This window comes from Megalobrama amblycephala, linkage group LG17 (assembly GCF_018812025.1).
Source record: "Megalobrama amblycephala isolate DHTTF-2021 linkage group LG17, ASM1881202v1, whole genome shotgun sequence".
Lineage (NCBI taxonomy): Eukaryota > Metazoa > Chordata > Actinopteri > Cypriniformes > Xenocyprididae > Megalobrama > Megalobrama amblycephala.
In genome coordinates, this window is record NC_063060.1 from 13877740 (window position 1) to 13949828 (window position 72089).

Consider the following 72089-nt stretch of genomic DNA (forward strand, 5'->3'; position numbering starts at 1 on the left):
AGGGCGCCGAGTCAAATGCTCAAAAAAACAAAAAAACAAAACAAAAATAAAACACCAGAGGCCAGTCTTGAAAGACTGGTTCCCTTAGTAGAATTTGGTAGAATGGAAACTTCTGTATTTCTCAATGGGTACTGCTCACAATAGAAAAGGTGACGCCAAGGCTGGTGGCTGTAGGATGCACATGGTTTTTGAGTGGGCCCAAGTCGACCAGAGTTCTAATGGGACCAAACAGCATTATTTCTGTCTTCCCCTCATTTAGATTTAAAAAATTCTGAGCCAACCAAGCCTTGACGTCACTTAAACACTCGAGTAGGGGTGTCAGGGGGGGCGTTGTCATTTTTTGTCAGAGGCAGGTATATTTGGCAATCGTCTGCATAAAAATGATAGGAGATACCTTTTAAAAATCACACTGAGTGGGAGAAGGTACAGAGCAAAGAGAATGGGCCCAAGAATTGATCCCTGGGGGACTCCACAGTTCAAAGGGGCGGAGGACGAGGTGAAGTCCCCCAGTCTGACAGCAAAACATCTCCCAGACAGGTACGACCTGAACCACTCGAGCGCTGTCCCCCTGACACCCACACAGTTTTAAAAGAATTAAAGATAAAAGAATTGTGTGGTCAACTGTGTCAAAAGCAGCAGTCAGGTCTAAAAGCACTAAAATGGCTGAATCACCAGTATCAGTCATTAAAAAAAAGTTAACTTTAAGAGTGCAGACTCAGTGCTATGGAAGGCTCTGTAACCTGACTGTAAAGTGTCAAAAGTGCAATTTGCATCTAAAAAAGGCTGTAACTGTGCAAATACACTTTTCTCTAAAATCTTCGACAGGAACGGAAGTTTGGAAATTGGCCGATAATTTGATAAAATTGTAGGTTCAATACCATTTATTTATTTTTTTTTATCAAAGGTTCAACAACAGCCTTTTTACAAAAAGAGGGCACAATACCAGAGGACAGACTGCTATTGATGATTTCCCTGACATAAGGGCCAATAGTCACTCAAGCCTCTTTAAAATAGCGAGGAGGAACTGTGTCAGCGGGAGAAGAGGAAGGTTTTAATGTATTGACAATTTCTGTTAGAAATGACTACGACACAGGCTTAAACTGATTAAAAATATCAGGACACTGTGTCATTATAGGAAGATGAAACAAGGGGGGTGATATATTGGCTCTGATAATAGCGACCTTGTTATTGAAAAATTGCAGAAAGTTTTCACATGTTTCGCGTGACACAGGGGCGGATCTAGAAAATTATTTATAGGGTGGCAAAGGGGTGGCATGAGGTCTATGAGGGGTGGCAACACCAAAGCAAGCACCCATGCATAGTTTTTGGAGATTTATGGCCTGACATACACAACTGTGTTCACAAACATTGCATTACCAAAATAAATAAGATTTCAATCCATCATGGCACCAAGTAAAGGCACTATATGAAAAACATCAACAGAATTAAAATGAGTCTGAGCTTGTATCACTAAAGGAGATGAGCAGTTTTATTAATATTACACAGGTTACTTCGATGGCATAAATCACATGTTTTAGTGCAAGTTAAAGAACAAAAACTTGTTTTTTGCAAACAAGTTTTGAGTTTCTGTTGTTAACAGAGGTGGGAATGTCTGTGTGTGTTCACCCAGAACAGCCTATCAACTACATACTCTAGCACCACCCCAGCAATTGCAGAAAGAGCCTAGCAACCACCCAGAATCTCCTAGCAACCACCTAGCAACACTTTAGCAATCACCCAGAACATATATATTCTGGCCTAACCGACCAGTTTTTACGTTTTTTAAACAAGACTTTAAGTTGGCTTTATGACAAGCCAACATAAATTTGTCTTTCAAACTTTTTAATCTAGTTGAAATGAAACAATTCAGCATTTTCTCACAACTATAAACACAATCTCAAAACTATGCACCAACTTGTACAAACCTCAAACTTCCATGTCAAAATAAAATGTTTTAGTCAAAAACTTATTCTTGTCTGACAAAATCAGACTTTGGCCTCAGATGACACACAAAACTTAACAAATGCACAGACTACTGCACTGCCCAGTGAACACTAGTGAGATCAATTCATGTAACACTGTAACAAAAATACCGCTTACTGGGATTCAGGAATTATTTTACAGGTCAATGTCTACTACACTATACAAAAATAAATATACAGTAAAATACAGCAATGATTTTTTTCTTTCCTTTTTTTCATTTTACTATTGTAAATTGATGTGGCAGTAGATATGTATGAACTTGGTATGCACCACAATACAGTATACTGTCAATTACAGTAAAACTAAATTCAGCATCCTCTGCACATTTGGCCAAATTTTATTACAGTATATAAGGTACTATAGCAGTGTATTGGTCTTCTGACACAAGACAGTCATTTCTCAGTTCTGCAAAATACAGTATAACAAATGGTTTGAGGGTGTACAACGTGCTACAGTTTACTGTACATAGTGAAATTTCCCTCATCTAAAGTACTGGTACTGTGTAAGTTTAAAACCCCTGTAAATTATTCATTCAGCTCTCTCTCAGATTTTGACTGGTGTGTGTCAGATTTTAGCAGATCAGCAAAACTGATGCTACCAAATGTAGTCATTGTTAAACGTTTTGAGAAATGTGTCTTTGTTTTGAGAACTGAGCGAATGGTTTGGGAAACTGGGCCAACTGAATCACTTATAATGTGTTAGCAATCGAGAAAAGCTAAAATAGATTTAGATTCTTACCTAACTAGTTTCTGTGATTGGGATCTTCTTATTGATTTCATGTTACCGTTTCGTCGGATGGCAAAAAGACCTTTATCCATGATGAAAGTGGAGCGGGCGGTCGGTGAATCAGCTCGCAAAAAATTATGAAAATTCGAGGACTTCTGAGTTAGCCGACAAGCAGTAATTTTCCGATTCACGAACAAATGGAAAACAATTCGTAAGTGAACTTGGCTGTGCTGTGTTTTTGACTCCCAAAGAACCGGTCATTTGTTTATGAAGCTGACTACATTGAGCGCGCTGCGTGCGCGTGCAACCGTCATGCACAGTTTATTGAAAGACGTGTTTTCTTGCCATTATTTTGCAATACGCTGTCTTTTTTTATGTCATCACATTGAAGCGCCGCTGCTGAAAAGCAGTAGTACTTGAAACACTGCTAACATTTATATTTTATTCTCTGATAATTTTGGGGTGGCAGATGGGGTGGCAAAGATTTTTCTTAGGGTGGCAGTTGCCACCCCGTGCCACCCCGGTAGATCTGCCCCTGGCGTGACACTTCCAGTACAGTGGTAGTTTTAAACAGAACCCGGGGCTTATTTATATTGTTTGATATGATATTTGAGAGATATTTTGTTTTTTCAGCTTTAACAATATTCTGATAGGTTCTCCAACTATCAAGGATTTGGTATGACACATGGAGTCTGTCTTTTTTCCACCTGCGCTCTGCCTTTCTGCACTCACGCCTTGCTGTGCATGTGGTGTCATTGAGCCACGGCTCTTCGTTGGTTTTAGGGCGCATAGAGGGGCTAAAATGTCCAAGACATCAGTACAGGTGGAAATAAAAGCTTCCATAAGTTGTTCCGTGTCTAAAGAAGTGGCAGGGCTAATTTGAGCTTGCGCTGGCGTGAACAGAGGGGAGAAAACAGCGGCAGTGTCAGGCTTGATAAAGCGGCCAAAACGCACCGGAACAGGCAGTTTTGTATAATGGTCTAAATTAAAATCAAATATGACAGGACTATGGTCAGAAAATACTGCATCGCCCACAAAGACATTATCAACAGGAAAACCATAAGACAGAACAAGGTCTAAAGTGTGTCCGTGCATTTGAGTCGGTCCAGTGACATTTTGTACAAAACTAAAGGCATGAACCAACTCTAAAAAGTCTTTAGCCATAGGCTTGGATGGACAACAAACATTAAAATCACCAACGATTAAAATCCTGTCATAATTAATCCTTATAGCAGCAATAAAATCGGAAAATTCTTTGATAAAGTCTTTGTTGTGCTTGGGTGGTCTATAAATGACTGCGCACAACACTGGCTCAGTCTGTCGTAATTCAAAACAGCTCAGTTCAAACGAGGAAAAAGGCATCATCGATAGCGGTTTGTGAGATAAACAGCTCTTTAAGACAGTAACTATACCTCCTCCACGACCAGTGGTTCTTGGCGTGTTTATAAAAGTACAGTCAGGAGGTAACAGCTCTGAAAAGGCAGTGGTCTCACCGGCATTTATCCAGGTTTCAGTTACGAACAATAAATCCAGAGAATGCGATTTGAAGAAATCTTGCAAGATGAACATTTTATTCATCAACGATCTCGCGTTAACAAGTGCACAATTTGTTGAAGCCTGGGTATCATCAGCCGCTGGAGCTGCCCGGCTCAGCAGCAAGAGGTGACCGGGGTTCACGCCGCCTGAAACCCCGAAAGGAGGGCGGCGAGGGCGCAGCGTAAAAAGCACCTCGTGTGGTCCTACAACTGGGACCAGCCAGGCGCCGACAGGAGCGAGCGTGCACCGAGAGATATATCGGTGAAAGCAATCCTCATAATCCTGCAGAACATTATCCGGGGACCGAGCAAATTCAGGAGAAAGTGCCAGCCAGAATTTGAGCTTCACTAGCCGGCCACCTCACACTCCGGGGCGTCTGCGTTACCTGGGAAGCAGCGCCCTTCCCTGAAGCAGGTACGCTGGCAGGTCAGCCAGGTAAGAGGGGCGCGGTTTGTTTGGTCCACAAAAACAGTTGTATTCCGCACATAAATCCACAATGTCTTTAACTTTCAACAATTCCTGACGATCATACACCAGCAGAGAGTCAATGGTCCTTGTGACAGATGTTAAAACCAAAAACAAATCAGGGTGAGCTGAGTAAAGCGGCGAACTAGACACAGGGGCCATCTTGAAATCAATCCTTACATTATCTGTCTATCAATCCTGACAATCCTTACACTATCAATCCTGACATTATCTGTCATTAACGCAACATGAAGCAATTGCATAAACCGGCACATTAGTTTTATTCTTGTGCACGCACTAAAACACAGACAGTTCCGTTCATTGGTGGAAAAATATGAACGTGCAGAACTGCTTGTGTTTCCGCATGTGCGGATGAAATATAATCATTCGTAACATTCCACTGCCGATTGTCTCTGCACGCTTCAACTCTCAATGCACCACAACTGCTCCTGACAAAAACGCAATTAAATGATTTGGCGGTCTTGCATTAAGCTGTGGATTTATATGTGATGCATACATTAAAATTATTTACTTTTCATGCAGTAAACATTTCTGGAATTATTTGACATTTTAACTTTCTGCTTTTTTTTTTTTTTTTTTTTTTTTTTTTGCTCAGGATCAGTTAAATTATTAATTTAATAATTCATAATATTTTGACAGCCCAAAGGGCTGCAGCCATATTTCAAAGTGAAAATAAGGGCTATCAAAGTAGAATTAATGGGAAAAGTGTATTACAGTAGGTGCATTGAAGTGCATTAGGAATACAAATGAAATAATTTTATTTGCAAATTTCTTATGGTTACGTCTGAGCTGGAGGCAAAAGTTGGGTTTGAAAATTCTACCCTTACAGCCAATAAGAAACAAACTAGATGTTTCAGTTCATACCTCATGTTTTCTGTGGTTTGCACAAAAAGAAAGTCTCATCTAAAAAATTATATAGCATCACGGTGAGACTTGTATCTTTAGCTACAATGACTTTCTAGACTCTTAAGTATCCTTCTGACAAATGTGCCAAAATCTGCAACACAGGTTCCCAATAGTGTGCACTCCAGCGAGTTTGGTTGTTTGGCAAAAGTACAGCAAAATCGATTGTTGGTGAGTGTGATGGCATTGGCTTTATGGCACGTTCAAAACATATCAGTCATTGTGGTTCAACCAATAGTAGGACATTGGGGCAGGCCAATGGGGCTCAAGGTTTAGCTGCAGCAGTTACAGTGTTTTCAAGTCATGTCAGAAATAATGTATTTTAAATGCACATGAACATCAGCGCAACTCATAATTATGAGTTTAGGTAACTCTGGATTTTCTTAAGAGTTTCCGAGTTAAGTACGTGACGGTGAGAAAACATGTCAGGGGCAATGGATGCAGAGTCTGCCCTAGTGAAAAAACCCTACCAAAATGTATTTAAAATAGGCCTACATTCATTTCACACTAACTAAATACCCATTAATATACAGTAGTCAGCATTTGAAGTGGATCAAAAAAGTTAATCAAAGTTGTCCTTAGAAGAAGGTTTTAGGACAACTTTGATGAAGGGTTTTGATCCACTTCAAATGTTAACTATTTACAGACATACACCATGTATTTCAAATCCAATAATGATCAAATTATTTTTAGATGATGCTATATAAATTTTTAGATGAGACTTTCTTTTTGTGCAAACCACAGAAAACATGAGGTATGAACTGAAACATCTAATTTGTTTCTGCTAATTGGCTGTAAGGGCAGAATTCTCAAACCCAACTTTTGTTTACAGCTCAGACGTAACCATGAGAAATTTGCAAATAAAATGATTTCATTTGTTACATTTTTACTTCAGTAATTTCAGTAATTGTTGAATACTATGTTGTCCTGTTATGATCAAGTGTACAATTCAGTGAACAGTATTTGAGTTCTACTTGTTTAGTATAAAAAAATATTATTTGCCTAGATAAAACTTTACAGGAAATGTGTTTTGAGTTGCAAAAAATAATCATAAGTAAGTTTTATAATTATGCTATTTACCTTTTGTAATAATTTGCTCATGCTTTTAACATTTTTTAAGGCTATTGTTTTATTTAATTCAATAGCACTTTTCACAATTTTGCATGGTTGCAAACAGATATACATACATGTAGAAAGAAGTTGCATAAGTAAATATTTGTAATTATGACAAATAAAGAAAACAACATATAGTCAGTTGTCAGTTAGAAATGGTGAAAGAAATTCACGTACCTGATCAGAAGTTTATTACATTTGTGTATTCCTAATGCACTTCAATGCACCTACTGTAATGCACCTTTCCCATTAATGCTACTTTAATTGCCCTTATTTGCACTTTGAAATATGGACTGCAGCCATATTTCAAATTTGGGCTGTCAAAATAATTGGGCTGTCAAAATAAAATTATGAATTATTAAATTAATTAATTACATTTATTAAACTGATCCTGAGCAAAACAAACAAACAAACAAACAAACAAAAAAAAACGCAGAAAGTTAAAATGTCAAATAAATCCAGAAACGTTTACTGCATGAAAAGAAAATCATTTTAATTTATGCGCCACATATAAAGCCGCAGCTTAATGCAAGACCGCCAAATCATTTAATTGCGTTTTTGTCAGAAACAGTTGTGGTGCATTGAGAGTTGAAGCGTGCAGAGACAATAGGCAGAGGAATGCTACGGATGATTATATGTCATCCGCACACACGGAATCACAAGCAGTTCTGCACATTCACATTTTTTTCACAATTGTTTTAGTGTGTGCACAAGAATAAAACAAATGTGCAGTTTATGCAATTGCTTTATGTTGCGTTAATGACAGATGATGTCAGGTAAAAGGGAAGCAAAACATTCTTGATATTTAATGTTGCATCTAATGGTTTTATTTCTTCAACAGCTTAAAGTTTAATGCACGTTCGTGTTGTATAGCAACAGGCCTTTCACGTTTATTATCACAATTTTGTCGGCGATTCACAGTCTTTTAATCCATATAATGTGTGCTGTCATTAATAATTGTCATTAATAATGTCTGCGCGCTTATAGCTGCACTTGTAACAGTATAGAGAGAGCACAAAGTAACCCTGATTTTGCGTCATTTATATCTGCGTGGTGGCGCAACAGTTAAAGCCGAGTTCAGACTGCACGATTTTCAAAGTAGTCGGGTCACTGTTCTTTTCACACTACATGACTATCTTGGCCAGCATTCAGTCGCTGCTGTGAGTTCTCACGTGAGACTGGGATTATTATTAAAAATGGTAGCCCGCAAGAAGCTTGCAATACGAATTGCCTGTGCGCTGATTTGCAGCGAAAACAAGAAAAAGAAAAGAAGAATATGGAGAAGGAAATGGTTGGGGAGATGCGAGGAACAAGGATTGTGGTCTATAACTCCTCACTGAACTCCCCGCTGCTTGCTCTCTCATTGGCTGTCGGTCATTGCCGATGTAGTTTTCAGTCAGAACACTTTTCACACAGCAGGATTTTGAATCGCTGAATGCCAAATATCTCATGGGTGTCAGCGACTCGTCGGCGATTTTCTCAGATCGCGTCTTTGCTCATTCACACTGCGTGATTGTCACTCGCGTGAACGAACACCGATTTGCCTGTGATTTCGAGCATTTGTCGGCGATTTCTCAAAACCTGTCGGCGAGCTGAAATCGTGAAGTCTGAACTCGGCTTAAGTCGAGGGCTACAGCGACCCGCGTGACCCGGGTTCGATTCCATCCTGTACTGGTTCCTGCATTCAATATACATATAAATCTGTTCCCATTGTCTCACTGATATTCACTGGATACATACCTGGGGTGTCTGTAAAAGGCATATTCTAAAACTGTAACTTTATTTATAAAGATTACTTTATTGTAGCTTATATTTGAAGCCTATATTTTGATGCCATCAGCACACTACAAGTTAACTTGGAATGCCATTGCAATGTGTTTTAAAATCACTAAAAGTTTGTTATCAGTATAATATTAATGTATGTTCAACACTCTTACAATGTAATTAAATTGCAATTCTGATGTCTTCAAAACACATTTAAAGTTTATGCTGAGTGAATTCTGCATTTCAAAACTTAAACAGAAGAGTATACTTAAAGTGTACGTAAGTATACTTGAAATAGTTCCACTTTAGCACAAACAAGTATATTTAATCAACTTTTGTTGAACTTAAGCACTGCTTTTGGACAACTAAAATGCACTTAGTACAAAATTAGTTGTTCCAATTTAGCAGACTTTAAGTATACCAATTTATAGCATGCCACAAATACATTTAGTTATACTAAAGTCCATACAAATAAATTGTGCTTAAGTATACTATTTTTTTCGCTAAGGATGGCTTTGTCTTTGTTTGTGTTTGCCATGTGCTCCTCTTGTCCCACCTCCTTGTTTCCAGTTACCACGCCCCACTTGTTTAGTCCTTGTCTGGTCCTCTTTGGCCTAATTGTGCTCACCTGATCCTCATGTGCTCTGGTTCCTTTATATTGTGCCTCCTTCTCTCCCGTCTTTGCTGGTTTGTTATGTGTTTTATGGTGTTTTTCCAGTTTGTGCTGCAGCACAACTATTTAAGGAGCAGTGGGTGCATCGCATATTTGCTTTCCCACTGAGGAGCCGAACTAGTGACTCGGCTGTGACTTGTCCTTCGCGTCTACTGGGGGCGAGTATATGGGAAGATACCGGCTCTACATGTAGGCTATAGAATCTAGCAAATGTGTTCGGTGTCGCCCAGCCCGCAGCTCTACAAATATCTGTCAGCATGGCGCCTTGAGCCAGTGCCCAGGAGGAAGCAACACTTCCTAGTTCAAGGCACATCTTGGGATTGGTACACCAAGACAATAGCATCCACTACCCAGGTGAAAAAGAGTACACTTCTATTATGTACTTAAAGTGCTCTATTTTCGCACACTAATTTTGTATTTAATATACTAAAAATTCTCCTTTACTACTTTTAAAGATAATCTTAAGAACATCTAAATGCTCTCATCTGTGCTTTTTTGAGACAAAAAAAGAAATATGAACTAAAATGTGCTTTTGATATACTATCTCTGTTTTTAAAAAATATATTTAGTTACCACCTGTAGTACACTATGGGTGCAAATGTATTATAAGTGGTATCTAAATACATATTTTAAAGACAGAGATAGTATATTAAAAGCACATTTTAGTTCATATTTCATGGTGTCTCAAAATATCACAGTTGAGTACACTTAGATGTTCTTAAGATTATCTTAAGAAGCACTAAAGAAATATTTTTAGTATATTAACCCTCTGGAGTCTGAGGCTGATTTGGGGCCTGGAGAAGTTTTGACATGCCCTGACATTTGTGCTTTTTTCAGTTGTTCATAAACATATTAATGGAAAAAGTGTCATTACACTGTATTCAGCACAAACTAGGCTACAATAATATGTGAGGAACATGTATGTACATGTTTGTGTTTTTGAAGAAATAACATTTATGCGTGGTTGTTGAAAAAACAAAAAACTTAAGTCACTGAAATAAGGCCAAAAAAAGTATAGTAAATCTGTGTTCACAAGACTTTAGGGTATTGGAGGTTGTAAACTAGAGTTTTTGCTTCAAAATTATGTAAAAATTATGCTGCTTACTCCTTCATATAAAACAATATATTTATTTAGTTTTTGTAAGACACTTTTTGCCAAGAAACACAGTATGCGTGGAGGCGTGAATCACCACTGAAAATGGGCCATTCTCACCTGAGAAGACAAAAGAATTGGATAGTAATGAGCTGAAATGACTTGCATATTAATGAGGCCTTTCAGTCAGGTAGGCTGTGAAAAAAACCTTCTGTGATGTCTCGAGCTCATTATGATATATGAAACATACAGAAAAATATTATTACAATATAAAGTAATGGTTTTATGTTATACTTTAAAATATAATGTATTTCTGTGATGCAAAGAGTCTGAATATAGGCTTTTAGTTTAAAAGCATGCACATTTGGAGAAATATTGGATTCTCATATGCTTATGTCAATTTTCTATACAGAGGAGTTATATTAATTTAATATTCATTGTCATTACTATGAGCGCTGGTGTTTTCAATTCATCCTTGAAGTCGGAGGGCGCTCTGTGCATTTTAGTCCACAAATTCATCTAAAAGAAGAAGAGGCTATTCCATGAATGGAGTTTCCAATACATACTGCAGCCGGAGGGCGCTAAAGAAACAAAAACTCATCTAAAATTCATCTATAGAAGAAAACAAACAGGAACTAACTGCATGTCTTCTAGAGATCGCTAACCATTGCTTTAACATCCAAATAAACACTTTTCAAGACAATAAATACACGATTGAGACGATGAATGCATGTATTGCCTCAGAATTTGTGTCTGAATGGCACTGGCTCCGTGGGCGTGGCCGCATTAGCGGATAATGAGCTGAATCACGGATTTCTGACATGGCTCTCTTTTCATACAGATTACATAAACACAGAAGGTTTGTTTTCGATTTGACTTACATGATTTAAAACCTGACATCTTAACGTTTTTTTAGACATAAGTGTAATTTTTTTGTCATTAGTATTCACTAAGTTACAGTTCATTTTCTAAGAACTATCAGATTGGACTTTGTTCAGAGGGAGACGACAGATCACGCATCATGTTAGTTTTCTTTATTTTACAAAAAGCACAACATTCTGTTTTTACTCTGAGTGTACACAAATGAAAGAAGATATTCCACAGATTAAAATGGTGTATAACTCTTAATTGTATGTGCAACATTGACGGAGTATTTTGAGTCTCTTTCACACTGATAAGAAAAAAACCACGGTGGTATCGCCGGCGATACCGTCAGACCTCAGAGTGTTAAGTACAAAATTAGTGCACAAAAATAGAGCATTTTAAATACATTAAAGAAATTTAATTTTTTTTCACCTGGGTATCCAGTGGGCTAACCTCTGCTTGGAGACAGCATTTCCTTTCTGCTGGCCTCTGTAACAGACAAAGAGCTGATCTGAGGTCCTGAAGTTTTGCGTTCTGTCCACGTAAACAACAACATGACAACGTAAGAGTTGGCCGGCCCGAATTCTAGGCATGATTCGTCAACTCCAGAGTGTTAACTACTTTTATTCCTTTAAATTATATAAATACCTCATTAAGACGTCGACCGAAAATGCTTGCAGGTCCTCTACCCTCTTAATGGAAGCCAATGCAGTCTGGGGACTGTCTTTATTGATAGAATGTTCAACTCAGCTAACTGCAAAGGTTCAAAGGGAGGTCTCTGCAGCTCCGTGAGCAACAGAGACAGGTCCCAAGTGGATACTGAGGTAGGACAAGGAGGATTCAACCTCCTCACCCCTCTGAGGAACCTGACGACCAGGTGATGCTTACCAAGAGACTTACCATCAACTGCATCGTGATGTGTGGTAATTGGGGCAACATACACTTTCATGGTGGAGGAGACAGCCTTCACTCCAACCCCTCTTGCAGAAAGGAAAGCATGACTCTGACTGGACATCTTTGGGGGTCTTCCTGATGAGAAGAACACCATTCAACGAACAGGTTCCACTTCAAAGCACAGAGGCACCTCGTAGAGGGGGATCTAGCAGAAGTGATGTCTACCACTGATTGGGGTAGGTCATCTAAAACCTCTGTGTCCCGTCCAGGGACCAGACATAAAGTTTCCAGAGGTCTGGACATGGGTTCCGTAGGGTGCCCTGTCTCTGAGAAAGCAGGTCCTTCCTCAGAGGAATGGGCCAAGGAGGGACTGTCGCGAGGAGCATGAGTTCTGAGAACCAGGTCCGTTTAGGCCAGTATGGTGCAACTAACAAGACCTGCTCTTTGTCCTCTGTGACTTTGCACAGTGTCTGTGCAAGAAGGCTCACTGGGGGAAACGCATACTTGCGAAGGTCCCGGGGCCAGCTGTGCGCCAGTGCATCTGTGCCAAGGGTGTCCTCGGTCAGGAAATAAAACAACTGGCAATGGGTCAAGTCAGGAGAGGCAAACAGGTCTACCTTTCTACCTGTGATAAGTCCCATATCAGCTGGACTACCTGGGGATGGAGTCGCCACTCTCCCGGAAGCACAGGCTGTCGTGAGAGGTCGTCGGCTGCACGACTGAGCACGCCAGGGATGTGAATGGCCCGACGCAACCTCAGATGCTTCTGACTCCAGTGGAGGAGATGTCAGGCGAGTTGCCACATGCAGCAGGAGTGTAGACCACCCTGGTGGTTAATGTATGCAACGGTTGCAGTATTGTCCATACGGACCAGCATGTGCTTGCCCTGTAGCAGCCCTCTGAGGCGGCCCAGCGCAAGACGTATTACTTGCAACTTGAGGCAGTTGATGTGCCAATACAGTTGAGGCCCTGCCCACAGACCCAACACTTCATACAAGTTGAACGTGGCCCCCCAGCCCGTGGCAGAGGCATCTGTGAATACCACAGCATGCCTGGACACTTGTTCTAGGGGGACACCCGCCCATAGAAATGAAGGGTTTGACCACGGGCTGAAGGTTTGGCAACAGTACGGGGTGATGAACACCCGGTGCGTGCCGCTCTGCCATGCACATCTCGGGACTTGGCTGTGAAACCAGTGCTGAAACGGCTTCATATGAAGCAAGCCGAGTGGTGTTACTGCGGATGCCGTATGCGCCAGGAGGACAAAGTTTCAGTGGGGCCGCTGTCCTGCCTATGAAAGAACTGAAGCAGATCAACACTGACTGGACGTGCTCCTCTGTGAGTCACGCTGTCCAGTTGACCAACTCCATACCGAGAAAAGAGATCCTTTGCACAGGGGAGAGTTTGCTCTTTTCCCAGTTGACCCAACAGGCTGAGGTGACGGAGCACCATGTCTTTGTGTTCCAGTATCAGCTAGTCGTCGAGATAGTTGAGAATGTGAACGCTGCATTATCTGTGTGGAACAATGGCTGCCTCCGTAACTTTCAGAAAGACGGCCCGAAGGGTAGGATTTTGTACAGATATGCCAACCCTCTAATGGAAACCGCAGGAACGGCCTGTGTCAAGGGAGAATCGAAACATGAAAGTATGCGTCCTTCAAGTCGATCGCTGCAAACCAATCTCAGGGATGGATGTACTCGAAAATGCGTTTCTGCGTTAACAGCTTGAATGGTAGCTTGTGCAGGGCCCGGTTAAAGGTTCACAGGTCCAAGATTGGCCGTAACCCACCGCCTTACTTGGGCAAAATGAAGTAGGGGCTGTAAAACCCTGTCTTCATATCGGCTGGAGAGACCGGCTTGATCGCGTCCTTTGCCAGTAGGACGTCGATCTCTGTCCGTAAGACAGGGGCATCGCAGCTCCGCACAGAGGTGCTACCACATGGCGAAAAGAGAGGGGGAAGGGAGTGGCAAGGCGTTTGTAACACGTTGCACACTGCCAACCGTGCCTTCTTGTGACCCAGAGATAGAGGAAATTGCGCTTTTTTGGAAAATGAAGGTACTGCTGGACCCTGAAAAGCCAGCGGCGGAACAAAAACAACAGGAAACAAAAGATTCTCCACCCGGCCCTCCTCCGGGGGAGGGAGTGGTGTGGACACTATCTCCTGGAGAGCAGATCCTCCCATCTCTAGGTCACCCGTCTCAGGGCTGCTTGGACTTACGCTTGCAGCCTGGATTGGCAGGGACCTGGACCAGGCTGGGCGTTCCTCTTGCGGCCGGCTGCCTGCTGCCTAGGTGGAGGCTGCTGCTTAGGCTGAGCAGGGACGGAGGTGCAGGTGGGCACCCCGGCGATGAGCAGGTGGAGGCGCTGCAGCCAATGACTGGGTGGAGGCAGCAGCTGGTTGTTGGGGCGGAATGTGCTTCATCACCTCTGTCTGCTTCTGTGCTGCTGAGAACTGCTAGGCGAAGTTTTCAACGCCATCGCCAAAGAGGCCGGCTTGACAGACAGGGGCGTCGAGGAACCGAACTTTGTCGGGCTCATGCATATCTGCCAAGTTCAGCCATAGGTGGTGCTCCTGGAACACTAAGGTGGACATCAGCCGACCCAGAGAGTGTGCAGTGACTTTCCATCGCTGTACGCAGTTCCTGTATAACCCCTTGTTCGGAACTACCCTTGTGCAGTTCCTTGAGTGCTTTGGCCTGGTAGACCTGCAGGAGCACCATGGCATGCAGGGCGGAAGCGGCTTCTCCACAAGCTGTGTAAGCCTTGCCCACCAGAGAGGACGAGAACGTACATTCTCGGGAGGGAAGATGCGGATTACCCAGCCAAGAGGTAGCGGTCTTGGGACACAGTTGCATTGCCACAGACCACTCCACTGGGGGGAGCTCCATGTAGCCCTTAGCCGCCCCGCCATCGAGGGTAGTGAGGAAGGAAGAGGGACCAGACCGGCTTTGTGCAGAAAAAGGTGCTGTCCACGATTTAGTCACCTCTTCATGCACTTCCGGAAAGAAAAAGCGCTGAGAACCAGCACAGGCTGCCCCAAGAAACCAATCGTCCAGCGGCGGCCTGGGAAAGCATAGCAGTTAGCTCTGAGTCTGACTGGGGGCAGCGCAGCCGAATGTGTACCTTTAGTATTCATAGGCACATGACAGAAGGCAGACATCTCCAAGTGAGGTCATGGGAATCAGTATAATAGAGCACTTAGAGTTATGTTGTCTGCATGATCTCTCTGGATCACATATATCACTACTGTGAAAAAATCCTGTTAAATGTATGGTCAAAAACTTGTTCATATAAATATAATCACGTGTCAGCAGGGACTTCTGTTAATTTTCTTTTACTGTTTTTACTGTAAATTACATGATAATTCAGTTTTACTTCCAAAAACCTATATTTGACAGTATTTTACCATTTAATTTTTTTCACTTTTTTTCTCTAAAAATTACAAACATATTTTTGCAGTGTAGGTCACCGGTCATTTTGAGGGATTCCTTGGTGGTTTTCTCATTGTGTTAATCTGAGAACAAGATTAGAAACTGCTAGGGCTGGGCGATATATCGCATGCGATTCTCACGCGCATTTCGTCAGTAAAGCCGGTTCCCTGATTACCGCTAAATCGCCATCACCTGCTTTCAAATGGAGAGCCTTTTAATAGATAGAGCCGTAGTTCACGGACAAGCCACGCAAAATCGCATTCAGTATCGAAGATGAATCGACTTCGATTCATCTTCGCTCTGTCTATTAAAAGGTGCTCCATTTGAAAGCAGGTGATGGCGATTTAGCGGTAATCAGGGAACCGGCTTTACTGACGAAATGCGCGTGAGAATCGCATGCGATATATCGCCCAGCCCTAGAAACTGCAGACTTGCTTTAGACCAGAAAAAAATCAGGTGTAACCAATTTGTCTGCAGGATCAGGGCACAACAGTGGATTTATAACCTGTAATAGGCAAAATCTTAGAATTAATCTGCTGCCTGTTTGAGGAAATGTGGCCCCCAGACCCCAAATTTCACCTCTGTATCACTCCTCTGACAACAGCTCGCACTCGTTGGGTGTGATCCTGTCATGGGGGATGGGTGGGAGTTAAAATCTACTTGTGCTAAATGTTACAGAAGTGTTTTGTTGGCACCTAAAATATAATTTGCATTTTTATTCCACCAAATAGATTTAAACAGTTTTTAATTAAGCAGAACTTATTCCTATAGATGTCTTAGAGTAGGGCTCTGCAGAGTTTAGCTCTAACCCTGATCAAATCCACCTGCCTGCAGCTTTAATTCTGAAGACCTTGATTATCAGATGTGTTTTATTAGGTTTGGAGCTATTCTCCACATGGAAAGTGGCTAAAAAAATGATCAATGTCTTTACACTTATGTGAATTATTTGAACAAACGTCCAATGCATGTTATTGATTCTGCACTTAAGAGTCTAAACTGTAACCTCATCACAAAGCTCATTTCAAGAGGTCAAGCTGGTCTTTGTTAGCAGCTTAACTTGGATAAACTATATTATTTTGTGTTTGCCAAGCAAAGCAACGAGGAGATGTTTACCTAATTATTGTCCCTGGCAGTAAGGGACAAGTAAGTAAGAGATGCTTTTGCCTCTCACATAGTTTCCCTGTTTTTTGGATGCTAGATCAGTCACAGACACAGAAACTGTGGGAGGCTGGTAGGGGGAAAGTGAGGGAGGGAGGGGAAAAGGGGGACTTGAGCAAAACAACAGATCGCTGCCCCTCGTCCCTTTGTGTCGACAGTAATAATCCCTTTGAACAAGCCCCTGCACTCGCAGGTCCTCACTGCATTAAGCATGTAAACAAATCTCAAACATACCAACTCTGTTCTCTTTGTCTATTATACTGTGATTTTTGTTTTTCCCTACTTTTTGAGTTATTTTTGCTTTTAGAATTAAAAATAAATTAAAAAATGAATGCATAAATGAACCATGTTGTTTACTCTGAAGTGTGACTTTTAAGGCTTTTTCGCTGTATTGTTTATTGGTTGAGGCCACTGGGAGTGGTGCTCACAGTTCCAAAGGCAAGGGGCTGAGTCTAATGAGGTCACACCCTGTATGCCCACCACGCCCACTCTGCCACATGACTGACACATGTTTTCCTGCCCTTTTTACTACAGCCTACCAACAATAGCAGGGCTGCAGAGGAGCTGTCCTTGGTACTGAGAGCGAGAAATGGTGTGAGCGAGTGCATGCAAGGGGGAAAGAGGAGGAGGGTGGAGGCGTGTTCTTTGTTTTGTGAAGCCTGAGTTAATCTGCTGGGGCATCCACTCAGAGAGGAGCCCCACATCCGAGAACAAGCACTACCGTGAGGTACCCGGCACAGCCTGCGCTGTAGTGCATCCTTCATAAACTACAAAAAAAAAAGGTTTCACTTAAGAAGGTCTTTGCCTGAATGTGCATGGTTCATCTCAGAAGACTGAAGGAGCTTTTTGTTTTGTTTTGCGCTGTATAGGACTTTTAAAAGTGCATGTGGACGGCAATTAGGAAGGATGCTTTTCTCAGGTTATTCCATTTAATGTTGTTGCACTTTAGTAAGTGTAGCATGTACAGATGAAGAGGAGAGCATCTTTCAGACTGGAGTTACGTACTTGCACATATCCAGGGGGCTGAAGGTTCTTCAGCTACACGGAGCTGCAGACAACCACTGTTTACGGCTACACTCTCCCTGCCTCCTGATTTTATGCAGGAATTCGACTTTGCGGACTGGATCATGATTTTGCAATGGCCTGAATCATTTCTGTAGGACTGGAGTTGTAATCTCAGGATATCAGTCAGGTTTTGTCCCACGTACTTTTGGGAGCCTAATGGATCTACCTGAACTGGTTGACACTGTAGCCTGCAGGGACATAGTTCCTCTGTAAGTACAAAACTCATCTGAGCTCTTGTTCCTTTCATCTTGGAACTTTACATTCATCCTAATATAACTTTACATACAACCTTATTTTGTTTTCAGATCTAACTTGCTGGATAAACCATCTTATTTGATAGGACACTATAGCTGCACTCTCACGCTCACCTGCAGACTTAATATTTCACCCTGGCCTTGACATTTTACATTGAAGATGGTGTATCCATCTCTCTAGCTGTTACCTAAATACATGTTTTGTGCTCACTTTTGGATAATAGAGTCATCTCTCCTCAGAAGGTCAACTGCTGCACAGACAATCTGAATGGCAAGTGAATGGCTGAGGAAGGATAAGATGAGATATTTTAAGAACATGATAAAGAATCTAGGAAGGAGACAATTTCAAGGGAAGAGGGCCAAATTACAGGAAAACACAGGGTCTCTGATGGTTAGACATAGGCCATAGGCCTGAATTGTGTTGACATGACAAAAAGAAGAAACAATTTTTTGTAGTTTGCAAACTCAAACTTGCTACTTACTATTGCAAACTTCCTACTGACTCAGTAAGGTCATGTGACATTAAATGCAATAAGAATAACACTTCGTAAATATGAAAGTCTATGGTCAACACAAGTTTTTCAAAGGTAAACTGAAGATGCCATGTTGGACAATGGTGGTAGGTCTCTGAGCTGGTAGTGCATTACTCATCTGGCTGCTTTAACCCCCCTCCCCCCTCCAACTCCCTCCTCACACACACATACTGCCCCTCACATGTAAACAAGCATGCACATATTCATGGATCACTCTGAAAATACTGACCTACATAATACTGAATGCTGTCTCCTCCTTCTCCTAGACTTCTGCAGATGTACACTGCAAAAGACTTCACACCCACACACTCTGCATTACTGCATCAGTATGATTTTATGTGCACCCCCCCCCACCCACACACATACACACACATATATATATATATATATATATATATATATATATATATATATATATATATATATATATATATATATATATATATATATATATATATATACCTACTCAAGGGTTACTCAAGCTCAAAAAAACTGTACAGTCACACAACACATTGCGACTTATTAAATGCAGCACAAATTGACCACTAACCAGTGTCCTACTACTGTATGCTTCATATTCCAGACTGAGAAATGTACTGGCCTGTTTTCATAATAACCAGGCTGAATACAATACTACAGCTTACTGATAAACAATCTCTTTGTAGATGTGCTGCTGAGGCTTAGAGCTCCACTATCTCTCTGCGTTTGCTGATGAAGGGATGAATCTCATTGACCCAGAACCCTTGTTTATTTACACAATATCCCATTAAAATAGCACTGCCGTATGAATTCAACAGTTCTAAGCATTTCATTATCTATCTATCTATCTATCTATCTATCTATCTATCTATCTATCTATCTATCTATCTATCTATCTATCTATCTATCTATCTATCTATCTATCTATCTATCTATCTATCTATCTATCTATCAATGCAATATGATAATACAAATAATTACAAACCTTTAATTCAAATTATCACAATTATAATTGTTAACGTAACTGTTTTTATTTGCAGAATACCCTTTTGGAATGCCTGTAAGCAATGATTAACTCTAAAGAGGAAGATTCACTAATGTTTTTGCAGCATGTTGAGGACTGTGGACTAAGAACATATAACACATGTGGAATGAGAAAAATAAGATTAACTTTCAGGAGAAAAACAACAATAAGCGAAAGCAGGAAGAAGCCATTAAAAGGTAAGAGATTTGAGATATGTTAGCAATGCATGCATACAAATTCTTAAAAGATTGCACATATTGCAAATACAATCACTTTTTTTCTCAGCTGCTTTGGTACATTTCTCAGATCACAACTGATTCACATCATCTAGTCACTTGTGCACATCATAAAAGCAATTTCTCATTCTTTGAAAAAAAATTACTAATGCATTGGTCCATTTATGCAATGGATTTCGTACAATTGTCTGCTGTATTTCTACATATATATCTTGTCTTTTTCTTTTCTGTATCACAGTGACATTGTACTACACTCTGAAAATGCTGTGTTGTTTCAACCCATGTTTGTGTAAAATATAGACAAACCCAACTGTTGGTTTAAATTTTTTAATTAATTTTTAAACCCAACGGTTGGGTTTGTCTATATTTGACTCAACCCAGCATTTTTTAGAGTGTATAATTTGTCACCTGTAAAATTGTAACTAAATCCTATCAAAAATTACCAATGTAAATTTGTACTGTTGAAACTGATATATGCCATACAGAAAAAGTGTATTAAAAACATAACCATATCAGGAAACACTGTCAGATTACACTGTTACAGTATATTGACAACATGGCTAAGCATTTTGACTATCTTGTTTGTGAACAATGACACAATGACTTATCATTTTGATGGCACTGATATGTTAACATAATCATTGACATAAATATTTGTATGAGATGAACTAAGGATTTTGAGCAAGTTACAGGCTTTTGCAGATAGTCCATTGTGTAGTGGTGTTTATACAAATTGTTTTGAGAAATACACTTACTGGTTTGCAAATGTTAAGCATGGTTCAAAAAATGTGCCAAAGCGACTGAGAAAAACTAAGATTGCAGGCAGGGACGCTCACTCAACTTACTCAAGTTGATATGACACATGAGCATTCATTACACCTTTACTGGCACACACAAACTACATGTATGTAAATGACAGTCACATACATGACAGGAAACAAACCCTAATATGGTTCTCCATGGTGCTCCCTTACACTAAGTCTCACTCGCGATGGCATAGTGCCATGTTGGCAGAAAAGACCACATTCCCTTCAACTTGTGGAGGTTGATTAATTTTTCAACTTTGACATATTTGGGACTTGAACTTCATAACGTCTTTCATCCTTTTCAGTGACTAGAAAAGTTATGTGCAAGGCACACACCCACAAAATGGTAAATGTTGCTCTACATTACTGGTCCACTCACTACAATCAGTTTCACACCAGTATTTAAATAAAGTTTAGGTTTTCAACGTAATGTAATTTCAATCATAAAAAAATTATTCTAGTCATGACTAATGGCGTCAGAAGTATTTTGACACTTCAAATCTGTGGCCTTGATAACATCAACACAGCTGTAATTGTGTCAGTGGGCAATTTACTGTTGAGTGCTGCCTCAGACCTGTTGGCATAGATTGCATTGATCACATTTGGCCCCATCTTCTAAGTGGAATAAAAGCTAAATGGTCTCAGAGACATCTTTCATGCATTTGGCTCAGGATTTAACTACCAAAAAAACATTTATTTCAGCTCTGACATGACATTAGTTGTGCTTTCGAGGAATGCTGGCTTATCATAATACACCTGTTACCGCAAAGCATAATTTGCATGGTAAAACATGCAAAGCAAGCATTTTTTGTGTTCAACTGTGCTTATCTTTTAATGATTTAGTTTTCGGAGCACCATAGGACCTAATGATACCTAGATAAGTTTGGTTTAGACTTTTTGTTGCAAACCAGAAAATAATAGATTAAGCAATTTGTGGTGAATTTATATTTGTCATCCAAACACTTTGAATCAGCAAATGAGACAACACATCTAATATAGTCATGCTGAAATACTTGACTTGTTTGTGACTGAGACAGAAATGTACCCAACAGATTTTAGGTGTTCCACAATACCCAATGTCCCAGATTATCATTATTCACTTTTTAGGTAATCTCAACATCTCTCGACAAATCTTCATTTTGCTAAATCTGTCTGTTGATATCTGGTCCCAGTAAAATCTCCTAAATGAATATTGATTGGATTTGATTGTCCACCAGATGTTGTATTTGTAGTGTTTGATTTGATCAGATGTAGTGTTTAATTAAATTGTGTCTTCATTGAGGCCCCGATTTACATAAGACACCAGTGTTGCAGCTGCTTGATACTAAAGAACTTTCATCAAAATGTGACAACAAGTCACACTCTTGGGCTGTAAAGGGCATAGAAGAGTCTTTACTGATATTGGTCTACACCTGGTCTGCTTATCAGCTGTTGCTGAAATAAAATATTCATACTCAGTGGCTGGAGGATGAGGGCTAGAAAAAAAGAATAGCTGGATTTTTCATGAGGCATATAACTGGGTCAATGAGACGACCCATTTTTAGAGGAACTGATGGGAAGAGAGAGGAAGGAAAAGAGGGAGAGAGAAAAATCTGTTAGAAAGAGATTAAGTGTGAAGAGCATGCTAGCTGGAGATGTGTTCTGCCTGGTGACAGCTAGAGCAGCCAACGACCAATCAGATTGCTTCATTGCTCTGAGTGAGGTGGGTCTTCTTTAATTATCTGCTGTTCTGTTGGAGCTTTCACTGTCTCTGGGAGCACACAGAGACTTTGTCCATGCACTTAGTCTCATGTGCTAATTTGCATACAACAACTATGCTGTAAACACAGAAAAACATGGACAGAATTAAATTGAAATAAAGTTGTTTAAATGATACTATGCAGAATTGAAAAATAATTGAATGTAATGTATTATTCTGTGTGTAGCATTTTAATACATGGAATTGGTTTTCTCTTTTTAATAATTTGAAAAGGCTGGAAAGAATGCATCAATACACTGGCGGCTTTGAGCATGAGTTCATACTCTTTTACTGGGCAAGGGCAATGCAATAAATAATACAGTGCCACACATGCACACACACAACTAATTCTCAAGCAGAATTCTGTTATCTTTTTTATTGTTTGATTGTCAAGATGTGTTTCCTGTTTACAGTCTGTTTAATTTGCCATATTTAAACATAATGTAATTTTTGTCACCAAACGGAATTGAAAAAATAGTAGGTCTGTTGAAGCGGCACTGCACAGACCAGTGTATGACATCAAGGTACCGCAAAAGCGCTTAGAGAGCAGACTTTGATGGTACTTTGATGTCATACACTGATCCGTCTGTGCAGAGACACTTCAAGATGAACACACCTAATGACTATAACGTTTTCAAACAGGTTTCCTGGATACAGCCCCCATTGGTTGGATAAACAAACAGTCCCACTCCAGAATCATGCCATTGGTTTAGCCTGTGTTGCAGTGCAATGTTTTGAAAAGCGCAACAGAGCCTCAGTTTTTACACAGTTTGGGGAAATCTACCTTCAGATGATGGAGTTATAATTGTCAGAGATAAGAGTCAAAATAGGATAGGATAAAAAACCTCAAAAACACATGTTTTCAATCAGGTTTCAAGTCAAGTCATTTTAAGTTGTTGCAAAACATAAAACTGAAGCATAATTGCAATTCTTCATTTGGATTCTCAAAAAAAGATTTGTGTAAAACTGCACTGAACATTTTGCTAAGGCGAAGTATGGCATCAGCTTTTTTTAACAGTAGGAAACTTGTCTTTGCTGAGCAGGAGTAGGCACATGCATTGCAGACAGCTGCTCCAACATCACTGTTCCTCTTTCTAATGAGAGCTTAATACCTGATTCGTTGTGTGTGTGTGTGTGTGTGTGTGTGTGTGTGTGTTTGAGGGGATGGTTACACAGAGCAGCAGTAGCAGATTTTGGTTTCCGTGGGTACCCTGTTGCTAGGCAAAGTTAAGCCCCTGACCAATGAACCCTTCTCTCGAGACTCCGGCTGTTCAGCAGCTGTATGTGCGCAAGTTACCAAGTTACACAAACACGTTCATGCTCAGGTAATAGATGTTACGCACCTTAAAATAAAACTAATGACTGGTTAAAGTCATTCCCATTTGTGGGACAGTAATCTTTAGGGGGATAGAAAGAGAGAGAAAGAGAGAGAGAGAGAACTTAACAGAGACTTTTGATCTAGTACATCAGAAAAACCAAAGGAGTTCAGGGCTACATACCCAGTGCATTAGAAACATAGATATGTCAGTAAATAGCATGCTTGAGTTTAAAAGTTAAATTAGAGACCAAGGTAGATCAAAGATATTTTCCAATGCAGTCCATAGAACATGTTGTCATATTTGTAATATTGTATCATTGTCATTATTGCATCAAATCTGTAAAATTATCTCCATGCTATTTAAGCTTATATTCCTTGACTAAGTTGTGTTTTAACAACAATTGTTTCCAATTTGTCAAGCCCCATGAAAGTGCAATCCACATATTCACTTAAAAAAATCAATGCTATGTTGCAGGCCTTTTACTGTGTCATTAAAAGTTGGAAAGGGTGCTAAACAAAAATCAATAGCTCCTAATAAGCCATTAATTCAGATGAGTAACTTTATCACAGATCTCATGAGAGTGTTGCTAATTACAACACTCTAAAAATGTTGGGTTGAAAATGGACAAACACAGCAATTGGGCTGTTTTAACACAGTGGTTGGGTTAAAACAATAGTTGAGTTAAATAAAACTACCTAGCAGGTTGGGCAAACATTTACAACCCCAATTGTTTTTAGAGTGAAGCACATACACAGACACACATCAGTACAGAATAATTTACTAAGCAGCTCTGTATTATATGGTTTAGGGCAGAGGGTTTTCAGGGATGCCCAGGGGGCCGCTAGGTGGTCCACTAAAAATTTGAGAGAATTATTTGAAATCCATTTAAAATGTTTATTTTCAGGTTTATTCATAACAGTACTCTAACAGTATTAGCTAAAGCCGACAAATTAGCATTATCATATGTGAAAATGTAAATAATTTATTCTTAAAATATTCAAATAATCCAAAATATTGTAGAAACATCATGTTTTTGAATGTGTTTGTATTAATTCCTGTTTTTTCTCCATGTCATCTTGTGGATTACAGAAATTTGTGTAGTGTACAAACTGAATTTAACATTCAGTACTTCACTACAGAAACTGTTTCATTATAAAACAGAGTATATAATTTCATACTGTTATTATTACATTCAATCTAAAAATGTAAATATACTGACTGAACATCAGTTAAATTGTCTTATCACTTTAATATATCATACAGTGCTGCTCTTGACTTTAACATCCATTCATGAACTGTTTTATTTCAATGTGTGGTCTCTTGTCAGGGGGGAAGAGGTGGTCACTGAGGGTAAACACTTGTGAATGGGCTCAATGAGCATGCCAGCCCCTGCGGAACACGTGTCCCCTCACCAGCACCAGCCCCCCTGTAATCCAGGTTTCGCCATTCGCTCCCAGTCCCTGCACTCCGTGGGAGGAGTGGAAGAAGAAGGCAGCCCCATATCCCGTAAGCAGCCCCCACCCAAGCCCCGGCGGGACCCCAGCACTAAGCTCAGCATCTCCTCTGAAGCTGTGGACTTCAGTCCCACCGGGTGTAAAGGCAATGATTCAGAGAGGTGTGACGGTAAGATGCTATGGTGTTTAATCCAAGCTTCACATTTCCTGTTGCACAAAACGTTGAGATCCACTGATTCTGTAGTTATACACTAGCTGATGCTGAACAATTGGTTAAAATGAACCTTGACTATTATTTAATGTAAAAGCAAACATACCTGAGTCAACAATGTGGACAGTACCATCATTTTGAATAGTCAAATCATTAGCTGGACTGAGTGCAAACAAGACTGTAGTATATGATATTTCACAGTCCTCCAGGTGTAAGACAAAATTTTTTACACGTTGAGCAAAGGCAAATGCAGATGACCCTAAAATTGTCTCCCAGCTGTTCCTTCCCATCATTTGGGGAGATGTGGTGTAGTGGTTAAAACTGCTTGCCTGTAGTTTGTAACTAGAAGGTTAAAGGTTTTGATTGATATCTGCAAAGAGGCAAGCTGTGAGTGTCAGAACTGTGCCCTTGGCACTATAGGTGAACTGTACCTGCTAAATTACAATTTAGCCTACTATTTCCTGTCCTCTCTCCATTTTTATCAATAGTGGCAAAAAGGTCTGTAACACAGTTACGTAAATATAGGAAGAAGGAGGTGGGAACTGGCGAACATTCAACAAAACTTTAATTCAAAATAAATAAATACAAAACGAAAGTAATGCCGGCAGACCCTCATGGATGTCTGCTGGCCACACAGACATAATAAAACATAAAATAATATCCAGGCCTGGTCCTCTCTCGTCCTTCACTGTCGTTGCTCCTTTTGCTCTGGTCCGGTTCCCAGACACACTGCCGCTCGGTCCTCAGCCAGCCGAGAGGCTCTTCCTCGCGGTGCCATGCGATGGTACTGGACGCTCCGTGGACGACTCGATCCTCCTCCGCCCCCTGGCGGCCGGTGATGGCTCCTCCGACTGAGGGCAGCCGGCAGCGAGTCCCCCGTTCCCTGCTCCTCCCCTTCATGGCCCATGGCGAACGGCGGCAACTCCTCCACTCCCTCTTGGACGGCAGCCACCGTCTTCGTCCCAGTGTTAATTTCGTCATAATTTTCGTCAATGACATTTTTTCACGGACAAAAACGAGACGATGACTAAATAAAAATGCGTTTTGAATGACTAAAACTATGACTAAAATCTACTCTAATTTTCGTCAACGAATAAAAACGAGACGAAAATGAAAGAGAGGGATGATTTGGGAAGGATATCCAGTCAGGACTGCTGTCCTGTGTGGAAGATGCGGACATTTGAATTGTAATGTGCTGATCTAACCGCGGGAAATGCGGCGCTGTTGCGCGCTCTACAGGCTCGCGCAGCAGCACATCTGACTGCTTCACAATTAATGAATAGCGCACATTTATGCCATGCTATTGCTTATAAGCTAATGTTGATGAATTATGACAATGTTTACTACACAATGTTTATATGGTAGTATGTTTTAGACGGTTGTAAGAATGCATATTTTATCTCCCTCATGAACAGCCTGCTACAGTGCAGACTGCAGACATTTCAGAATAAGAGTCACGGTGTATTTTGGGATGGTTTATAATGATTTTTTCCTGGTCATTGTTATTTTGTTTACACAATAAACTGTAGTTTAATTTCTATTCAATTCATAGTAAACTACTGTGTCTTCTGTCACAGGAAGGAAAGACTAAGAACATTATTTGACACAATCAATATATTTTACAAGCTTAACAAAACCTAAAACCAAAGAAATCTTCATTACTTGAAGTAAACGTTAACTGAAATAAAAAATAAATATATATAAAAAATGTAAAGTCTAAGCTTTAGCTTAACCTGAGGTATTAAAATAACAAACATAAATAAAAACTTATAGACATTTAAAAGCAAATACTAAAATACATAAACAAAAAAATTACTAAAACTTTTAACTAAAATTACAATGAAAACAGAAAAACTAAAAATCAAATCTAATAAAAATTTTAAACAAAAACTACAATGGTACCTCAATGATAAGTTGATCTCTGAACCAATCTCTGAAAAGTACTGAATTTTGTTCTTTCGTGTCTTTTTGCACTTGAACGGTCAAAAAACGTCCGCTTTGAGCAAAGTACAGTTGGGTGAACATAAACAGTTTGGGGAATATGTAGGCCTACCTATATCAGTGCATAGGATCTATGCATTGTTAGAGAAATGCTTAATGCATTACAATTTAACTAAATTAAATTTTAGTCGACTAAAATCTTATGATATTTAGTCGACTAAAACTAGACTAAAACTAAAACAATTTCCGATGACTAAAATATGACTAAAACTAAATGGCATTTTAGTCAAAAGACTATGACTAAGACTAAATTCAAATTTGCTGTCAAAATTAACACTGCTTCGTCCCACCTGTCACTATGCTCCAGCACCACCGCCTCGGGCAGCCTCTCGCGGTGTTCACACTCCCGCGCTGCTCGAACTCCGCAGCACCGCGATCCCCCTCAGCAGCGAGAGCTCTCCGACAGCATGTCCCTCTTTCCTCCCGGGTTTCAGCACCAATGTAACACAGTTCGTAAATATGGGAAGAAGGAGGCGGGAACCGGCGAACATTCAACAAAACTTTAATTCAAAATAAATAAATACAAAACGAAAGCCTGGTCCTCTCTCGTCCTTCACTGTCGTCGCTCCTCCTTTTATGCCTCCGGAGCTCCTCTGTGAGAGACTCCTCGCACCTCACAGGTGATGCTCATTATCACTTGCATCACTGGCCTCACGCTGTTCCCTCACGGCTCTCGCCCACCCTGCTCATCACAAGGTCAAAAAAGTAAAAGAAAATATTTAAAGAAAAATAAATATATATAAATACTTTATATATTAATTTTAAAAAATGGAATGTAGAATGGCAAACATAATGAATTAACTATGTTACTTGTTTATTCTGTTTAGTGGTACATCTCATTGCTGCTGTTTCATAAAAGTAATAAGCCACTTACGTCCATTGTCTTTGTGTCCTGCTGAAGTACCACCCTCCAATGATTAACAGTAGGCAAAGTGATTGTAAATATGGGAGCAGTGTTGTGAATAAGCTATGAATTGTAAGGTTAATATAATTGGTTCTTTACTGTTCTCAACACCCACTCTTGTCATCAGTTATGTCAACATTGTTCCAGGGGGCATCCTCATGCAGATCTCAACAAGCCCATCAGTTTATTTCTTTGTAGTTTTGGCTCTTTTTGTTTTTAAGTAGTAAACAAGCATAGTGTGTTTTTGTGTTAATTTTAAGTTGTTGTTAAAAAGAAAAAGAGATGGCATGCAGTATATGCAAAATAGTGTTCTAATGTTATTTTTGTTTACCCTCATAGATACAAAACAGACCAGACTCTTTGGTGTAATATTCCAAAATTTTGATGAGTTACAGAAAATACATCAAAGAATCAAAGCTGTAGGCTGCAAAAGTATTAAGTTTGTTTATGTTTCTGCAGTACTGACGTATGCTGTGAGAGTTGCTTTTCGTCAGAATTTGAAGGGATCACAGTGTGCACGCAGATCTTCCTCAATGCCACGGCAACCAGCCCACAGAAACAGAGACCCTCTGCTGCTCCACCAATCCAGACATCAGACATCAGCCTCCACCAATCGTCAGTGAGGTGACAGGAAGTTAGAGTGCGGCAACAACCAATGAGGAATGAGCCAGCAGCCAGCTCAACAGCGCTTTAGCCAATGTGCACCATAGAGTGGGGGATGTCCCTCGTTCAGAGGACAGTTGTGTGTTGAAGCGGGGGTTGAGAGGATGAGGGGGAGGGACCAGGCAGTGCAGAATTCATTCAGGAGGAGCGATTGACCTAGATTTAGTTCCCCTGGAGGAGAGGGGGCGAGGGTAAACACATCCACTCACAGGGAGAGAAGAGGCAGAGAGATCAGGAGGAAGGGCACATTCAGAGGCATTGAAATGGATCTCAAGATCCACCAGTCTCCACTTTCACAGAATTAACACATATATAGTATTTTTTTGGTTTGTTTTGTTTCAGGAATGCGCAAAGGGATCCACTGAGTCACAGAGAGAACATGAAAAATGACTTTAATCTGGTGCAATTTTACTCTTTTCCCTCTTTACATACCCACAAAACTTTTATGAGAAAATGTCATTTTGATATGATGAAAGATGATCTTTTCTCAGTACTGAAATCAAGGCATTTTATCATTTTTATTTTGGTGTCGGAACAGTACAGTTTGTGTACAAGATTATTATCTATACTTGTATGTCACTTTTGAGGGAGTGCCCAGATTGTGTTTGCCTATGTTTGTATATAAAAATCAGCTTTTGTATTTTATGTCATATAAAATATATTGCTGTGTGTATGGAACGGGTGATAAAGTTAGTGACAGTTTTGGTGCAGCAGGACCATCTGGCATCTGAATAACTGAAAGTTATTAAATTATCCTATGTACAGATGACCTGAACTCTCTGCTACTATGCTAATGTGCTGATTCATAAATTTTTTATGGTTTTTCTGCTTACCCAGGAACACAAAGCAGCAGTGAGGACTGCAGGAAAATTCCCCCACCGAAGCCTAAGAGGAATCCCAACACGCAACTGAGCACATCCTTTGATGAGTCTTACATCCGCAATCATGGTATAAAAGGTTCTCCCTCCATATTCTCAAGGGATGGCCAGGCTCCTTCTCCTCCTCAGCAGCAAGGAGCACAGGACTCAGACTTAGATGAACCAGTTTACATTGAGATGTCTGGGAACGTGGGCAGAGAACCGACCACTTGTAGTGAGGAAGATGAGCCGGGTGAGGCTGTCTATGAAGAGATGAAGTACCCTGCCCTTGACGAGTTTGACTCACGTTCGGATCTTTTGAGCTGTCGTTCGCAGTGTGCCACACCCTGCCCAACTGAGCTTGATATTCATGCCCCCCTAAGCCGTTGTACCACCCCTCGAGGCACACCCATTTGTGACATTCCCGCCCCATTCCCCAACTTGTTGACCCACAGACCACCTCTACTGGTTTTCCCTCCTGCCCCTGCTCAGTGCTCACCCAACTCAGACGAGTCCCCACTTACCCCTCTCGATGTAGCAAAGCTTCCTATGTTAGACAATGGCTCTTATTGCAAGTCACCAACCTCATCTTCTCTGGAACCTTCTGGCTCTGCTTCTACGTCGCACCTAAGACGTACCGAGAGGGAGCTAACAGCCACTCCTACAATAACAGTATCTGGCCGATCGTCGGCACCGCCATTGCCCTGTGCCCTCTATAAAAGTTCCTCCTCTTCCAACGGATATCAGCGCAGCCACTCAGCCTGCCCCTCACCTGTCAGTATGGGCCGCTGCCTGACACCTCTTAGCCTCATGCGGTCACCACCTTTTGATGGGCCATTTCCTACAGCAGGCCTTCCTCGCAGCGCCTCAGCCACACCTCATGGGAAGGCATCACCACCACAGGATGCAAGCTCAGGGGGGCGGCATCACAACTCTATGCAGAACGTCTCAGTGGCACGCTCACGGACTCCCACTAGCCCACTAGATGAGCTCACCAACCTCTTCACCACTGGCAGGAACATGCTGAAAAAAAATACCAGCAGCAGAAAGAGCAAGGAGCCGGGAGAAAGTGAGTGTGATTGCCTATTTCTCATAATATATTCAGTCACTAATATAGTAATTGTTCACCAGTTTCGAAACCTTCAAACATTTGCTCAAGTGTATGAGTTACACAAAAAGACACATTTGCTATAGTGCAAAAACATTCAGTGTTCAATGTTCATGCAAAATCAATTTAGTAAAATTAAATAATACTGGCTTAATTCATGTCTGACATAAACCAGCACAAAGATACCAACAACAGATTTTGAGTTTTGTATTTTTGCAGTAATTTTAATGGTTACACTATATTATGATACTCCACTTAAGACATTCTACTAACTATAGCTAATTTTGCAACTACATGTCAACTAACTCTCAGAGTAATATTAGAATGTTAGGTTAGGGTTAGGGTTAGTAGAATAAGTTGGCGTACTTGTAAAGTTACTTATTGTCAGTAGAATGTCTGTGGGGGGAGCATCAAAATAAAGTGTTAGTAGATATTAAGCAGACAGTCTACTAATAATCTAATGACTGCTAGCTGACATGTAGTTGCAAAGATACTTATAATTAGTAGAATGTGTAAAGTGGACTATCAAAATAAAATGTTACTGCTTTATTATGTGAAGACTTTAATTTTGGATTTTATGCACCTGTGGAGGATTTTGGGAAAATTGCAGGGACTGAGAGAGCGAGTGTGGGGATTGAGTGAGAGGCTCCTCTCCCACACTCTTCAGTTGTATTTTATTATTTACTCATGAAAGTTGTTAATCCATTAAATCCTGGGTCCATTATATTCACTATGTATTTGTAAAGTTTCAGAGGCACTCTGTGTTGGACCTAACACCTTGCTAAAATTATAATTATTCAAAGAATGCCATACATTCTGTCCTTGTGTTTAGCAAAGACCTTTTGGAATTATTCTCTCTGCACAAAAGATTAATCAGATTTTTAAAGGCTGACATAAATCATAAAATTTAATCCAGAGAGATTTAGAGGACAAAGCAGTTAGGGTTCATTCCACAGACATGCTGCTGATGCATTAAACCAAAGTAGCATGTTTCTTTTAATATGTAAACAGTTCTTAACAACTGCTCTAAAAAAGCAGCTCCAGCCAACAAAAAAAGAAAGAAAGAAAGAAAGAAAGAAAGAAAGAAAGAAAGAAAGAAAGAAAGAAAGAAAGAAAGAAAGAAAGAAAGAAAAAGAATATGCCTATAGACAGGGAAATATGAACTACTTTTAAGTCTATAAAAGGTAAGTATTTACCTGTATGTGGTGGTGTTACAGGTTGACTGAGACGAGAAACGTGCAGATCCATGTGCCTTTATTCAAAAACATAGTCCAAACAGGCAAGGGTATGACAATGGCTTACAGGTATTTAGAGGGCAAGACAGAAGAGTAATCCGAGAAACAGGTGTAGGTCAATCAACGGTGAACATGATTCAAAGGTAGAGGCAAGCGAGTAGTTCATAGACAGATAATAAATCCAAGCGAGGTGCGAACAGAATCCAGACGACAAGACGAGAGAAATCCAAAACAGGTGGGTAATCAGGAAACAGGACTTCAGGAAAAAAGACTTGACTTGATTTAGACTAGAACTAGAAATACAAACTAGGACGGGGAACTTGCTCCATAAAGTACCTACGCTAAAACAGCATAAATGCTAACCAATACTCGTCAATGAGAGAGAGGAAGTCCATGGCTTATGTAGGGTGTGTGATTGGCTACAGCCGTGTGTGTAATCAGTGCAATGGATGATGGGAAATATAGTCCGGGGTGAAGTGCAACAGTTAGTGTGGTGCAAGAGTCCATACAAAACAAAAGACACCGAACTGGGATTGTGACATAGCCCCCCCTCAAAGGAGCGGCTTCCAGACGGGCTGAGCAGGTGGCCATGACGGAGCAGGCCGGACAGATGGCCAGGGTGGAACAGGCTGGACAGGCGGCCTTGTAGACGGGCTTAAAGACCCCCATGGCGGAGCAGACGACGACCACAGCAGTGCAAACGTGCTTGAAGACCCCCACGGCGGAGCAGATGACCACCCTAGCAGTACAGATGGGCTTGAAGACCCCCACAGCGGAGCAGATGAAGCAGAAGATCCCCAGGCCAGAGCAGACAGAGCAGGAGACCACCACGAAGGAGCCTGGGACCTAGGGAAAACTGAGATACAAGAAACAGGCAGTGCATTCACGACATCAGAGATCAAGGCAGGGAACACAGAAAGTTCACCAGTAATCTCCCTGGTGACTACTGAATGGGCAGGCAGTTCATAAACTGGCTTACTGACTGAAAACGGAGAGGCGAACAGTTCCAAATCTGACTTATTGACTGAAACTGGACAAGGCAGTTCATAAACCGTCTCACAGACTGAAGCTAGACAGGAAGTCAGTTCACAAACAGATTCTGAATTGATTTGGGATAGACTGACAGTCCAAAATTGTGTGTGCTAATTGAGACTGGACTGACAGATGGTTCAAAATCAGACATATTACTTGAAATTAGTGGACAGACAGATAATTCAGAAACAGATTCATGGGTTGACACTATATGGACAGACCGTTCATTATTTAACTCCTTGACTGAGATTGGCAAGACAGATAGTTCAGAATTAGACACACTTGGATAAACAGAGCAAGTAGAAAGTTCCTGAATGGTCTCTATGACAGTGACAGGGGTAACGGGAAAGACATGGGGTGCATTTATAATTTCTGGGCTCAGGACAGGCGGGTTTAAGGGTTCAAAGGCAGATCTTTGGGCTGTAACAGATAGTTTACAAATCAACCCCCATAGCTGGTTCAGAGTAGGACAAAAGTTCATAAGTGGCCTCCGTAGCCGTGGCAGGACAGGCAGAGAGTTAACAGACGGCCTCTATAGCCGTGACAGGACAGGTAGAAAGCTAATAAGTGGAAACCATTGACACCATCTGTGAGTGCAGCGGACAGGGGAATCAGTTCAGGAGCAGAAGGGCTAGAGTGAGCTGATTTGGGCATACCAGCAGTGCATGCAGACACCAGCGGTGTATCCCTCACACTGGATACCAGACTGGGATACCGAAGGACTGACCTCAAAGATCTGGGTGTAGCAACAGACAGGACATGACAAGACTCTGGATGATCAGCTGTGATGGGACAAGGCTCTGGAAGATCAGACGAGTCATGGTGATGCTCTGGAAGATCAGATGAGTCATGGTGATGCTCTAGAAGATCAGACGAGAAATAACAAGGCCCTAAAAGATCATCTGAGACGTGACAGGGCTCTGGAAGATCTGCTGAGACGTGACAAAGCTCTGGAAGATCTGCTGAGACGTGACGAGACTCTGGAAGATCTGCTGAGACATGACGAGGCTCTGGAAGATCTCCTGAACTGAGTCGAGATTCTCGAAGAGCAGCTGTGACTTGACTCATGACGATCAACTGTGACTTGACTTAACTCATGACGATCAGCTGTGACTTGACTTGATTCATGAAGATCAGCTGTGGCTTGATTTGACTCTGGAATGGCAGCTGTGACATGATGCGGCGTTATCATTGCCGCCGTTTTGCGAACTGGCTCCACTGTCGCCGCCATTATGTAAGTGCGCTCCGGTGCGGCCGCCATTACCAGCCCGAACGTGATATCGCGTTCCTCCTCCGCGACACCCACAGTGAATAGAGAGCCAAGTCAACTAAGCAAAATCCAAAAAACAACTTGATGAATGCGGACCCTCGCGTCTAAGCTCAGATTGTAGAGGTTGATTAATGCCATCAAAAAAAAGTCTATCACTAATGCCATTAACTCCCTGAGGTCTGAAAACGCGCCGGCGCGTTTTGCAGGATTTTTTTCACATTGCAGCAAGACAGACTTAAAATACTCCGTAATTTCTTGTCATAGAGACATAAGTAATATATCAATTGAAACTATAGAATGTCTTCTTTTATTTGTGTACACTCAGAGTAAAAACACAATGTTGTGCTTTTTGTAAAATAAAGAAAACTAACATGATACGTGATCTCTCCTCTCCCTCTGAACGAAGTCCAATCTGATAGGTACCAGAAAATGAACTGTAACTTATGAATACTAATGACAAAAAAAATGACACTTACGTCTAAAGAAACGTTGAAATATCAGGTTTTAAATCGTGCAAGTCAAATCGAAAACAAACATTCTGTGTTTATGTAATCTGTATGAAAAGAGAGCTATGTCAGAAGTCTGTGATTCAGCTCATTATCCGCTAATGCGGCCACGCCCACGGAGCCAGCGCTATTCAGACGCAAATTCAGGGGCAATACATGCATTCATCGTCTCAATCGTGTATTTATTGTCTTGAAAAGTGTTTATTTGGATGTTAAAGCAATGGTTAGCGATCTCTAGAAGACATGCCGTTAGTTCCTAGTTCCTTTTCTTCTTTATATGAATTTGTGGCCTAAAGGTGTACAGAGAGCGCCCTCCGGCTGCAAGTATGAATTGAAAATACCATTCCTGAAATGTCCTCTTCTTCTTTAGAATAATTTGTGGACTAAAGGTGTACAGAGAGCGCCCTCCGGCTGCAAGTATGAATTGAAAAAACAGTATCCAGCACTCATAGTGATGACAATAAATATTACTTCTCAGTATAGAAAATTGACATAAATATATAAGAATCCATCAATATTTCTCCAAATGTGCATGCTTTTAAGCTAAAAGCCTATATGAAATGCCATAGAGGTAACATAATTGTTCAGACACTTTGCATCACAGAAATACATTTTATTTTAAAGAATGTAATAGAATACCATTATTTTAAATTGTAATAATATTTCACAGTATTGCTGTTTATGATGAGCTGAGACATTATTACAGAGGGTTTTTTTCACAGCTTACCTGACTGAAAGGCCTCATTAATATGCAAGTAATTTCAGGTCATTATTATGTGATTCTTTTGTCTTCTCAGGTGTAAATGGTCCATTATTCATGCAGATTCACGCCTCCACGCATACTGTGTTTCTTGACAAAAAGTGTCTTACAAAAACTAAATCAATATATTGTTTTATATGAAGGAGTAGGCAGCATAATTTTTACATAATTCTGAAGCAAAAACTCTAGTCTACAACCTCCAATACCCAAAAGTCTTGTGAACACAGATTTAATATAGTTTTTTTGGCCTTATTTCAGTGACTTAAGTTTTTTTTTTTTCAATAACCACGCATAAACATTATTCCTTCAAAAATACAAACATGTACATACATGTTCCTCACATATTACTGTAGCCTAGTTTGTGCTGAATACAGTGTAATGACACTTTTGTCATTTATATGTTTATGAACAACTGAAAAAAGCACAAATGTCAGGGCATGTCAAAACTTCTCCAAGCCCCAAATCAGCCTCAGACTCCAGAGGGTTAAAAAAAAGTCTATCAAGAGACAGTCAGGTTGATCAGAAAAGTTCACGATGGCTAAAAATTTGTGAAACAGGTATAGGTCAATCAACGGCAAACGTAATTGAAAGGTAGAGGCAAGCGAGTAGTTCATAGTCAGATAATAAATCCAAACGAGGTGCGAACAGACTCCAGACGACAAGACGACAAGAAAAAAATTTCCATTGTGGTACAATGTTGCCTCGAGGCAACAAACTTATAAAAATTAAATAAATAAAAAAATTATGAAAATGTTTATTGATATTGTTAAAATGTACAATTTTAAGCAGGAAAAACAACACAAATAATTTTTTCCTCATTGATATCATATTGCGTACCATAGAGGGTTAATAAGTACTAAAGAAGAATTTTTAGTATAAGTACAAAATTAGTGTGTGAAAAGCACTTAAAGTACATTATGAAAGTGTACTTTTTTTCACCTAGGTAGGCATTTAACTTGAAGCTCACTTAGCTCATATTGATGTTAGTGTGAAGTAATTTGTTAGACTAAAGCTTTCGCTCCTTGAAATGCATTTTTTTTATTTATTTCCTTACTCATTTCTAAAATCTCTTTTGGTTTTATGTTTGTTGGTGTTGCCTGGTTGCCATGTGGCTTTTAGGTTTATACCTGGTTCTCATGAAGTGTGTATCTGTTGTTGTAGGGATGGTTGATTGTGCACATTTCCATATGACCTATAAGGGTCTTGCATCTGTGCTGCACCTGTATGTTGTATTATACAAAGACTGGCTTGGCACAGTTTATGGCTGTGCTGAGGCAAGAATATCCTTTGCTGTGGAAAACAGTGTGTGACCTATTTATGAACCCACTCATCAATTTTGTTGTAAGCAAAGAAGGCCAACCATACTACCTGATTTTTTTTGATTGCTCGATTGCTCCTGTCTGCCTCGCTGCCTCTGCCTCGCTGCTCAGAGTGGTTTGCGTCTCCGTATAGCTTTGTTTTCTCTTACTTTTATTGAATCTCGTACTTTTATTCATTGTTGCTCATATTATTATTACTCTATATATACTATTGCCTACCACATTAATCTGACGTCGCTAGCTTGTAATCTTTAAATTTAAATCGCTGTTACAAGGCGTTTGCATCTCACTAGCTTGTTTTATCATCATTCTCTCGCACGCTCCTTTTTCAACGCGTTCATCAAACAGCTGTGGTAACTCGGATCAGTCTACAAACACGGTGAGTCATGTCATCCTCTCCCAGAATTGTTTCCTGTTCCATTTGTCACATGTTCAGCATAGCTCAGCGACGAGGGATTTACATGTCATAAAAGTAGGGAAGTAGTCAGGCTGACAGAGAGAATCTCAGAATTAGAGACACGCATCCAAACTTTAATCGAGGATAGTAAGAATGCAGGGGCTTCAGATACTGTTTTGGATGCGACTAGCTTAGTGAACTCTGTACATTGTTCGGTTCCGGTTGTAGAGCCCACGCAGCAGGGCACTTGGGTAACGGTGAGGCGGTCTAGCCGCGGAAAACACCACTCTTCTGTTTCTAGTAAGAACATCAAACAGGTTCTCCCCACTCAGTGACGCACCCACTGAGAATTCTGTTGAAAGTGCCCTAGTTATTGGCGATTCTATTACACGGAACGTGAAAATAGAGACACCAGCCACCATAGTCACATGTTTGCCGGGAGCCAGAGCACCTGACATCAAAGCAAATTTAAAAGTACTGGCTAATGCTAATCGTAAATACTCTAAAATTATTATTCATGTCGGCACAAATGATGTTCGACTTCGCCAGTCGGAGATCACTAAAATTAACATTAAAGAGGTGAACTCGCAAGTACAATGTCAGGAGGAGTAATTTGCTCTGGCCCTCTTCCTGTTCATCGGAGTGATGAGATAGTTAGCAGATTATCATCACTCAGTGGCTGGCTGTCTAAGTGGTGTCCAGAGAATAATATAGGCTTCATAGACAACTGGAAAAGTTTTTTGGGAAGGCCTGACCTGTTGAAAAGAGATGGTATTCATCTGTCCCGGGATGGTGCTGCTCTTCTGGTAATATGGCACATAGACTTGAAGCTGAAACATGACAAACTGGGGCCCAGGACAGAAAAAAGCAGCAGACAGACTGGCTAAACCGACCGTCTGGTAGCTGCCTCACATTACGGAAGTCAGATAATTCTCAACACATAGAAACTCTCACACCTAGATATTATCACATAGAGACTGTGTCTGTACCCTGAATTAGTAAAAACAAAAAACTTCCAAACCCATTTAATGGTAAAAATGTAATTGATGTTCAACAAATAAAAAATAGAGATAATAATGATAAACAAATGATAAAGCTTGGGTTGTTAAATATTAGATCACTTTCTTCAAAAGCACTTATTGTAAATGATATTATCACAGACAATAATCTAGATGTGCTATGTTTGACAGAAACCTGGCTAAAACCGGACGATTACATTACTTTAAATGAGTCTAGCCCTCAAGGTTATGATTATCGACACAATCCTCAACAGAAAGGCAAAGGGGGAGGCGCTGCTGTAATTTATATTAATATTTACAGTATTAGTCAAAAGTCTTTCAAATATAATTCCTTTGAAGTGATGGTACTTTACATAACATTATGTAAGTTGACATTTGTGCTGACTACTGTATACAGGCTACCAGGACACCATACAGACTTTATTAAAGAATTTGCTGATTTTCTGTCGGAGTTAGTACTAGCTGCAGATAAAGTCCTTGTTGTTGGTGATTTTAATATCCATGTAGATAATAAAAAAGACTCATTGGGATTGGCATTTACAGACATTCTAAACTCTATTGGTGTTAGACAACACGTGTCAGAACCCACTCATTGTCGTAATCATACTTTAGATCTAATATTGTCACATGGAATCAATATTGATGCCGTTGAAATTCTGCAGCAGAGTGACGACATCTCAGATAATTATCTAGTCTCGTGTATACTACATTTGGTCAAAGCGGCTAAACTGCCTCTCTGCCATATGTATGGTAGAACCATCACTTCTACCACTAAAGATTGCTTTATAAATAATCTTCCTGATCAGTTTCATCGCCTTAGCATACCAAACAGCTTAGAAGACCTCGATGTTGCAACAGAAACTATTGCCTCTGTCTTTTCCAGCACATTAGATTCAGTTGCTCCTTTGCGTTTAAAAAAGATTAAGGAAATTAATACATTGCCATGGTACAATGAGCACACTCGGGCCCTAAAAATAGCAGCCAGAAAAATGGAGCGCAGCTGGAAGAAAACAAAACTAGAAGTATATCGCATTTTGTGGAGAGAGAGAATGATTGAGTACAGAAAGGCCTTAAAAACTGCTAGATCTGCCTATTTTTCAAAACTTTTAGAAGAAAATAAACACAACTCTAGGTATTTATTTGATAAAGTTGCTAAATTAACAAGAAACAAAGCTTCAACTTCTGATGTTTCCAAAGAGCACAGCAGTAATGACTTTTTGAACGTCTTTACTTGCCAGATTGATAATATTAGAGAAAAATTCAATTCATTTAGAGGAAGAATTGTCTAAACTTGTTAAATCATCAAAATCAACCACATGTATGTTAGACCCTATACCGACTAAGCTATTGAAAGAGGTATTTCCAGAGGTCATAGATCCTCTTCTTAATATTGTTAATTCATCTTTATCACTAGGATATGTACCAAAAACTTTTAAGCTGGCTATTATTAAACCTCTTATTAAAAAAACACAGCTTGATCTTAGAGAATTAGTCAATTACAGGCCGATCTCAAATCGTACTTTTCTGTCAAAAATACTAGAAAAGGCAGTTTCATCACAACTATGTTCCTTTTTAGAAAGAAATAGTATCTGTGAGGATTTCCAGTCAGGATTTAGACCGTACCATAGTACTGAGACTGCTCTCATTAGAGTTACTAATGATTTGCTCTTATCATCAGATCGTGGTTGTATCTCTCTATTAGTGTTACTGGATCTTAGTGCTGCATTTGACACTATTGATCACAATATCCTTCTAAATAGACTCGAAAACTATGTTGGCATTAGTGGAATTGCATTGTCATGGTTCAAATCATTCTTATATGATCGTTATCAGTTTGTAGTAGTAAATGAAGAGAGGTCATATCAATCACAAGTTCAATATGGAGTACCGCAAGGCTCAGTACTAGGACCGTTGCTTTTCACTCTGTACATGCTACCCTTGGGAGATATCATCAGGAAGCATGGCGTTAGTTTTCATTGTTACGCTGATGATACTCAGCTCTATATTTCTTCGCGCCCTGACGAAACGTACCAATTCGCAAAATTAACAGAACGTATAACCGATATAAAAAACTGGATGACCAGTAATTTCCTACTACTAAATTCAGAAAAAACAGAGATTCTAATTTTTGCACTGAAAACTTCTTCACATAATAACCTAGAATACTGTCTAACACTTGATGGCTGCTCTGCTAAGTCTTCGTCGTCAGCTAGGAACCTGGGTGTGCTTTTTGATACCAATCTTTCATTTGAAGGCCATGTTACTAGCATCTGTAAAACCGCATTCTTCCATCTTAAAAATATATCTAAACTATGACATATGCTCTCAATGAATAATGCAGAACAGTTAGTTCATGCGTTCATGACCTTGAGGCTAGATTACTGTAACGCTCTACTGGGTGGTTGTTCCTCCCGCTTGATAAATAAACTACAGCTTGTACAAAATGCAGAGCTAGAGTTCTTACTAGAACTAGGAAGTATGACCATATTAGCCCAGTTCTGTCATCACTGCATTGGCTTCCTGTTAAACATCATATAGATTTTAAAATCTTGTTACTTACTTACAAAGCACTAAATGGTTTAGCTCCCCTGTACCTAAGTGAGCTCTTAAAGCATTATAATCCTTCACGTTTATTGCGGTCTCAGAATTCAGGCCAGCTGATAATACCTTAAATATCAAAATCAACCGCAGGCGGTAGATCCTTCTCCTATTTTTGGCACCTAAACTCTGGAACAGTCTTCCTAGCATTGTTCGGGACACACTCTGTCAGTTTAAATCTAGACTAAAAACGCATCTCTTTAACCTGGCATACACATAACACATTATCAATTTATATTTTCAAATCCATTAAAGGATTATTAGGCTGCATAAATTAGGTCAGCCGGAACCGGGAACACTTCCTATAACACCAGATGTACTCGTTACATCAGAAGAAGAATGGCATCTACGTTAATATTAGTCTTTCTGTTTATCCCGAGGTTTACCGTAGTCAACCGGATCCGGGCCGTATCCAGATGAGGCCGAGGACCGGTGCCCTGACACAACCATAACGCAGCCCTGAAGTATCAGCAGAGATTGAGTCAACTAGATTATCCATTGTGAAGGCCTCATCGACACGACAGCCAGTGCCACAGTTCCTCAACAGACCGTCCATAACGGCGTGATGAATACGATCCTCAACTGGACCACAACGCAGCCCTGAAGTTTCAGCAGAGATCGAGTCAGCTAGATCATCCATTGTGAAGGCCTCATCAACGTGACAGCCAGTAGCACAGTTCATCGACAAACCGTCCATACTGGCATGATGAATACGATCCTAAATCGGATGGAACTGGAATAAATACTTTGAATGTTGCGATCCTTTCAGACTTATGATAGCAACCTGAATCGTAACAAAGCACTGTATGCCAGAGGAGAACTGGCCCCCCGACTAAGCCTGGTTTCTCCCAAGGTTTTTTCTTCATTTTAACACCTATTTGCCACCTGTTTGCCACCTGATGTCACCTGTTGGAGTTTGGGTTCCTTGCCGCTGTCGCCTTTGGCTTGCTTAGTTGGGGACACTTGACATTTAACTTGACATTCGATATTCAACAGTATTCTTTATTCTTATTATTCAACAGTGCTTTTGATCTGCCTGCATTGACACTATTCTTTAAGAGCTGCTGTGCAGCCAAAATTATATACCAGTTATCACTGTAAAGCTGCTTTGACACAATCTGCATTTTAAAAAACACTATATAAATAAAGGTGACTTGACTTGACTACCTGGCAGTACACAGAAGGCAGAACCTTCAGTGACTGTGGATAATCAAAAAGGCTAAAAAATCTGGCATAGCACAAATTGTATTTTTATGAATTTTATAAAGCAAGAGCAACAATAGGCAGGTGTGTGTATACATAATATAATCTTTAGTCATTAAAGGTATAGTTCACTCAAAAAAAAAAAAAATTCTTTTCCTCATCATCATGTCATTTTGTCTGCAGAACACAAAAGGAGATATTTTACAAAATATTTTGTTTGTTTTTTTGTACATACACTGAAAGTCAATTGAGTCCAAAACAACATTGGACCCTAAAGACTTTCATTTTATGGAAAAAAAAAAAAAAAAAAACAAACAAACAAACAAACAAAACGCTTAGACAGTTTTGAAATGATCTTCTTTTGTCATCCACAGAAGAAAGAAATGTATATATGTTTGGAATGACATGACGGTGAGTAAATTATGCTGGTCAGTCTCATCTCACTAATAGTTAGCACATGCACGGACGCACGCATGCACTTACACACACACAGTTTTGTATCAAAAAGTGAGGACATTCCATAAGCGTAATGGTTTTTATACTGTGCAAACTGTACATTCTATCCCCCTACACTACCCCTACCCCTAAACCAACACATCACAGAAAACATTCTGCATTTTTACATTTTTAATAAAACATTTAGTATGTTTTAAAAAGGTGTTTTAAATATGAGGACTCATTAAATGTTCTCATATTTCATGTTTATGTCATAATACCAGTGTAATACCCATGTCAGTATACAAATTTGCGTCCTCATAAATCACAAAATCATGCACACACGCACACACGCACACATGCACACACACAAATCTTATTCAGGCTCAATATAATGTTATAACAGACTGATTTAAGTTAATGTGTTAATTTATTTTTTATTTTTTCTACAACTGTGGGCACTTTTGACTCTCCCAAATAAAAGAAAATAAAAAAATCAGTCAATTTTAATGATCACAGTCTGTAATACATATAAAAATGTTGACAAAATTGAATGTAGACATTAATATTTTAATCTGGAATATTTTTTTCTTACAAAACATCCTTACCACAACATTACAATAACGGTAATTTTATACACTTTTTAAAAAAAAATTCTATAAAAATGTAATACATTTACATAGTTACTTTCAAGATTTGTCCATTTTTGTAAATACCGATATTCAAAAATAATTTAAAATTAGGGGATTTTATGATATTCTTTATGCCATGAAAAATTTTGACGCTAACCTTAGATATCAATTGTTTTAATACATGCCAAAGACAAAATATTTTGATTTTTATGACAAATATTGTAATTTTAATGTGTAAATCATCTCTACTAAAGGGTTCAAATTTTTGCAAACAGTCTGATTAATAATTGAAATAAGTTACAGTTTGTGTTGGTAAGGACACAATGTTAATTAAATCTGCAAGCAGCGATGAAAGGGCCCTCACACCCGGGCTCACTGCCACCCGATGGCCTTAGGAAAACTGTGAACAGTGGGCGACATGCATGAAAGCGAGTAAATACAGGAGAATCATTTCAAAGTGCCACACTTCCTTCTGCCAACAGGTGGCGCTTTGACCATACCTAAATATTGCAATGTAGATGTCATCAGGCCAGGACTATTATCAAACATGTGAAGTTTGGAGCAGATCGGACATTGTATACCCGAGTTACAACAACTTTGTGTTTCATGGCGAAACATCAAACTTTGTCAGGCCACCATGGACACACCCTCCAGAGAAAACTCTAGATTTTCGCAATGAAACGTTGCAAAGACCTTTAAATTAGACTGACCAAATATAACACTGATCTGTTTAAAGCTCTAGGAGGAGTTTGTTAAAGTACAACTTCTGGAAATGGCAAAAAATGGCAAGTTAATTCAAAATATCTGACTTCCTGTTCGGTTTCAGATTTTGCTCCAAGACATTTTTTGTAGGTATTGGGCTGTTAAATGTGTGAACTGAATTTCAAAATCTACGTGAAATGTAGCATGAGGGGCACTTCGTTAGGTGGCGCTATCGGGCCATTTTGCCACGCCTAATTCTGCAACCCATAACAGACGTACATTTTCACCACTTATGACAAGTGTGCAAAGATTCATGAGTTTTCGAGCACGTTTAGGTCCTCAAAAATGCGATTCACTTTGGAGAATAATAATAATAAATATAGCTGCAAGCAATGATGACGGGCCCAAGCCCTGTGGCACCGCCTCCCTGGTGGCTTCAGGGCAACTGTGCACGGCGGAGAAAAGGGCATTAAAACAGTTAAACATAAAAGGTCTATGTAAAATTCATACCATATTTACTGCAGCAGCTGGTGCCCATATGAACAAAACCACAACAATGAAACCCATGCGATCATTAAAATGTAGATGAATTTCATGTCATAGAATATCATAAGACAATTTCAAATGAGTGCTGAATACCATCCTAATCTGCCATGTTTGCATTTTTCTCAGACAACCACTTTAAAAATTCTAGAGCAAACTACCTACTGTTATGTGCGCAAACTCAACAGTACTCTGAGAAATCTAATCCAGTGTAATGTGAATGTCTGTGATTGCTCATGTTGTATTATCCTAACACTTCTCAGTGTAATTTTTGACCTCCCTGAGCTGTTGTTTGCGCAATAATCTTATGCACCAAAATCATGCTTTCATTTAATTTCAGTATGGGTAGTATTTGATGTAAAAATAAAAATTATATCAAATTAATAAATAGAGCCAAATCACGGAACTTGCAAAGATGATTTAAAGAATAATAATAATAAATATAGCTGCAAGCAATGATGACGGGCCCAAGCCCTGTGGCACCGCCTCCCTGGTGGCTTCAGGGCAACTGTGCACGGCGGAGAAAAGGGCATTAAAACAGTTAAACATAAAAGGTTTATGTAAAATTCATACCATATTTACTGCAGCAGCTGGTGCCCATATGAACAAAACCACAACAATGAAACCCATGCGATCATTAAAATGTAGATGAATTTCATGTCATAGAATATCATAAGACAATTTCAAATGAGTGCTGAATACCATCCTAATCTGCCATGTTTGCATTTTTCTCAGACAACCACTTTAAAAATTCTAGAGCAAACTACCTACTGTTATGTGCGCAAACTCAACAGTACTCTGAGAAATCTAATCCAGTGTAATGTGAATGTCTGTGATTGCTCATGTTGTATTATCCTAACACTTCTCAGTGTAATTTTTGACCTCCCTGAGCTGTTGTTTGCGCAATAATCTTATGCACCAAAATCATGCTTTCATTTAATTTCAGTATGGGTAGTATTTGATGTAAAAATAAAAATTATATCAAATTAATAAATAGAGCCAAATCACGGAACTTGCAAAGATGATTTAAATATCTGTCTTGGGTAAAAGTAAGGTATGTGTCTAGATTTTTCTGCTTATTTATTCAAGTTTGTTATAAACAGCCACTTTTATATAAAATCATGCGAAATTCATGTAAATATGGGTTTTGAATTAATTAGAATTATATAAATAACTAATTTAAATACATATGTGTCGTATGTGATACTCGCAAACGCAACACATGACCTTCTGTAATGCCCATGTCTACAAAACACACAAAAAAAAAAAAAAAAAAAGTAGTCTTGTCTAAATCAATACATGAATTCACAGTTGACGGGTAATAAGAATTGTAACTCAAGTGTCATTTAGAAAAGTAGTCTAGTCCAAATAGTGATATAGTGTCATAGATCAATTTCAAATGAGTGAGAATTTATCATTTGCAGTGTGTTTTTATATTTTAATTAACCTAATTATCAAACTAATAATATAATACTATGTTGTCACACTTCCTGCTGCCAGTTGGTGGCGCTATAACTTTGACTCAATATAGTCATATCCATGTGATCAGCCTTGCACAACGAACACACAGCTGAAGTTTGTATGTGCAAAGTTTTATGAGTTTTTGAGCATGGTAAGGGCCCCAAAAGTGCCCGAATAGACGAAAAGTAAATAAATAAATATATCCACAAAGCAGGATACTCCTAGGCAGATCCGCATTAAAGTCGCCAAACCCGTGTGACTGTCACATTAGTTTTGGCGCTGCCCAGAGGATCAGCTCCGCCTCCGGGCGACACCGTAAATTCTACTGTCATTCAGCGGATCCTGAGCGAACCCATGTCAGATCCGCGGGCGCGCACGCGCCTTTACTGTAACGGTTGTATCAATTTGCGGGTCCCAAAATAATAAATAGAGCCAAATCACAGAACCTGCAAAGATGATTTTAATATTAGTCCCAGGTAATAGTAAGGTACATGTCTAGATTTTTCTGCTTACTTATGCAAGTTTATTTTAAACAGCCACTTCTATAATCATGTGAAATTAACTTTAACAGGGTTTTTTAATAAATTTAAATTATATCGAAAAATAATTTAAAACTTATAATTTTAATTGTAAAAATAATAATTGGAACTCAAACGACATTTAGAAAACTAGTCCTGTCCGAATAGTGATATAGTGTCATGGTTCAATTTCAAATGAGTGTGAAGTTATCATTTGCAGTTCAAAAGTTTATCAATAAATGGGTAATCAGTAAAAGGGTTAAAGACCACATATACGCAGAGACAGAGAGAGAGAGAGGCAGTCAGAGACCCCCTCCCCCCCAAACACACACAGACAGAGACCCACACACACACACAAAATGAGTGAGACTGAGGGAATGAAGGGGGAGGGGGGGAGCACAGAGAGAGTCAGAGTGTGTGAAAAATACACATTCAAACCAAAATATCTGACTTCCTGTTGGCTGGAGCTAATGACTGTAAATTAGAAAGTTATGTAGTTATTGTAGTAATGAGAGCAATATGTGTACCATGTTTGGTGACTGTAGGTTAAACTAACCCCCCCCCCCTCACTTTTGTCAAAAGGTGGTGCTGTAGAGCCCCTGCTCCTTGCCCATTTCTAAGGTTTTGCCCATGTCTACTGTCTGACAGTATTGATGTGTGTGTCAAGTTTCATTCAATTTGAAGCATGTGAAGAGCCTAAAAAATGTCCAAGAATATTATAAAAGTTTGACGTGTTGCCATGGCAACAATATTTAAGATATCACAAATACATTAACAGGTCTACATTCACCATGTCTTGACATTATTTTGGTGAAGTTTGAAGCAAATCGGATGAAAATAAAAGGGTGATCTCATAGCATTTTGAAAGTAACACACTTCCTGCTGCCAGTTGGTGGTGCTATAATTTTGACTCACAATAGTCACATTCATGTGATCAGCCTTCTACAACGAACACACAGCTGAAGTTTTATAAAAATCAATCAATGTATGCAGACCTTATAACAAATTTTGTGTTTCCCTTTTCTCGCCGTAAATTTGTTGTCTCGCCACGACCAAACCTTTCGAGATATCAAAAATCTGCTGGCAATTTTTTCATCATCAGTGTCTTGACTTCATGCTGACCGAGTTTGGTGGTGATCGGATTAATCGCCTAGGAGGAGTACATCAAATTCCAGAGCATGCAATTTTCAATCAACCCATAATAACTGACTTCTTGTTGAGCTGGCGTGTAACTTAGAGTTAGCAACTTAGGAAGTTGTTAGGCCCAATGAGGTCTATATGTGTACTGAGTTTCATATTAATACATGCAAACATGTGTGATATATGGCCAAGTTTTCAAAGCCCATTCAAGGGGGCGCTGTCGAGCCCCCCTGCCATGCCCGGCACTGTACCAGTACCAGCTTCTGCCCGGCACTGATGACCGTGGGTTCCGATGTATGTGCAAAGTTTCATGAGTTTTCAAGCCTGGTAAGGGCCCCAAAAGTGCCCGAATAATCAGGAAAAAAAATAAAAATAATAATAATAATTATTATTATTATTAATAATTATTATTATTATCGGCTTGGGCCCTAATAATAATCCTAAAGAAAACAATATGGCCTCCAGCCCTTTACAGGGCTTTGGCCCTAATAATCCTTAGGGATCAAGTGAGCCCTGTGCCATTAGTGGCTTGGGCTCTAAATATAGCTGCAAGCAGCGATGATGGGCTCAAGCCCGGTGGCTTCAGGGCAACTGTGCACTGCGGGCAATGGGAATTTAAAACGGTTAAACATAAAAGGTCTATGTCAAATTCACACCATATTTACTGCAGCAGCTGATGCCCATATGATCAAAACCACAACAACCCAAACCATGCGATCATTTAAATATAGTTGAATTCATATAGTTGAAGTCAATTTCAAATGAGTGCAGAATACCGTCCTAATCTGCCATGTTTGCGTTTTTCTCAGACAACCACTATAAAAATTCCAGAGCAAACTACCTACTGTTATTTGCGCAAACTCAACAGTAATGTGTAATGTGTCCAGTGTAATGTGAATGTCTGTGATTGCTAATGTTGTATTACCCTAACACTTCTCCATGTATTTTTTGACCTCCCTGAGCTGTTGTTTGCGCAATAATCTTATGCACCAAAATCATGCTTTCATTTAATTTCAGTATGGGTAGTATTGATGTAAAAATAAAAATAATATAAAATTAATAAATAGAGCCAAATCACGGAACTTGCAAAGATGATTTTAATATCTGTCTTGGATAAAAGTAAGGTATGTGTCTAGATTTTTCTGCTCACTTATACAAGTTTGTTATAAACAACCTCTTTTATAAAATCATGTGAAATTTATGTAAATATTGGTTTTGAATAAATTAGAATTATATAAATAACTAATTTAAAGACATGCGTCATTTGTGATGCTCGCAAACACAGCACATGACCTTCTGTAATGCCCCTGTCTACAAAACACACACTCTCCTTTGTAAAAAAAAAAAAAGAAGAAAAAAAAAAGGTAGTCTTGTCTGAATGAATACATGAAATCACAGTTGACGGGTAATAAGAATTGTAATTCAAGTGTAATTTAGAAAAGTAGTCAAGTCCAAATAGTGATATAGTGTCATTCCACTATATCAGAGCGTATGTCATTCCTATGGAAGTTGAAAACACTCGCTCTTCTCCGATTGCTCTGTGCCAGTTTTTTAACCAGAGGGAAGGGTTCTAGCAGACCAATTACAGCGCTTGTGGTCCGCGTAGAATTGACGCATTGTTACATTTTTGAAGAGGTGCACGTCAGGCTATGGTGTAGGCTACGTGTGGTACAAATAGCCTTACGCCGTAGCTATGGCGAACACTCAACGCAGAAGTATAAATCAGTCTTGAGTCTGTAAGAAAAGGGTTAAAGAACTGATCAAGGGAGAAACTGACACACACACCAAAGTGAACCTGTGGGAGGGAGCAAGGGGGAGGGGAAGGAGAGAGAGAGAGAGACAGAGACAACCCATAATAACTGACTTCCTGTTGAGCTGGCGTATAACTTAGAGCACGAAAGCTGTTAGGCCCGATGAGATCTATATATGTAGCGAGTTTCATACTAATGCATGCAAGCGTGTTTGATATATGGACTAAGTTTCGGAGCCCATTGAAGGGGGCGCTGTCGAGCTCCCCTACCACGCCCAGGTACCAGCTTCTGCCCGACCCTGATGGCCGCGGATTCCGATGTGTGTGCAAAGTTTCAAGAGTTTTCGAGTATGGTAAGGGCCCCAAAAATGCCCGAATAGTCGGAAGAAAAATAATAATAATAATCCTAAAGAAAACAATAGGGCCTTCGCCCTAATAATCCTACAGAAAACATAAGGGCCTTCGCCTTTGTCTTGGGCCCTAATAATCCTAAAGAAAACAATAGGGCCTTCGCCTTCAGCTTGGGCCCTAATAATCTTAAAGAAAGAAAACAGTAGGGCCTTCGCCTTTGCCTTGGGCCCTAATAAAAATAATCCTAAAGAAAACAATAGGGCCTTCAGCCCATTACAGGGCTTTGGCCCTAATAATCCTAAAGAAAACAATAGGGCCTTCGGCTTGGGCCCTAATAACAATCCTTAGGGGATCAAGAGGGCCCTGCGCTATTAGTGGCTTGGGCCCTAATAGTAATCCTTAGGGGAACAATAGGGTCTTCGCCTTTGGCTTGGGCCCTAATAATAATCCTAAAGAAAACAATAGGGCCTTCGCCTTTGGCCCTAATAATCCTAAAGTAAACAATAGGGCCTTCGCCTTCCCTTATAATCCTTAGGGGATCAAGAGGGCCCTGCGCTACCAGTGGCTTGGGCCCTAATAAATGGAGCAGATGCAATAGGGTCCTTGCACCATGTTAATAATGTAACCCTAACAATAGGTTACTTTAGAAAAAACAGTAACAGACAAAAACAGACGGTACTTTGTTAAAGATACTAGAGGTATTGCAGTAAAGATTGGGTTAAACTGATTTTCTTGTTTCAAAACTAATACATTTATGAATTTCTATTATTCTTTTGTTTATCCTCCACTGTCTTCTTTTCTGATTTGTCAGTTTATCTGCTCTTTTTTTTAATGCTCTTTTTCTATAACTCTTCATATCTGACAGGGTATTTTCTCATTACCTCTGTGCATTTCTGTCATCTGATTGCAAATGAATTTGGTATCATCTAAGGTTGCAAAAATGGCATGTTTATATTTGAACTACAATAGATTTAACAATTGCAATATACACTGATCAGCCACAGCATTAAAAACCACCTGCCTAATATCATGTAGGTCCCTCTCATGCTGCCAAAACAGCTCTGATATGTCAAGGCAAGGATTCTATATGACCTATGAATGTGTCCTGTGGTATCAAGTTGCAAGGTGGGGCCTCCATGGATCAGATTTCTTTCATCAAGGACATCCCATATGTTCAAATGAATTGAGATATGTGGAATTTTGAGGCCGAGGCAACACCTAGAACTCTTTGTCATGTTCCTCAAACCATTCCTGAACAATATTTGCAGTGTGGCAGGGTGCATTATCCTGCAGAAACAGGCCCCCTTCCATCAGGGAACACCATTGCCTTGGTCTGTAACAATCTTCAGGCAGTTGATACATGTCAAAGTAACATCGACATGAATGCTAGGACGCAAAGTTTCCCAGCAGAACATGTATATATACAGTTTTCAAAGAAACATCAAAATACACTTTACATCTGCCCAGATTACACCTGTTTCACACTGCAAGCTTGAGCGGCTACATATAAGTGAGCATTTCTTTACAAAGACAACTATAACTTTGTTTTTTTAAGTAGGTCATTTATAAACTCGATAGTCTTGAAAGTTTGCTAACATGGGGAGGTAAGCTTTCTGTTTACAAGACAGCAAACTCGGCAAAAAAAAAAAAAACAAAGACCACAAACTCGGGTTTGATTTGGGTACTGCTGCCTTTATAGCCTGCCTGTCTGTGTAATAAGTAAAATAATGTTTATATATCATATTTTCTGGCTATTTTACTTTAGTTTTTTTTTTTTTTTTGAATACACCATACTTTCACCTAAAATAAATAATTAAAAACAAGTTAAATGGGAAAATCTTCTATAAATATTTTGATTCCTAATTTTCTTTTCTGACATACTCAAATTCTTGTTAAAACACACTAGACTTACTTATTCTGTGCATTTTAGCACTTTTTGTGTGAAATCATATTTATATTGTCCATCAAAAGTGTACTTTCACTTTCACCAGCACATCAAAAATAGACCCAGCACCGAAACGATCGTGGCACTGCTGCTTCTGCTCTGCTCCTGCTACACGCTGCCGCGCAGCCAATGCGTGTGTGTTTTTTTTAATTATTATTTTATTGTAACCACTTACAAACAGACAAACAAACAAAGGTACATAATCAAATTATTGAATAAAACAACATATGATCAGCCAAAGGTTGAGCATATCCAGTAACAAACAGAGATCACAATAAAACAAACTGACACACACAAAAAAATAAATAAATAAATAAAATTTAAAAAAAAATAAATTAGATAAATCTAAAGGGGCTTTTTAAATTAATTTATACGTGTCTAACAGAGAAATAAACTTGAGGGCTTTCTTGTTTTTAACCAATTTTAAAGATTTGCACAAGAGTTTAACCTCATTCATCCACTGGTTAAAGTTAGGTTTAGATTTAAGCCATCTGCACTTATTAATGAAAAACTTTCCAAGACATAACAAAAAATTAAAAACAAAATCAAATTCTTTGTTTTCCAGACAAATACCAAACCTAATTATCTTTACATTAAGAGGAGGGAGTTCAACCTCCCTAGACCAGTTCGGCATATCTCTCCAAAAAGGTTGCACCATATCACAACAAAAGAACAAATGCTCTAAATTTTCAATATTTGTTTTATAAAAAAAAAAAAAAAAACACAATTATTCACATCAAAATTAAATTTCAATTTTAAAATTTCATTGGTAGGATAAATCTCATTCAAAATTTTGAAGTTCACCTCCTTAGCTTAAAGTCTCGTTTACACTGCATGCGCGTGCGCCGCGTTAAGCCCCGGGTATACTTAAATTTCCGCACCCGGAAGCGCCGTGTCCGCGCGTCTTTCAAAGTATACTAAACCAAGGATGCACGCGGATGACAGAGTTCGAAACATGCGCAGTGCAATTTTTTCTATACTATTACCAGACAACCGGACATTCGCTGGGCAAGATCGGAGAAGAAAAATAGTGCAGCCACCATCACAACATAGTTCAGAAGATACACCAAGAGAATAGGAATCAAAAATGATGGAGAAGGCATGCTTTTGAGTTTACTCGTCTTATTTTTGAATCGTTCTTTACACACTCTTCTTTGACGACTGCACATTGTGCTCAGTACTGTGCGTATTGCCACCTAGTGGACTCTTCTTTCCTGCTTGCGCATGCGCCGTTGCACGCACACCATCCGCGTGGTCTCGAAATTTGGGCTGCGCACGGACGGGGTGTGCGGCTGGCTGCGATGAACGCGGATACCCGGGGCTTTAAGGCTGTGACGCGGCTACCGGAGCTGATACACGCTCACTCTAGTTAATGCTTGTGTTTACACCAGCTGCGCTGCGGTGAGTTTGAGAAGTGTGCCAGAAACTTATAGAAAATTCCCTAATTTTAAATTTTAGAAATTCCCATTTACTTATATTACAAAAGAATCATCTCTCTCTATAGCCCTTATTAATTCTTTGATGTTATTGCAAAATTCTTCATTATGTAGAAGATAGGCACTGCACTTCCAGTAACCTTTGTTTCTAAATTGCTTAGATTTGGGTTCTAAAACAAGATCTATAAAGCAATGATCTGTTAACGGAGCTCTAGAAATTAGATTGTGAAGTATATTTTAAAATGTTGTCACTGACCATCCAATAATCAATTCTAGACTTGCTCTCCCCATTAGGCTTAAACCATGAAAAACATTCAACCTCAGGATTTAAATATCGCCAAACTTCATTAGAATTATTTTCTGTCTTCAAAAAATCAACACTAATATTGAGCCGGCCCTTGTTAAGTCCAGGATGCCATTCCAGTCCTCTCCAACTAAAACATTATCAGATGGGTACAGCACTTTAGTTTCTGAAATTCTCTTTGAAATATCATCAACTAATTTTTGGTTTTGAGCTGCATTGTTAAAGCCCTAAATATTAATTAAAATGAAAAAAAGAACATCAATTTTCAGTACTACCATCAACCAATGACCGCTTTCATCAGCTTTATAAGTGATGACTTCCCCAGGACATTTATTGAAGCATATTGCCACTCTTCCAGAACGATTTGAACCATGACTGAAAAGTATTGTAGAAACACACAGTTAGCTTTTTGTCCTTACAAAATAAAAAAGAACAGCTTTTCTTTAAACAATGTCCTTTAAGCCCCTAACATTCAGTAAACCAAAAATAATTTTGTCCTTAATTATTAACATTAGAACAGAAAAAAACACAAAGAAAACTAGTAGTAAAAACACAAATTGAACTACCACTAGTAAACTCAAACTCAGTCTCTATGTGAACCGTAGCCTTTAGATAGAGCTCCAGTGCCCCACTGAAAAGTTTCCAACTACCTGTAAATTCGAAACGTATCTCTTCATCCGTCGACTTCAATCCGACGTCCTTCTATGAAACCGTATGGACCGTGAAAAAAAACAAGCTTTCCTGCCCTCTTTGCTTGAGGCCACAGCTTTCGTCGGTCTTCCAAATCCTCCCTTGAAAGCATCTTGGCGAATCGAACTCCTTCCGCCTTGCAGATAGGAGAAGTTTTGGTTCGACGCCAGATTTCATCCTTCACCCGCCTTTGAGTGAACAACATGATAACATTCCTGTTTTTATTGTCCATCCTTCTTCCCAGCCAATGTACACTGCCAATTTACCCAATAGTATTTTAACACCTTGGATTGTCAGTTGACGAAAAACACTGCATATTTGCAGCCATAGAAGCAAATAAATTGGGTCAGAGATTGCAATTATGTGTCCTCAATCTGGCAACACACATGAGCATCAAGTCTGAGGAGGAGAGGGCAAGGGAAACAACTCTCTCCAATATTTTGAATTTGGAATGCAGTACCCATTTCAACCACTAGCTGTCAATATTATACTGCAACTTTATGGTAGGGTTAGTAGAGTAAGTTGACATGTACATGCTAATTTACTTATAGTCAGTAGAATATATGGGGATATATAATATATTTTGAGTAGATATTAAGCAGACAATGAGAGTTAGTTGACATGTATTTGCAAAGTTACATATTGTTGGGAGAATGTCTAAACTGGACCTTGAAATAAAATGTAAAATATAGTTGTTCAGCATGAGATCACTGAAATATCTGTAATGTTTCTCTCTTTTAGTTGAAACCAGGGGAAAGGGTCACAGTTCTGAGTCCAAACGGGAGCACAAGGAGAGGAGCCATCACAGCAAAGAATCGAAGCGAGATAAAGACCGCAGCAGCAGTGGCAAGTCCTCTCATCGACGGGACAGCAAAGACAAAGAGCAAAATTGCATCGAGGCCTTATCTCGACATGACAGCAAGGACTGTGGCTACAGTAATGCTGAACCATTAGCCAGAAGGGACAGCAAGGACAGTGGATGTAATGGCCCAGAGCAGGGGCCCCAACAAGAAAGCAAAGATCGAGGGAGTAGCACTGAGTTACTGCTTCAACGAGATAGCAAAGACAGGGGCTGTAGCAGTGCAGAACCTATCACCAGATGGGACAGTAAAGACCGAGGTTGTATTGGTCCAGAGCTATTCCCTAGGCAAGACAGTAAAGAACTGCTAAGAAATGGTCAAGACACCCGACGTGACAGCCGAGAGAAAGTTTGCTATGGGATAGACCTTCCTCCCAGACATGAAAATAAGGAGCAGGGCAGAATAGGCTTGGAAAGTCAACGAGATAGTAAAGATGGTGGCAAGCATGGCATAGAATCTGTTCAGGACAAGGAAAAGAGTAACCACAGTGCAGAGAGCATGCGGGGGAGCAAGGAAAGGATCAGCAATGGCAGTGATGTCATGAGCAGGTGGGACTGCAAAGATAGGGGTGTACACACAACTGAGACTTTACCCTGGTATGAGGCAAAAGACAGAAGCAACTATAACGCAGAATCACCCAAAGTACAGGACAAGGACACAAGGACTGGATCTTCAGCCATGGCGTCATCCAGTCGTTCTGGACGATCCTCCATGAGTCCAAATATAATATTGGGGAACTCAAACTCTGGTAAGTTTTGAGCACTGCTTGTCAACTGATGCTGCTGATGGACCAAATTATGTACTCTACTAGGCCTCCTAGTCTGGTGTTCAGCTGTTTTCTCAGCCTGACTAGCTAAAAAAAATAGTTGAAACCTCTCTAAAACCAGCCAAAAGATTGTCCCGATCTGGCTGGTGTGTTTTTTTTTTTTTTTCAGCAGAGTAAAAGTCAAGTCAAGTCAAGTCAAATTTATTTATATAGCGCTTTAAAAGGCAGTGTTGGTTGATCAGCTTCCTTATAAATTTGCTAGTCCAGCAATAAACAGCCTGATCTATTCTGGAACAGCACAGAAATTCATGCTGGTCAAAGCTGATCTTTTCAGCTGGAAAGACAATGTCATAGCTGATTTTTCATGTTCATCTGTTGAATTTTTTTTTTTTTTTGCAGACCTTAAGACAGTTTCAAAGGCAGGATGGTCTTCTTCCACAGCAGTAGCACCATCTCCAATAGGCACACCTCAGAGACAGCCTTCTGATGTCCAACAGGTAGTGTCTTTATCACTGAACTTTTATTTTTGCAGCTGTAAAATAACTGAACTGACAGCCTATCTTCTCCATGTGTCCAATAGATGCCCCCTATGCCATGGCTATATGGTGACAGCACCATGCTGGAGATGATCGAGAGGAAACAACGCCTTTGCCGGGAGATACGCTCTCGTCAGCGGCTTCCTGATCGTAGCCCACGCAAAAAAGAAAGCCTGCCTACGATGCTCAGTTGGAAGAAAACAAACGGGGCGAAGAAGTACAGCCCACCCCCCTACCCAACTCAGACTACTGTCTTCTGGGACACGGCCATTTGACTTGGTCTTGTGAGCACTTTAGGGTCATGCTCTGCCCTTTATTTTCAGGCAGGGTTGAAGCCAGTCAGAGTGTGCTCCCACCTGAGGATGGGTGGGTGGGGTTAATATAGCAATATTTCAGAGGTTGCAGTTTATGAGGTTTTCGTATCATTGTTAATATCTGATATTTTTATACTCAGTGTGATTCCTTAATGACCTAGCATCAATAGATATTTTCTAAATTAAACAGAATATCTTTGCAAAGATTATGTAGCATTAGTCCAATGTAATTGTTGTTTTTCTACCTTTAATTTATTTCCATTTTTTTTTTTTTTTTTAACATCGCAATACGCAGTCAGTATCTTTTTATCAATAGCTTTGACTTAGCTTTCTATTTCAGGACCTCTGGAAATGACCTTTCTGTGGTATTTTACCACTCTGAATGAATTCTGTTTCAACACTGGATGTTATGGTGATTGGATTAGGGCTAGCTTACTTCTCGCTGCCTTTCCACACATTATTAGATCATTTATTTGAATGTCTAATATTAAGAAATAAACCAATAAAGCATTTCTCAAAAGTCCTTTGAGAAGGATTTAATTGTTTTTAACCACAATCTTATTTGTTCTGCCTTTATTTTCTGTTGTGGTAGGTTGCAGAGAGTATGACTCTGATTTAAGGTCAGGTCATTGCACATGTTCTGTGTAAAACAGAAAATGTCTCTTTTAAGGGATGTTGTAACTGTTCTGTGTGTACATGGTGTGTAGAACTGTAAAAACAAGGGGTGACCCTCTCCTTTTTGGGTCTGTGGCAATAGCTGGCAGGTGCCAGTGAGAATCCTTCAAAGTGCACAGCAAGGATGGTCACCCAGAGATAAATGACAATCTGGAATATCAAAGTTGTATTTTTTGCATCTCAGCATTATTGAAGAATTGTGTACATGGATAATTGTAAAACGAAAAGATTTTTGTGCAATGGTCTTGTATAATGACTGAGCCATTATTTATCATACATTAAAGGGTTAGTTCACCCAAAAATGAAAATAATGTCATTTATTACTCACCCTCATATTGTTCTACACCCGTAAGACCTTGGTTTATCTTCGGAACACAAATTAAGATATTTTTGATTAAATCCGATGGCTCAGCGAGGCCTGCATAGACAGCAATGGTACTTCCTCTCTCAAGATCCATAAAGGTATTAAAACATATATAAATCAGTTCATGTGAGTTCAGTGATTCTATCTTAATATTATATTATATTATATATCAACTATGCAGGCCTAGTTGAGCCATCAGATTTAATCAAAAATATCTTAATTTGTGTTCCGAAGATGAACAAAGGTCTTAGGGGTGTAGAACGACATGAGGATGAGTAATTAATGACATTATTTTCATTTTTGGGTGAACTAACCCTTTAATGGAGTAGATTGATTGGAAATTTCAGACAGACACAATATCTATATTAGCAACACAAACCAATGACTGATAGCTCTCAGCTATTGTATGTAGTACCCATGGCCGCATGAGGGGCTTTTGCACCGGAGGAAACTTTTCATATTTCCTAGAACTATTGGCTGAATTACCTGGATTTCATTGGAATAATTTTAGTTTAGAGTAGGGTCTAAACCAGCACTATATGAACTATCAGTGATGTAAGTGTACACTGACTGGTCAAACGCATGTCAAACAGTGGCACCCGGCATTTTTAAAAAGCTGTGTAAACATATTTACTTCACGAACATGGAAAACAGTGATAACGGCATTTATCTGTTGTCTGCAGGGTTGTATTCTTTTCTCCGCAACAATATGTAATACTGAAAGTTGTCATAGGAGATTTTGTCTCTTAGCCCAGTTTTTGCTCTTTCAGTCGCCCATGACAAACAACACACACAGCTCCGATCACGGCATCCTCCATCCACCGTTTTTTAGAGTTTGTAAATGCTGTGCTTAAAGGCAACACTGTTGGCCGCTTCAGAGTTTCTATTCCAGGTGTGAATGCAACCAATAAAATGGCCCGGGAGAGAAATTAGTTGTTTTATTAGTAATGAGTTCCTAGAACTATTCGGTGTGAAAGCCCCTATGGTCTGGTAACAGGAATTATGGCTGCATAAACAAAGAGGCTGTACACAAGAGAGCTGCAATTCCACAATCCTTTGCCACATATTACCTGACTGGATACATACAGTTCTCCCTCTACCTCAACCTCTCAGATCAGTTCAAGTGGTCATTCATTTGCACAACAAATGCAACATTGCATTGCCAAAGTACTTAGATCTTGTAGTAAAAAATTCCCTCCCCATCCCCCTGTCTCATTCTTCCCTTTGACCTCTATGTTTGAAACTGATGCCTGTACAAAATGTGTTGCCTTGGAGACCGGTGCTCACTGTAACTGGGTCACACTGGGTGAGAGGTCGCAAAGACTGTAGACTATCAGGGGTAAAGGTATCGTGTACCAGTTGCTAGTTCAAAGGCGTTTTGGATTTTGGGGAGAAATAAAACTATTAAACAGCTGAAATAGCGTTTGAGAGTATGAGACAGATTGTCCATTTTATTTTCCATTATAGCAGTCAAAGAGGTTGAGTAACCTGATCCAGATTAGAGATTAAGGGGAACAAATAACCGAGGTAGCACTTGGACTGCAGTCTCAAAAATATGAAGGTTGTGAGATGTTGTAGCCTGTTTATTTGTATGTGTGCCAAGCTACATTGTATGCAGATCAACAAAAAGATGATTGTTTGAAATGAACTCTCTTGTGGACAGAGGGTGCAGTTTAGAAATGTAACAATGTAAATCTCTTTGTATGTAAAATGTGCACTGTGACAGGTAGAAGGCCTATGTCCTTTGTCTTATTGCACTGAGTGTTCTCTTATCTGTACAGTAATGTTTGAAAAAAGTATGCTGATTGTCACAAGATACTTTTCAAGATGAAAAATAAATATAAACCTCAAACTTCTGTGATGTGCTGAGTCTCTAGCTTCTTGCATTAGTAAATCTTAATCAAAATGATGCCACTCAACTGTACAAAAATCTTTCATGTTTGAGGCTACATTTATCAGTGTTGGGGGTAACACATTACAAGTAACTTGAGTTACGTAATCATTACTTTTTCAAGTATCTAATAAAGTAATGCATTACTTTTTTCAATTTACAACAATACATACAAGTTATTTTTTCAAATAAGTAATGCAAATGACTTTTTCACATTTGTTGACTGACAGCTCTCCTGTCCCCATGTTGAGAGAAATAGAGTGCAGAGGTGTTGGGTGCGCTGTGTAAACATGATGTGGTTACTGTAGTTCTAGACTAAATGTGAATATGCAATTAATCTTACTTGCACGACAACATTCAGTATACCTCAAAATGAATTAAAAACAGAAATGCAATATCAGAATTTTACGCAAACATATAATATTAAATTACACAAATATACTTTATGTATTTAATCTCACATTATCAACCAATGTCTTTGCTGCTGACCTTTAATGATCTAATTCAACCATACTAATACGATTTAGAAATAACTTTCTATCCTAATTTTCTTTAATCCAGATTGGCAGCACAGCTGAAAGGTTTGTTTGAGCTGTGCCCTCTACTGTACAGGTGTGAATATGCATTTCCTTTAGCCTGAGGCTCATTCATTTCACTTTTGGTGTGAAAGGGCCATTAAATTTGCCACAAATAGAACTTTTGTTGTAATTAAAAAACAAACAAGCAAGCCCAGCCCAGGTGAGAAAAAGTAACACAAAAGTAATATAACACATTTCTTTTTATAAAAAGTAACTGTCATGGAGACTACACTGTTGTGTCGTGCACAGATGAATTAGACACAGGAAAGTAAGATGAAGTAGGATTCCTTTTTAATAATTCCATGCAACAGCACAGCCATGTATACACTCTACCTCTGCACTACTTCACTGGTTCCTCTTTTCTTTTCTAACCCCTTAGTGACACCTAGTGTCAAAACAACATAACATATTCCCCTTTTACTCAAGAACACTTTCACCTAAAAATTACCTTAAGAACACATATCTGTAACTCAGTTTCTTTTCTTTGCAAATAACTTCCTTTACTTTGAATGCACTATTAAATATGGAATTCAAGAAATATCCAATGTAACAGCAGGTTCCAAATACACATTTTTTTTTTTTTTTTTTAGTGCACAAAGTCTTTCAACCACCTTGGAGAGTATCTCACACGCTGAGGACGAGTTAAAACACACTCATCAGGCTCAGATCTGGGTACATTCACCTGCTCCTTAGGTGGTTGCGTAAGCCAATCAGCCACATCGGCTCGGTTTGATCCACTAGGAAAAAACGCCAGTTTTGAAGCATACCATTTCTTACCGTCGGAAAGAATAAAAGTATTCTTCCCCACTTGATCTCTGATTTCTTTTGGCTCTGAAAATCTTGGTTGTCCTTTTGGTACGTGCCAAGGAAGCTTAACACGCACTTTGTCTCCTTGTTTTAGAAGAGTATGATGTGCTTTGCGCTTCGTGTCAAACCACTGCTTCATTTTAGCTTGTTGTGCCGGCACTCGCTCACGCACAACATCAGTACGCGCTCCCGAAGGTAGAGAGGGCAAAACATCAAGGCGAGTGCGCATTTTTCTTCCATGCAACAATTCAAAAGGAGTCACGCCAGTTGTGGAATGAGGAGTTGCTCTATAGACGTGGAGAAATTCTGTGACTGTCATTTTCCACGGTTTCGACTCAATTATTGCAGACTGAATGCAACTCTTTAGCACTCTATGGAAGCGCTCAATTGCTCCGTTGGCGGCTGGATGGTAGATCGGCGTGCGCACATGAGCAATGTCCCTCGCTTCAAGAAAGGCAGAGAATTCCGCAGCTGTAAATTGAGGTCCGTTATCCGTCACTAAGCACTCCGGGTTCCCATGACGACTAAACACAGAGGTGAGGAAATGAATCACTTGCTTTGCACTCACTGAAGACACGAACGCAACTTCAGGCCATTTACTATGATAGTCCATCAGAGTAAGGGCATAGCGGCAATCCCAGCTAGCCGACTCGAATGGGCCCACTACATCCATTGCTAGTTTTCTCCATGGCTCAGCAGGAAAGGGCACAGGCTGAAGTGGGGCAGAATGTACTTTAGCGGTTTTGTCCGAAGCCTGACACAGGTGGCATGACGAAATAAAGTGCATAACCGACTCATCCATCCGCGGCCACCAGTACAGATCACGCAGTCGTTGCTTAGTACGCACGATGCCCTGGTGTCCCTCATGTGCGAGCATCACTAACCTATGGCGTAATGACACAGGTGCAATGAGACGTGATCCCCTAAGGATGAAATCGTCCGTTGCAGCAAGTTCGTGTCTCAATTTGTAGAATGGCAGCAGAAGGGGATCAACATGTGAAGAAGAGCGCGGCCAGCCTTGCTGTATCTGTGCGCGCAACTTACACACCTCAGGGCAGGAGGAAGAAGCAGTTGCAAATTCTTTTGGGCTCACCGCGGTCAATGCAGAGGTAAGCAAAGCTACTTGTTCAGGCTCATTGTCCGCCTCACTTTCCATAGAATCAAAGGAAGTCGTGACAGACAGTCAGCAGTGAAGTTATGACAACCTGGCCGGTAGATCACTTCGTAATTGAAACACAACAAGCACGAAGCCCAGCGCGCGATATGCATTCCTGCATGGTCCCCTCCTTTCGTAGTGAGTAGAGTGGTCAATGCCTGATGATCTGTACGCAATTTGAATGACCGACCCCACAAATATGTCCTCCATTTCTCGACCGCCCAAACACAAGCGAGGGTGTATCTGAGAGAAGACAGCCCCAAGGCCATAATCAGACGCGTCAGTTGAGATAAGCGTGGGCAGATCGGGGTTATAAAGGGCCAAAGCAGGGCTGTCAACAAGTAGCTGTTTGACTTCAGAAAAACTGTTCTGTGCTTCTTCCGACCAGGAAAACTCTGCATCCATCTGCAAACAGGCGCGTAATGGCTCAACCACAGAAGCGAAATTCTGAATGAATTTACTGTACCACGACAGCAGGCTGAGGAAAGAGCGCAGCTTAACAGCATCCGTTGGCGCCGGGGCCTGTAGAATTGCAGCCAGGTGTTGCTTGTCAGGCTTGATACCCTGTGCTGTAACTGTGTGACCCAGGAACTGTAGGCTGGTTTGTCTGAAGTGACATTTTGCAGCATTAATTTTTAGTCCTGTATCATGCAGACATTGCAGAACGGCTTTCAGTGAGCGTTCATGCTCCTCAGCAGTGCGTCCCCATATAATAATATCATCCAAGTAATTTGCCACGGTCGGTAAGTCATGTAAGATAATGCGCATCATCTTCTGGAACGCCGATGGTGCCGAAGCCAACCTGTACGGAACCCGGCAGAAACGGAACAATCCCTTGTGCGTGATGAAAGCAGTTAAGTCTCTACTGTCAGGATGTAACATGACCTGATGATATGCGCTTTGAAGGTCAATAGTTGAGAATAATGTAGCCCCACTAAGTAATGAGAGTAACTCGTCCATATGTGGCAAGGGATAACTGTCAGTTATGATGGCTTTATTGGGCTCTCTGAGATCGACACATAGACGGATGCCACCCGTTTTCTTTTGCGTGACGACGATCGGAGAAACCCAGGGTGACGCATAAATTTTTTCAATAACTCCTTCTTTGAGAAGGTGATCCAATTCCTTGGAAACAGCAGAGCGCACCGACAGTGGTAGGCGGCGCAGTTTTTGACGGACCGGGGCAACATTCTCTGAAAGCTTCACTTTGTGAACAAAGCCTTTAGCGCATCCCAGTGTACTCGGAGGTGCGGCTATATTTGAGAGGCACATTACAGGCGCAGTAGGGGCCTGAGATCCAGGAAGAGAAAGAGGTGGAAGCAAACGTTGGCCCTCGAAGCGCAAGCATAACCCTTTTATTAGATCCATGCCCAGCAAAGCAGTTCCAGATTCAACTATGAAGAATTTCGCGGAACATGTGACCGCATCTCTAGACACAATGACGGGCAAGCAACCCAATACACAGATTGGTGCACGTGAGTATGTGACCAGGCGAGCATTAGGTGGCTGAAGGGGCACGGAACTAAAGTTGGCATCATAAATGGACTTTGGTAAAATGGAGACGGGTGAGCCAGTATCCACCATCAACTCAGCTTCCAGTGTAGCAGCGGAAGCCTTTATAGTGACAAGACAAACAAGCTTATTTGTAGTCGCTTGGTCATGCATGTAAAGAACAGTGTACTGAGGCAGTTCAATTTCGTGCACTGTACGTGTGTCAGCCGATCGACACACTCGGGCAAAATGTCCGGTTTTCTGGCACTTTTTACATTTTGCACGGGCAGCGGGACAGTTTCGAGTGTTTGCCAAATGTTTGTCAGACCCACAGCGGTAGCATGTGCGGGATGATGATGTAAATGGTACAGGTCCAGATGAAGAAGGATAGGAGGGCTTGCATGATGGTTTATGACGCCTCCGACCTGAAGCATCACTTGACAGCGACTGTACGGCTTGCACAGATAGGGTCTGGTCCCCTGCGATACTCTTTGCCTGTTCACTTGCAGCCTCAATCTGAGTAGCAATTGTAATTGCCTTTAACAAAGTTAATTCAGTTTCGAGCAGCAGTCTTTCGCGTATGCGGTGACTTGCAACATGTTCAATTAGCTGATCTCTGATCATATCATCTGTATTCGCACCAAACTCGCATTTAGAAACTAAGGGCCCTATTTTAACGATCTGAAACGCAAGTGTCAAAGCGCGAAGCGCAAGTAACTTTGTGGGCGGGTCTCGGCGCTGTTGCTATTTTCCCGGCGGGATAAATGGCTCTTGCGCCTGGCGCGAATCTAAAATGGGTTGGTCTGAAGTAGCTTCATTATTCATAGGTGTGGTTTGGGCGTAACGTGAAATAAACCAATCAGAGTGTCATCTCCCATTCCCTTTAAGAGCGAGATGCGCTCGCGCCATGGCAGATTGCTATTTACATGGCGTACACGCGATGAGTCAGTTAATATATATGTGTGTGTGTGTATTGGCACGATTGTTCAATTAATTAGCCAATTTCGTTCATCATTATAAGTAGTAATAGGCTGAATTGAAAATAGGTAGCCTAATTCTAATACACGCAATGACTATTCATCATTACATTTTTATATTTATGTACACAATAATATTCTTTTACACTGTAATCCTTTTGTTTTTAATATTTGGCATGTTTGTGTGATGCGCATCCCTGTGTGTAATAAGCAAAGTCAACGCGCACTGTGGACGCGCCCAGAGGCGCAGTTTCTACCAACGCGCTCTAACAAAAAAATATTGCGCCATTGACTTTAGACCAGGTTTGAGTTGGTCTATGGCGCAGTCTATTTTCAGCTCCTTAAAATAGCAATGCGCCTGAACACACCTCCTTTTTTGCGCTGAACCGCCCAGGGAGTGCAAGTTCATTCACTAGTTTAGCGACGTGCTTCTGTGGAGGGAAAAGCGCGCTTTGCGCGGGTGCAAAATAGGAATGACACATGCGTCGGTGTACAAAGTCAATTGCGCTGGGTGCAAGATAGGGCCCTAAGTCTCTTAAAGCCGCAACGTAATGTAGTACTGATTCACTGGGAGCTTGAGTACGTTTGCGGAATGCGTGTCTCTCCGCAACTACGTTGATTTTGGGGTTAAAGTATGTCTGCAAAGCAGCAATTGCAGAGTTGAGTGTGTCACCTGTATCGGGCAGTGTGTAGAAAATTCGTTGCCCCTCAGTTCCAAGACAATGAAGTAGAAGAGCTCTTTTTCTCGCTTGGGGCCACTCCTCACCGGCTGCATTGATTACTAGTAGATAGTTTGAAACATTTTATCCCACGTTGTAAATGGTATAGCTGGCTCTCCCGGGCATGGAAGGAAGGGGCTTGGAAATGGAGCATTTACTGCAGACATCCTTCTTCAATTGTTAAGCGTGAGCAATCAGCATCCTCGTCGCCAATTATATTGTGTCGTGCACAGATGAATTAGACACAGGAAAGTAAGATGAAGTAGGATTCCTTTTTAATAATTCCATGCAACAGCACAGCCATGTATACACTCTACCTCTGCACTACTTCACTGGTTCCTCTTTTCTTTTCTAACCCCTTAGTGACACCTAGTGTCAAAACAACATAACATACACCATCTGCCACACCAGACCCTTTAGCTCCACCCACTCGTGCACAATCACCAGAATTCTAATTGGACACACCTGCACCAGCCTATAACCTCACCTTATATAAGCAGACCTCTTCACACACCTCATTGTCTGGTCTCATTGATACTTTCCTGACTCTCCATGTTCCTCACCCGTCTTCATCATCTGTCATCCTCGGCTGCTCATTTATCTAGACTGCAACACATCCTCTCCTGTAAAGAAAAGAGTTACTGACAAGCTAAGTTCCAGCAACCGATCTTCAGTTATGTTCGAAATAATAGCAGTGTGTTTAAAAAAGTGAGTAAAACTCAATCCTTATAATAACCTTTATTTCAACACACACAAATACATTGGGAACACTGCACATTCTATTCTTAATCAAAATATGAAGAAAAAATATCACATTTGTTATTACTTTACAGAAAGTGAAGAAAAAGGAATATTAGGCTGTTAAAAAAAATAGCAGTGTCTGCATTTTTCTTTACAAAGTCAAACATTTAATGTATAAACTGAAAAATGCTTTAAGATTTTGCTTTCTTGTGAATTATTGAACTAATATTTAGTTGTATAACCACGGTTTCTGAGAACTGCTTCACATCTGTGTTGCATGGAGTCGACCAACTTCTGGCACCTGTGAACAGGTATTCCAGCCCAGGACGATTGCACTACACACCACAATTCCCCTGCATTTCTTGGTTTTGCCTCAGAAACAGCATTTTTTATGTCACCCCACAAATTTTCTATTGGATTAAGGCCCGGGGATTGGGCTGGCCACTCCATAATGTTCATCTTGTTGGTCTGGAACCAAGATGCTGTTTACTGTTGTGTTTGGGGTCTTCAGCATAAGGCAACATGACCTCTTCAAGTATTTTGACGTACTCAAACTGATCCATGATCCCTGGAATCCGATAAATAGGCCCAACACCATAGTACAAGAAGCATCCCCATATCATGATGCTTGTGCCATGCTTCACTGTCTTCACTGCTTTTTACAATGCAGATTGTGTCAAAGCAGCTTTACAGTGATAACTGGTATATAATTTTGGCTGCACAGCAGCTCCTAAAGAAAATGAGGTCAATGCAGTCAGATCAAAGCACTGTTGAATATCAAATGTCAAGTGTCCCCAACTAAGCAAGCCAAAGGTGACAGCGGCAAGGAACCCAAACTCCAACAGGTGACATCAGGTGGCAAAGAGGTGTTAAAATGGAGAAAAAAACCTTGGGAGAAACCAGGCTTAGTCGGGGGGCCAGTTCTCCTCTGGCGAACAGTGCTTTGTTACGATTCAGGTAGCTATCATAAGTCGGATGGGATTGCAACATTCAAAGTATTTATTCCAGTTCCATCCAGTTGAGGATCGTATTCATCAAGCCGGTATGGACGGTTTGTTGAGGAACTGTGCCACTGGCTGTCGTGTTGATGAGGCCTTCACAGTGGATGATCATAGGTAAGTTTAGACTTTCTTTGATCTCCCTGGAGCTGTTTATTGGTTGAGTCTTTGCCATTTTGGCTATTCTTTGATCCATTCGAATGGCAGTTTTCCATTTTCTTCAACGTCTTTCTGATTTTGGTTGCTATTTTAAAGCATTGGATATCATTTTAGCTGAGCAGCCTATCGTTTTCTGCACTTCTTTATATGGTTTCCCCTCTCTAATCAACTTTTTAATCAAAGTACACTGTTCTTCTGAACAATGTCTGAAACAACACATTTTACACACAATTTAGTACCTTTTAACACATTTGCTGCCTTTGTCCTTAAATAAGGGCCATTTGTTTGACATCAGTTTTTTCACAGAATTAATTGAAATTGATTAATCTCTAATTGAACTCCACACTGCTATTATTTTGAACACACCCATTTCAGTTAATGATTCAATTACACAATCAGCAGCATGCATGTCATGACAGTTGGGTCTGTTGGTTTTCTATTGCTCTACTACACCTATTAGTAAAATATTTGCCATGTAGAAATATAATTTCTACCAAAAAACAGTGATTGATCTGGTTAGTGATGTTGGACTGCTATTATTTTGAACACAACTGTATATCTCATCAACTCACCTGCTTATTGCATCTGTCCTCTGCTACCTTTGTAAATAAATTGATCCCAATAATGAAACTGCATCGAAAAGAAGTAAAACGATTTAATCTCAACGTCGACAAATTATACATACACTGACAACTTTACAGAGACTCTGATGCCACTTGGTCTTAACATCAGACAATGCTAGATCATTAGGTCACCGATCAGCTATGCATAAAATTTAAATGTCTGAAACTCGCACTTGATAAACATGTTTTTCACCAACTTCAGTGTATGCCATTCACTCTCTAAAATGTGTTTGTTATATGTTAAATGTTATTATGCCATATCACCTTTTACTGAACATATCACATATGAACAATCTACAATACAATATCACGTTAATAATGTACAATACCATCTATCCTAAAATGGAAAGAAAAAAAGGGGATGAAGTATATTATCAGGAATGTGTGAGGCATTAATTCAAAGATTAAAAGATCCATATTAAATCACTTAAAAAAAATAATGAACGCGGACATGTCTGTTGCAAGAAACTCATCTACTAGAATCTCAACACAAGAAACTTCAAATCTGACAATTCTCATATATCTTCTCTTCTTATAGCTCCAAAGAAGAGAGGAGTAGCCACCCTCATACGAAAGAACCTAACATTTTACCATCAATAAAACTATAGAGGGCAGATATATCGTTATTATTTCTACCATTAACAATGGCAATAATAATATTGTTAACATTTATGGACCAAACATTAATGATGACTTCTTCCACACTTTTTTTCTCAATTATCTGATTTTTCACAATCAACTGTAATCATATGGGGTGACTTCAATACAGTTATTAGTTCAATACCCTTGTGAAAAAAAAGTGCACTTTAGTATACTTTTATAAAGTGTACTTATTGCACAAATAATATACTTAAAAAGAACACAATTAAGTGTGAATTAAATGTAATGTTTTCATCGCTTAAGTGCATTCTATTTGTAATTAATTTCAAATGTATCACAGATTAAGTTCATATTAAATGCAATAAGTTGATCTTTTGAGTGATTTTTTTTTTGAACAACTTAAGTGGTACTTTAATACAACTTTATGATAACCTTCATAATTATGTCTAGTATGTTTAAAATATAGTTGAAGTGCACTGTTCAATGTACTGACAAGCAATTAATGTGAACTAAAATATATTTTTATATCAGTTATAAATACACTTAAGTGTGAATTAAATGTAATGTTTTCAGCGCTTAAGTGCATTCTATTTGTAATTAATTTTAAATGTATCACAGATTAAGTTCATATTAAATGCAATAAGTTGAACTTTTGAGTGATTTTTTTGAACAACTTAAGTGGTACTTTAATACAACTTAATCATAACCTTCATAATTGCGTCTAGTATCTTTAAAATATAGTTGAAGTGCACTGCTTAATGTCCTGACAAGCAATTAATGTGAAATAAAATATATTTTAATATCAGTTATTAATACACTTAAGTGTGAATTAAATGTAATGTTTTCAGCCGCTTAAGTGCATTCTATTTGTAATTAATTTTAAATATATCACAGATTAAGTTCATATTAAATGCAATTAGTTGAATTTCTGAGTGATTTTTTTAAAACTACTTAAGTGCAACTTTAATACAACTTTTTATGTACTTTGAAATATGGTAAAAGTGTACTTCCGAATGTACTGACAAGCAATTAATGTGAACTAAAATATACTTAAATGTATGTGACGAGCAGGGCGGGCGAGAGCCGTGAGGGAACGGCGCGAGGCCGGTGACGCGAGTGATAATGAGCGTCACCTGCGAGGCGTGCCGGCCTCGAGTCTCTCACGGAGTAGCTCCGGAGGCATAAAAGGAGGAGCGACATCAGTGAAGGACGAGAGAGGACCAGGCCTGGACTTTACGTTATGTTTTATTATGTTTATGTGGCCGGCAGACGTCCGCGAGGGTCTGCCGGCATTACTTTCGTTTTGTTCTTTGTTTATTTTACATTAAAGTTACGTTGAATGTTCGCCGGTTCCCGCCTCCTTCTTCCTACATTTACGAACTTCGTTACAATGTAATTTTCATGTACACTGTTATATCATTTAATACATTTGTAATTACATTATTTACATACTTTATTTAATTTTATTTGTTATCATTTAATACATTTGTTATTTCAAAAATTACAACAGTTTTTAGCTATTTACATGAAATTGCTTGTTTATTTACGTCCTTGCTTATTTCGAAAATGAGCATTCCTTGGAGAGATATATGGCTTTCAGGGACACTTTGAAGGCCACATTTTGAAATGACCCTTTTATATCCACTAATGCAAAAGTTCAACTTTTTTGATTATTATTAAACAACAGACAGAGAATTTACATTGGTTTTATTCAGTGAGCAAAAAACCTATAGTTCAAAAGTAGGTTTTTAAAATATTACATTTGATCATGGGTATGTTTACTGCAAGTTTTAGTTTACATAATGTATTGTAACCCCGATGAGGCTGATTTGGGGCCTGGAGAATGATGCCCTGAATTGCTTGTTCATAAAATTAGACAAAAGTCATCATGTATTCAGCACACTAGGTCAATAATTGAGGAACATGTTGCATGTTTGTGTTTTTGAAGGAATATTTTCGTGGTTAGAAAAAAAAAAACTTAAGTCAGATAGGCCAAAAAAAGTATGTAAATCTGTGTTCACAAGATTCTGGGTATTGGAGGTTTAAACTAGAGTTTTTGCTTCAAAATTATTAAAAATTATGCTGCTACTCATTTGTTATTACATATAATAGATAGTTACAATTTAGTATATTTGCAAAATATTACAATCATATGCTTTAGCTATTGTCCCGATCTCCATGAAATTGGGAGTCATGTCACACGTCCTTGCTTACAGAAAATTGGATAGTTGTGAAGGCATATTAATGAGGCACATCAGGTTTGAAATGACCCTTTTATATCCACTAATGCAAAAGTTCAACTTTTTTGTTTACAATTCATCCTTGAAGTCGGAGGGCGCTCTGTGCATTTTTAGTCCACCAATTCATCTAAAAGAAGAAGAGGCTATTCCATGAATGGAGTTTCCAATTCATACTGCAGCCGGAGGGCGCTAAAGAAACAAAAACTCATCTAAAATTCATCTGTAGAAGAAAAGAAAACAGGAACTAACTGCATGTTTTAGCTCCCTAACCATGACTTTTAAATCCAGATAAACACTTTTCAAGACAATAATACACGATTGAGACGATGAATGCATGTACTGCCTGATTTGCGTCTGAATAGCGCTGGCTCCGTGGGCGTGGCCGCATTAGCGGATAATGAGCTGAATCACGGACTTCTGACATGGCTCTCTTTTTACAGATTACATAAACACAGAAGGTTTGTTTTCGATTTGACTTACATGATTAAAACCTGAATCTTAACGTTTTTTTAACATAAGTTTAATTTTTCTATGATTAGTATCGCTAAGTTACAGTTCATTTTCTGAGAACTATCAGATTGGACTTCGTTCAGAGGGAGAGGAGAAATCACACATCATGTTAGTTTTCTTTATTTTACAAAAAGCACAACATTGTGTTTTTACTCTGAGTGTATACAAATAAAAGAAGATATTCTATAGTTTCAATTGATATATTACTTATGTCTCTTGACAAAAAATGACGGAGTATTTTAAGTCTGTTTTGCTGCAATGTGAAATGATGGGTAACGAAATGTTTGCAAAACGCAAGCCGGCGCGTTAAAGTTTCACATAATGTGGCACAATTGTCATTAATAATTCAACCGAAATTGAGTGATGCATTTTGACAAAATGTGATTGTAATCATTAATAGTGATTTTATCAAGTCTAAATATGCATTACAGAACAATATGACTACTTTAACCAGCAGGTGGCAGCAAAGGACCAGTCATTAGCCTACTTTCATGGTCTGGTTTTGGTTTTGTACATTTTCCATGACTGCATTAAACATGTTTACACACACATTGTTGTAGATATTTGAAATACATGATAGGTAAGAAAATCTTAGTGCAAGTCTTGTCTTTTTCACACCAAAATAATGAATGAATGAATGATGAATAGGAATTTGGTTTATCGCTTATATCTCAGGAACAGGACATCGAAAAATTCTGAAACTCAGAGGGTAGATAGAGCTCAACGGGCCCTGTGGAACGAGATCATCGAGGGGACAGTGAGTGTTGGGGTTCGGGAGTTACGCCTGGTCTAATGCGTATCTTTTTGTGCTTATATCTCAAGAACGCCCAGACCAAATCGCACCAATCTTGAATCGAATCTAGTTGGGGAAAGGGCCTTTCCAGCGAGCCCTTCCCCAAGGTCCTAGGAGGTAGGGCTCGGGAGTTACGGCCGTTTTGATTCGGGGGTCCCTCGAACTCGCGATCCGCGGGGGGGCGTCCCGCGACGGATGTGGCCGCTCAAGGGCCCGGAGGGGACCTTGCCATCCGAGTTTGAGCTCGCGGGGACTTTTGGTTCCTGAGT

At 39.8% G+C, this 72089-nt stretch overlaps 1 protein-coding gene across 1 annotated transcript; it reads left to right on the plus strand.

Moving 5' to 3' along the window:
• The first annotated feature begins 17168 nt into the window (after positions 1 to 17168).
• nyap2b (neuronal tyrosine-phosphorylated phosphoinositide-3-kinase adaptor 2b) lies at positions 17169 to 57527 on the plus strand. The gene is made up of 7 exons (XM_048163674.1): positions 17169 to 17898; positions 19496 to 19676; positions 24906 to 25201; positions 29649 to 30737; positions 54764 to 55630; positions 56048 to 56145; positions 56229 to 57527. The coding sequence occupies exons 3-7, from the start codon at positions 24943 to 24945 to the stop codon at positions 56457 to 56459; spliced, it is 2544 nt and encodes an 847-aa protein (XP_048019631.1). The 5' UTR covers positions 17169 to 17898; positions 19496 to 19676; positions 24906 to 24942; the 3' UTR covers positions 56460 to 57527.
• The last annotated feature ends 14562 nt before the right edge of the window (positions 57528 to 72089 follow it).

What these genes read in the sequence shown, in the direction of transcription:
- nyap2b (XM_048163674.1), top strand. Translation starts at nt 24,943, where the DNA reads ATGGGCTCAATGAGCATGCCAGCCCCTGCGGAACACGTGTCCCCTCAC. An exon ending in ATTGGGGAACTCAAACTCTG is followed by an intron (nt 55,631 to 56,047) that starts GTAAGTTTTGAG and finishes TTTTTTTTGCAG; the next exon opens with ACCTTAAGACAGTTTCAAAG. An exon ending in AGCCTTCTGATGTCCAACAG is followed by an intron (nt 56,146 to 56,228) that starts GTAGTGTCTTTA and finishes TGTGTCCAATAG; the next exon opens with ATGCCCCCTATGCCATGGCT.